At 45.6% G+C, this 72089-nt stretch overlaps 1 protein-coding gene and 3 pseudogenes across 1 annotated transcript; 3 read left to right on the forward strand and 1 right to left on the reverse strand.

Annotated features, from left to right (window-relative positions):
- Nucleotides 1-7406: 7406 nt before the first annotated feature.
- LOC125538599 lies at nucleotides 7407-9766 on the reverse strand (annotated as a pseudogene).
- Nucleotides 9767-27335: 17569 nt separating this feature from the next.
- LOC125534659 lies at nucleotides 27336-31297 on the forward strand (annotated as a pseudogene).
- Nucleotides 31298-38684: 7387 nt separating this feature from the next.
- On the forward strand, nucleotides 38685-41663 carry LOC125538600 (disease resistance protein RGA2-like). Its single transcript, XM_048701861.1, has 3 exons — nucleotides 38685-40164; nucleotides 40264-40340; nucleotides 40623-41663. Exons 1-3 carry the CDS (start codon nucleotides 38685-38687, stop codon nucleotides 41661-41663), a joined length of 2598 nt encoding a protein of 865 aa, XP_048557818.1.
- A 9430-nt stretch (nucleotides 41664-51093) lies between these two features.
- Nucleotides 51094-54389, forward strand: LOC125534660 (annotated as a pseudogene).
- Nucleotides 54390-72089: the final 17700 nt, after the last annotated feature.

The following is a 72089-nucleotide window of genomic DNA, read 5'->3' on the forward strand; positions in this document are numbered from 1 at the left end:
CATCGTGCAGTTAACAGGCCATTCCGGCCAGATCAGGTCTGACCGGAGGGCAGGTCACATCTGCAGCTGGCCCGTCCATCGACCCTCCACGCTACCGCCGCCAATCCGAGGCTAGGTGGCCTGCTGCCGCAAAACAAGCCGCCGTAGCCGACCCGAAGCGTTCTTGCAATAGTGCCAGTCGGATCTGACTGAACCACCACTGATCGTGTGCACGGGACCGGAGGCACCTCCTGCAGCAGCGTCGATCATGTGCATGGGACCGTCACGGATCTTCATCGCCGCGTAGCGAGCAGGCAACTCCGACCAGATCAGATCTGACCGGAGGCCAGACCACATCTACAGCCGGTCCGTCCACCTAGCCCTCCACGCCGCCCCGCTGCCAACCCAGAGCGCTCTTGCAGCAGCGCCGCCTCCGTACGCCATCGCCGAGAGCGAGCCGCTATGCCACGGAGGCCCAGATCTGGGGGCGCACTCCCACTCGCCAGGGTTCCCCGCACCACACCTGTGCCGCGAGGGGGAGATCCTCCGCCATCGCCGTTAGCCGCCCGGGCTTAGCCCGACGGCTTCCTCCAGCGGCTATGGGCTTAGCAGTTAGGGTTGGTGTCCTAAAAGACGGCCATCTCATCATGGCCGCAACCATACAAGTGAGTAATGAACCATTACATAAACGGAACTGTTCATCTGCTGCGGCTCAAAATGCAGAAAAGGAAATACTCCCTCTGTCCCATAATATAAGAGCGTTTTTGACACTAGTGTAGTGTCAAAAATGTTCTTATATTATGGGACGGAGGGAGTAAGTTGCAAACCAAACTGTTCTCTCTTGTTACTGAAACCTCAGCCATGATCTTTTTTACAAGTGCAGTAAGAGTAGAGTAGTGGTGCTCTGCTAGGAAAATACGAAGGAGAACCTGGGTTCCAGCGCACCCTATATGCAAAAAAAATTGGTAATTCATAAAAAGTTCAAAAAATTTCAAAAAAAAACTTGGTATCAAACATGATCAAGTATTGTAGTCATATAAAAAGATTCGTCAGAGAATGACTTTTATTGCATCCTGGGTCAAAGATTTGGCAAAAAACGCTATATACAAGCACTATACACGCTATATTGTCGTCATAAACTTGTCTTTTTTGCCCTGAAGTCAATATAAATTATTTCTTGTCCAAACTTTTTATACGAGTACAATACCTGATCATCTTTGATTCCAAACAAGATTTGGAATTTTTTGAAATTTTTTTGAATTACTATTTTTTTGCGCATATAGGATGCGCGGGTACCCGAGAGCATCAAGTTCCCGTCCTGCTCTGCTAGTGCTAGTAAAAGAAGCATATCTTTGATGGACACGTGTATCCATTTGCTAATTCCATTCTGCCAACACCTATTCAACCATCTCTCGTTGCAGCCGCTCCGCAACAACCTAAGCAACCTAAGCATCTTGCATTGTACTCCATTTTGATGACAAGTAATTCCGGACGGAAGGGAGTACAAGGGCATTACGCCACAAGGAATCTGTCATCGCGGAGTGGTGGGTCATACAAGACTGCCGTCAGTAGGCACGCGGGCAGGAACTGCTCGCAAGTTCCAGTGCGCACCCACCGTCAGCTGGTGACTTCCCTCCGCCCCGGAGCTCCCTGGCCGTCCCTCCAACGCTTGCCTGCTCTGCTCCGGCCTCCCCTGGTCCGCCATGCCGTCTGCCGCACCGCAGGAACTGCCCAACTGGTCTGCCGCCTGCAGAATTGGTAATGGACAGATAGGGCAGTGCTAGTGTCCATTTGTGCCATCATCAATTGCATTTCTAATGGCTGACGGGTCAACACCTAGGGCGGTGTCCCCGTCCCCGTCTGGTGCCTCCTACGTCTCTCCTCTATTCCCTCCCGCAGTCACAGCGGGAGTGGCGTGGACGCTAGTGACGACGCAGAGGCTGTTGACTGGAGTTGTTGCTGACGAGTTGCTGTAGACATAGCCATTAATGTCCATGTCGAGGTAGCTGATCACGCTGATGTAGCCGTGGTCGATATAGTAGTTGTCGATGGTGTAGTCGTCGTGGATGATGAAGGGGGAACAAAATGCGCTATGACGAAGCTGCAGACATAGACGATCGCGACTGAATTAAAGTCTCGCGCTTCTGTTGTTATTGAATTCATATTCCAGCCAACTCGTTCAAAAGCCCGAACTAATGAAGAGAAGCGGACGATATATTTCAACTCACTTCAGATGAATTTCAACTCACTTCAGATGCTGGCTCTATAGGACATGGTGCGTGGCTTGCCGGTGATCGACCACGTCGACCAGCTCTGCGACAGCTGCCTGGCAGGCAAGCAACCCCGAGCGCAGTTCCCGGACATGGCGAACTACAGGGCAGAGCATGTCCTGGAGCTCGTTCATGGTGATCTGTGCGGGCCCATAACACCGGCGACGACAATGCCCGGCAAACAAAATCCCTTTCCTTACTTGTGAAACCCCAAACAGTGTCCAAAAAAATAGTGCAGTAAGCCCCAGACATTAGACCTAAAAACAACATTTAGTTTCAATTTGTGGCAGTTTGGGATAATCATCGGAGGCCCCTGCAAGCACCAAACTTACAACATGCCAGCGAACGGATCGAAGGCTAAGACACCTGGGGGCTCTAGATTCTTCTGGACTGGCGCTATGCCGCTCTAGCCTTCTCTCCTCCTCTGCTTTTCCTCCTCCCTCTTTCCACATAATCTTGTTCTTGTTCTCTAATCTCCTACTCTTTCTCCCATCTACTTTTCTGATTACTCCGCTTTCCCTCCTGCTATTTTATTGCCTCTCCCTCGTTTTTCCCTTCGCTAGTTAGATGTGAATATGGACAAATCTTCTACTCGCATGGAAGATCCTGATGCTCTTCCGCAGAAGGCGGATCTGAGAAGAGATGGAGTAAATCAAGTCTCGCAGCTTTCCTCTCGGGTTGTGAGGTCAGATCCCGGGATTGAACTCAACATGCAAGCGTTGTCGATCAATGAGCCGGAGGTAGTTCATATGCAGGCTGAGCAGTACAGGAAAGAAGAGGGTCAGGATGCAGAGTTCAATATTCTGATGAAGCTTGCATCTACAAGAGGTCCTATCAGGGTTCTTTCCCTTCAGGCTGTGCAGCAATCTATGGCTAGAGCATGGAAGGATAACTATTATGGTATATCACAATTATCAAGGTACATCTTTGTGGCTCATTTTCGTTCTTTGGATGTTGTTATGTTTGTCATTACTCGTCAGCCTTGGAGCATGGGTTCAGACAATTTCTTGCTTGAATGGATGGATCCAGAGGAGCAAAATAGGAATATTCAGGACTATAAGTTTGACACTATCTACGTGACTATTCGGATTTATGGTATTCCCATGAGATTTAGAACTCAAGCTCTACTTGCAAACATCTTGCAAAGTGTTGGCCAGATCTCAGAATTTCATCCTATAAATCAGAGTATGATATTTGCTAGGGAGAATTACATTTGGGGTACCATTAAAGCTCAGGTTAGTAAAGCAGTCAGAGATAGAGTTTGGGTTTCTTTTGCCAAGGATTCTGCTGGTTGGGCTTACTTATTCTATGAGAAAATTGGCAGAATCTGCACTTTTTGTGGAGTTATGTTTCATAGTGTTCAGCATTGCAAGATCAGAAATAGTGCTCTCATTTCAAGAAACAGGCTGCAAGTTTCTTTAGAAGAAATCTCACCAAATAGATTTGGGCAGTGGATGACTAATGCAGAGTTGATTCCTACTCTTTCAGGAGGAAATGTTCAGGCAGAAGCAAATTCATTCTCATCTTTCATCAATCCTCAGCTAGCAAGGTTGCAGAAGCAGTTCATAGAGGATCCCAAAGGAAAAGGAAAGATGTCAGAAGAGGATTCTGCTGAAAAAGGAAATCAGAAGGTATTATCTTTAAGGAATATTAATGAACAAAATAAAAGAATGGAAGGAGAGTTCATTCACAGTCAGCAGCAGAGTCAAAGTGGTGATTTAATGGATACAACGGTGTTACCAGATGCAGGTAATAAGAAGACAGATGTTGGGCAAAGCAATTACGTAGAAGGAGGGCAAGTTGAAGCTCTTCAGCATTCAGTACAGCGAAGTGGTGCTCTTGCTGACCCGGAGCAGATAGGGGGTGCAAAACAGTCAGACCCATTATCTCAGCAGTTGCCAGGCTCTCGGTGCACGTCTGCTGAAGAGATGCATATTCAGGGACAGAGATATGAGCCAGATTTGGACCAGCAGACTGCCCAAAATAATCCTCTTCGCCTCGCAGATATTCCTAGTCGGTGCGTTGTCCCTTCATCTCACTTTGTGCAGACTTCCCCTACCTCTGCTATTCAAATGCATTTGGAGGACAAAGTTTCCGGTGCAAATGTCGCTATTTGTCCTTCCCTTCCCCGGGCGCATCGCTTTTCCCTTCTCCTACCTGCCATCCCATTCCCTCGCCTACTCAATCCAGTCCCAAACGTACATCCGCCTCACTTTTTGGTATCCCCTCTCCTCCGGCGAAGAAGGCTGCCAGTCAATCAAGCTTACTCGGTGCTCCACCAGACACGCAAGTTTTCATTGGACAATCTTATCCAGCTGGTGGTGTGGGAGCCGCCCCTGTTCTTAGTGACGGTGTTGCCAGCACTGTGGTAAAGAGTTCAGTCAGAGGAGTTTTTTTGGGGGGCGCTGAGTTTCCTGGATCCACAACATCTCAGCGGAGCTACCATCGATCTAGGAATAGCAGATGGGACATTCCTCCGAACGGCGAATCTGGAAGTGTGCGTCCTAATTTCCATGGGTTTCTTCGCAATCGTGCTCGTTCTTCCACTTGGAAGCACGACAGCGGATCGGCTCAACTGGACAGTAGCAATAATGTGTGCACAAGCCGATGCAAAAATTCGGGGAGCATGTCTTTTGAAGCTAGCACTGAACATTTATCAGTTATGGCATTTCGTCAGCACGAAGGAGGAAGCTATGATCCCTCGACCCTGAGCACACCTTCGCCGTCTGTCAGTGAGGGTACAGTTGGATCCCGTCAGCTGTGTTTGCAGGATATTCATGCCAATCCTAGATTTGCACCTTCTCAGGTTTCTTTGCAGGTCAAGAATCTTCTAAATGAGGTCTGGAAACAAAAGATGATGATTCCCAGGGTAAAAACGTTTGCTTGGAGGCTTCTTAGAAAAGCTCTTCCCACAGGTTTGAGAGCTGGCCGCTTCTCCGTGCACATATCTCAACTTTGTAGCAGATGCGGTAAGCCTGAGGATGAGATGCATTTATTTTTTCTTTGTGATTTTGCTAGAGCTGCTTGGTTTCTGAATCCTTGGTGCATTAGAATGGATATTTTAGTTCAAAGTAATCCTAATATTCACAGTATTTTCCTTGCTCTGATTAATATGAATCATCCTCATGCTTCTCTACCCAACATTCTTAAATTTATGTGGTGTCTTTGGAAAGCTAGGAATGATTATTTATTTAGTATGAAAAAATCTCTTCCTTATCATATTAACACTGCTGCTATAGCCCTGTGTAATGAACTCGATGATTATATACATATTTCTTCTCAGCTCAAATCCAATGAGATGGTCGGTGTTTTACCTCTTACTAATCAGATTCCTATGCAAGGGAAAACGATTAAGTCTGATCTTCAAGTTACAGGACCAAAAGTATACTCTGATGCAGCATTTAGATGCAAAAAAATTCCAGGCTTGACTCAAGGATCTGTTGCTACTGGAATTGGAATTTACCTCTCTTTACCACAAGACCAATTGGAGGTCAATGTGCAGATCCAAGCTTCTACTGTTATCACAGATACACCTTTACAAGCTGAAGCTTTGGCGCTTCTTTTGGCGGCTAGAGTGGCCAAACAGCTATGCATTTCTCAGCCCACTTTCCTCACTGACAATCTGTCTTTGGCGTCATGGGCGGCTAGCAGAAAGATTAAGGAATTTACTACTCCTTGGACTATAAGGAAAATTCTGGCTGACTTCTTCTGCTACTCCTCAGATCTTCAGTCCCAGGTGTTTCACATCTCTAGGGAGATCAATGGTATTGCACACAACGTAGCTCACCAGGTTCTAACATCAGGTAGAACCTGATATATGTTGTTTCGCTTCAGCTCATCGGAATATGACTTGCCCTGTAGTTTCTCTTCTCTCTACTTTTCAATTTCAGGGCTTTGTAATTCATGCTGTACGGTGTTTCTGAGCTGAAATAAGAAAGTTTGGCGCCTAGTGCGCCTTTTGTTGTTCAAAAAAAAACATGCCTTAAGAGACCCACGGTGACTCTGCATCATTTATTACAAGTTAATTATCAGCGCAAAATAGTACTCCCTCCGTTCTGAATTACTTGTCGAAGAAATGGATGTATCTAGACATATTTTAGTTCTAGATACATCCATTTTCGAGACAAGTAATTCCAAACGGAGGGAGTACGTAGAATCAAAGGGAGAATCAGCTGCAGAGAGATAGGTAGAGACTACGAGATGTAACAAACGACGTCTTGCAGTCCTCAGGTCTCCTGACTTCCAAGTAACTAGTGCTGCACCAAGTCTCGCCATCCCCGGGTTTTCCAACTTCCAAGCAATGCAGCCATGGGTTCGAGCTCGCTTGTCATTTAGTAGCACTCATCCTTCAAGAAAAACAACACATGGTCGGTAAAGCAAATTTGGGTTAAAAAAAATATAGTGTGCGACTAAACCCACGCAGCACAGCAACACTCTTAATTACATCTAGCGAGTTTCCTCAAAATGTCACTTGTGTTGAATTGGAACTAACAAGCAGAAACAAGACATACAATACACGAAAGGTGTCATCAACAAGCAAGTCCAGCATGATTTAAGTTGGATTTTTACTGCATAATACATACTCTACCTTTTTTTCAGTATGTCATGAATTTGGAACACATGCGGAGTAAAAGCTGAGCGGGCAACACGTACCTTTGCTGCACCTTCTCAGGATCCCTGATACTCCATTTAAATTTGGACACCCACATATCCACACTGACTTTATTTTCTCAACTGCCTTTGCTCCACCGATTGAAACTAGGTCTGGACAATCCCGAATCTCCAACAACTCAAGTGATGTAAGATCACAACGCCAAATGTCGCCTGGAATGCATCTTATACCCTGGCATCCCTTCATTGTCAGTGAGACGAGGGACGTTAGATTTGTAAGGCAGCTGGGAACAGATGAAAACATATCCCCACAATAATCTAAGCGGAGCCTTTGCAGAGACGATGGCAACACCAATCTCCTTTGCCAGTTGAGGCTTCTGCAGTTGTCAATCCGCAGATCTTTCAGATAAGGAAAACTCCCAAAGCTTTCACCTGGCAGGGACAGTAACTCCCCACAAAAACAGATTGCAATTTCCTCAATAGCAGGTAGATATTCTTGTGTTAGGAGGTCATCAAGGGTTGACAATTCATCACAATGTGAAATACTTAGGACACTAAGGGATGAGAATGCTCTAATGCTGCCAGTGCCGGTACAAAGGGAAAGGTTAGTGGAGCCTCCAATAGATGTAAGAGAGCGGCACAGAATGTGCAACTCCCGTAGAGCTGGAAGACGCTTGGTATGTTTTGCTGCCGAAACCAGCTTGGGAGCGAGACACCAGCATAATTCTGGAGGAACAGAGACTTGAGACTGATAGGAGGTTGCAGAGATTGAAGCACTTCTATCTCATTGTCCTGGATGATTTGAGACTGATGAAGCATGTCTATCTCATTGTCCTGCATGAACTGAGACTCGGGATAGCCTGAAAACCATGACGAAATTGGTAACCCATCTGATTTAAATTTCAGTTTCAACTCGTCAAGGTCTTTCTTATTCTTCAGTTTTGATTCTGCTGCATCATCCTTAGTTAGCATGCCAACATGAGTGATCTCCAAGCCATGAAATTGGTTCAGATTCTTCATTAACCTAACTATTCTTTGCCCCTGCCCATCTGCTGCATTAACACGCATACGGCACCCAGGATAATATGGCAATCCATCCGATTCAAATTTCTGTAAGTTGATCAACTTACCAAAGTCACTAGGCAGTCTTTCTAGCTTGCATTTCTTGGCATAGAAAATCTGCAGATTATATAGCCATCGGAAAGTTGAAGGAATCCTCTTCAAAGCACAATCTCTGGAGATTTCAAGGTTTTCCCTAAACTCTTCTTGCAAATTAGGGTACGTAACTTTGTGTACCTGCACAGTCTCAACAAGTTGGAACCATCAAAGTCACTGCTAGGGAGTACGTACAGATGACGAACATCCTGTGGGACTTTATCAAAGCAACTATCATTTCTTAAGATGCAGCAGTCGTGCTCTGAAACTTTTTGTGCCAGGTCATGCAATAGGTCAGGGATTACGTATCCACCGGGAACCATTTGAAAGAAGGACCGTGTTACAAGGTCTTGAAAATACTGACAGCCAATATCTTGAATTGGAACACCCCCTTGAGATTCCACAAAGCCTTCCGCTACCCAAACTTCAGCTATGCGTGCCTTCTGGAATTTGTAATCTTTGGGGTACACAGAACAGAATGCGAAGCATCGCTTCAAATAGAATGGTAAATGCATGTAGCTCAACTGAAGGGCCGGAAAAATGTCGGCCTCCTCTTGTCTCAACTCCCACAGTTCACTCTCAAGTATAGAATTCCAATGGGATGCTTGAAGGTCCCTGCTTAACATGCGTCCCAAAGTTTTGGCGGCCAAAGGAGAACCCTTCAATTTAGGAAGTATACTTCTACCGATGCGCTCTAACTCAGGATCAATCTCAGACCTCCCATCTCCAAACACGCACAATTTGAAAAAATTCCAAAAGACATCACCTTTTAGACCATCTAAGATAATGGGCCCCATTGTCCGCACCCCCTCAGTAACCTCTGAACATCTAGTAGTGACCAAAATCATGCTTCCCCCTCGGACATTCCTAAAAGGTGCACAAAACCTCTTCCAACACTGCCCGTTTTCCTTCAAGGCATCATCCCGCATATCATCAAGGAAGACCAATAACCTTTTATTGCTCACATGCTTAGAAAGGTCACGCTGAAGAGAATCCAAATCATCAGTTGTTGTCTCCTCCCCAGTACAGAGTTGTATGGCCTTTTTAGTTAACCTCTTCACATCAAAGCCATCTGAGACATGAATCCAAATGATCCGAGGCTTCCCTGTTTGATTGAACCATATACGTCGGGCCAAAGTAGTCTTTCCAACACCACCAGCTCCTTGTATTACCAAAACAGGAAGGCTCGATATTCTTCTTAATCCGTTACTGAATTGGTTGTTTGCTGATGCGCTTGTTGATGCATTGGCCAAACTCGTTGGTCTCTTGCATTTTGAATTTGTGGAAAATCCCATCACCTGCGCTAGCTCCTTGTAATAACAAAAAAATAGGCCTTCATATGGCAAAGAGCCGGTCTTTGGCTTGACTAATCTGTCAACCTGTTCTGTAGCTTCAGCAAGCCCAGCGATCTCCAGCTGACTCGAAAGATTCCTCAACCTTGATTGGACATGACTCAGCTTGCCGAAGCTGCTGCCTTGGACGACATCATCGATGAACTCGACGAGAGGAGGAGATTGGGTTGCATTGCCCTCAACTTGCGCCTTCACTTCGTACCATTTGGCCTCATCAAGAAGGTCCTCGACCTCATAGACTGTATCCTTGAGTACTGGAAGGAGCTTTTCCACACGGGTGTCATGGCTTCTCCGCTCTGCTCGGTCAATGAGGTCATACATTGCAGGAAGAGCATCCCTGAGACGTTGTAGGCCACCCTGTAAGCGCAACACATGCTCCTGGAGAATTTCCTGCTGTGAGCCACTCAAGCCGGAGTGCAGAGATGGAATGGCAGATCTGGCCCACTGATCCCTGAGACGTTGTAGGCCACCCTGTAAGCGCGACACATGCTCCTGGAGAATTTCCTGCTGTGAGCCACTCAAGCCGGAGTGCAGAGATGGAATGGCAGATCTGGCCCACTGGAACAAGTTGACGCAATCATCGACATCACTAATTATCCCAGTGGCAGATAGGCTCATGGTGACTGGATGTTTGACATGTGTTGTCGTCCTGCCTGCGAGCAAGCAGATTAGCAGTGGACACAATTTAGCATTATTTATATAGATGCAGCCAGCTAGCAATAATTATGTTATGGAAGTAGATTTTGCAGTCTATGTATACAACAAGTCATTAATTGAGCAAACTGTTTTCTGTATTTGCCCAGCTTATATGTTGTTTCCATGGCAGATATGTTGCCGTGGAACCGGATACATCGATCGGCTGCAAAGTTAATTAGAGGAAGACAAGGAATGGGCATCAGGTGCAAAGAAAGCTGTGAAATTTTTTCGAGTATGTCTATGCAATTACTAACAGAGATATGTGTTTTTATTCGAGCACCAAACAAAGATGTTTATGAAATTGAAGCAACTTTGGGGGAAACAGTAACATCCACATCCACATCCAATCCTCCCTGGTTGATGTGAGTGTGAGGTAATCCATACACGTTTTTCTGGTATTATTATTATTATTATTAATATTTGTGTAGTTTTTCCCTTGTGCTATACAGTTAAATTAATTACTGTAGTAGGTAAAACTGCTGCTTCTTTGGTCCATTCTTAGCATCTAGATAAGATAAAAATAAAATAAAGAAGTAACAGTGGGTTGGAACTTGGATTTCAATCCAAAGCGCAAACATCGGTCGCCATCTTTCTTTCTTTCTTTTATATGGAGCGGGGGTAAAAAAGGTAAACTAATCGAGAGCTTTGTTTAAAGGCTGTAGAGTCTAGAGAATCTAAAGTAAAGTAAAAATTGTGTCTTGCAAGCGGAAAATCAAGGACGCGGGTGCGGTGAAAGAAAGAAAGAAAGAAATCCAGGCATGGGTGGGTGGAGGGAGGAAGGGAGGGAGGGGCGCTCACCCTGGCCTAGATCTCCGCCGGTACGCGTCTTGCCGCCCACGAGCGCCGCCAGGTCAGGTCAGGTCAGACGCGCAGCCCTGGCCTGGCGGGATGAGAGAGACGGCCGCCGACGAGCGCCGTCAGGGCGGGAGGATCTGTGGATGTGGATGTGGATGGGATGGGGGGAACAGTTTCAGTCCCCGTGCTGCTGCTGCATTGCTTGCTGTGTGTCAAGTGAAGCTTATTCCTGGGGCATGGTCGTCGCGGAACCCACCAGGCGGCTGAATCCTTTTTCTTCTTTATTTATATAATAATAATGATTATTTTTTAACACGGGACAGACGCAAGCGCTTGTATAAATGCGCATACACTCGCCCCTATGAATGCACACACACCCTATTTATATGAGCATCTTCGAGAAAGAGACTGAACCAACATATTATTTTGAGATTTTACAAAGTCATAGTAAACGTCTCGTACTTGACGGGAAAGCATATCGCCGGAAATCTTGAAATAAATCCAGAATAAATGCGAGCACCAAGACTTGAACCCTGGTGAGCTAGGATACCATTCTCCACCTAACCATCTCAACCACAGGTTGGTTCGCCTTTTTGGAATATTGGCAGGAGAGCTGCCAAATTCATTAATCAGAAAGGGTATTACAAGTAACACCCTAAAGGAGGAATGCACCGCATAAGACGAGTGCTAAAAAAGAAGAAGAAAAAAAGAGTTGCTCGGTTTATCGAGGAAAACCAGGCAAAAACCTAAAGCAGCGCCAAGCAAAACTAGGCTTAAAGCACCACAATACATACAACATGCCAGAAAGACAAACACCCGACAACACAGCCAGTCGGGCACTCGAGCGCCTTCGCTACTACCAAAGTGCACACCGAAAACTGTCATGTCAATCCAGGCTGCCACAAGCATATCCACGAAACTCGATGACATCGAAGAGGAACGCTATGTCCGAAAGAGTAAACATATGTCGTTTCAATCCCTTGAGATTCGCATAAATAACTCGCCTGCCGCACCTTGCATGTGAAGGGTGTTTCTTCTGCTCTCACGAAGATGTCACATAAGCCGTCGCCAACAACCTCCACGAGCACTTAGTCCCTCTAACCGAGTCTAGCTCCAAGATGATGTCCTCGAGAGGAAACACGACGCCGAGCATAGCCAATGGCGTCGTCATCATCCGACCCGGAAGATCGAATCTAGGGTTTCCCCCGAAGCATGTCGAGCAAGGGAAGGAGAGGATAGCAACATCGATGCCTCCAACAAGGGGACGGAGCCCGTAGGCACCGCCATCGAAGGCTTCGGCCGCAGCCGAAGTGCGGCTTAATTCAATTTGGTATGTGGACTCACCAGCACCTGGTGAACACTAAAATAAAAGTAGTCGAAAATTTTAAAAAACCGAATATGTTTTTTTGGTAAAGCTGCAAATACTATTCTCTCGGTTCCTAAATGTAAGTCCTTTTAGAGATTACATTATAGAGACTACATTCGGATGTATATAGATGCCTTTTAGAGTATAGGTTCACTCCGTGTGTAGTCTATAGTAAAATCTCTAGAAAAATTTATATTTAGGAACGGAGAGGGTACCTCTTTATTACCAAAATAATAAGACTTTTTTGCAGTTAAAGAGGAGTAACTATTTTTGTCCATGCATGCAACCTTTACACATCAACAAATTATGCGTGGCTGTCAAAAATCATCTGGCAAGGGTGGGTGGAGGGAGGGAGGAAGGGAGGGTGGAGGGGCGCTCACCCTGGCCCATATCTCCGCCGGTACGCGTCTTGCTGCCGGCGAGCGCCGTCAGGTCAGGTCAGTTCAGACGCGCAGCCCTGGCGGGAGGAGAGAGACGGCCGGTACTTGTGTTGCCGTGGCCGCCGACGAGCGCCGTCAGGGCAAGGCAGCCCTGGCGGGAGGATCTGTGGATGTGGATAGGAGGGGAGGGGAAGTGAACTGAAGCTTATTCGTGGGGAAGGAGTGACGTCCACAATGGGATGGCAGGGGAAGGTGTGCATTTTTTTTCTTTTCTTAGATGTTTTTTAGATGGAGGTGATTATCCCATGTACTAGTATTTCCTTAATAGAAACGTGTGCACAATTTTCTCTTAAACGGCGCCACATGATGGCGCCCTAACCACTAGTCTACATCAATCACCGAGTTTTGGTTGCCCAAATCTATCCTCGCAAGAAAACCGCAAACCTGTCCGTCTCCGTGCACAGGGATAGTTTTTTGCCCGTCTTCTAAACTCGTCGGGTTTTCTGAACCCACGGAGAACCCATCCCCGCGAGAGCAGCCAGCGAGAACAACAACTTTTGAAAAAGCTAGGAGCATATTTCAGCAATAGCAGCAGCAAAATTCAACATATTTAAGCAGTAAAACATGAAATAAAATAGTAGACTGGGCCGGTCGCGTAGTCGAGGTGGGCGTTCGCCTGGATCAATGGAGTGGATGGGTGGAAAATCGGTGGATCAGTGGATGGTAGGTATTTTGATCATTAATGGCGGGTTTCGGGTTAGGGTACTGCTGAAATGGGTTCGAACTCAGGAAACATGCCAGGTTTTTTATTTTACCCAAAAACAGCTCCGCGGGTTAGAAAAACGTGAATGACATTTTTTAAGATGACATTTTTATTATTAAGAGTTGTCATTTTTATATTAATAGATTTTTTTATCATTGACATAAGGCATTTTTATTATTAAGAGATGACATTTTTCTTATAAAAGATTGCATTTTTTGTTATTAAGAGATGGCATTTTGTTTTTATGACAATTTTTGTTTATTTAGAGATAGCATGTTTTTTATAGAGTTAAATACATTAGAAGTCTTACAACTTGCGCGCGACGATCAGTTTGGTGCACGAACTTGCAAAATACGTGTTTCTGATCATTAAACTTGTGCGGGTGTGCAAATACGGTCATATTTCCCGTACGTGGATGTATTTGCTGCCTACGTGGCAATGCCAGTGTAGCAAGGGCCCATTGTCAGTGCCTAGTGCACGTGATGTTTTTTCTACAAAAACACCCTCGTTTTTTTACTTTGTACAAAAGCACTCCAACAATAGTTGTCCGCTGGGTCCCAGCCGTCAGTATTCGCCGTAAAAACATTTGGCTGGAAAAAAAAGGGATGGAGCGAGTTTGAAACTACAAACTGTTGTAATGGCGCTAACAACCTAACCACCTCAACTGATCGTGCTTGCTGTTTCATTTGGACTACTAAGGTATATCACCTCTTGGATAAAAGTACACATTCTGAATATATTTTCTTTTCTCTACATTTTCCAATTCAAAATGATTCAGATTCAAACAAAATTTCCACTGATTTGTTTGAAAGAAAATTACATACATTCCTTCTGCATAACATTTTCTTTTATCTAGATTTTTAATTTAAAATTCGAATTTAAAGAAAAAATTATTTGATTTTTCCGGGAAAAAATTACGTAAATTTCATTCGGACCTGTATTTTCGTTTATCAAGATTTTCCAATTTTAATATATTCGAATTCAGACAAAATATCCAGTGATTTGTTCGAAAGAAATTTGCGTACATTGATTATGAACTGTATTTCTTTTATATAGCTTATTCAAATTCAAACAAAAATTAGATGATTTGTCCGAACAATACTTACATTCATTCTGAGCCACATTCCTTTTCTCTAGATTTTCAAATTTCGAATTATTCGATTTGAAACAAAGTTTTTCTGATTTGTCCCCATAAAATGTGTATATTCATTGTGCACTCTATTCACTGTGCACTATATTCACTTTTCCATATTTTTAATTTTTAAATTATTTGAATTCAAACAAAAAATAGTTAATTTCTCCGAAAAATTTATGTACATTATTTTTTACATATAATTTTTTATCTAGATTTTCGAATTTATAATGAGTTCTGTTGATTGTCCGAAAGAAATTGACGTATATTCATTATGAACTATATTTTATTTTAAATAGAAAAAAGAAAGAAGAATACATAAGATAAATGTGTTTATCTATTTAAATGTCATTGTGGCTGATTTTTTTAACTCATTGTGGCCGGATGGTTGGTGCTCCCACACGCGGCGAGCTTATGTGTTCATAGGTTCTTCTAAAAAATGTGGTCATAGGTTTGAACCGGTGCCTTCCCTTTTTCACGTTTTGGTTTCTATTTTAGCTTGTAGTGTCTTTTTTTAAGGCCGCACAATATTTCTTATATAAAGCTAATTGTGCTCCAAGAGTGTGAACAATATGAAGGTCAATTGGTTATCGAAGCGTGGCGGATCGTAGCAGGTGTTCTGTTTGAATCCCAATGTTCGTTCATCATTTTTCATTTTATTTGAGGATTTTTTTTGCATAAATAAAAAATGCAAGGGTGCTTCCTGAAGAAAAAAATAGTGCACACGGGTTACCCACCGCTGACAATGGACCCCTGCCACGTTGGCACGCCATGTATTGACATGATACAGCCGAATACGGTAGAAAGCACCGTATATAAACGGAGGGACAAGTTAGATGACCAGAAACACGTATTTTACAAGTTTATGCACCAAACTGACCGTCGCGTGCAAGTTCTATGACTTGCAGTGTATTTACCTCTTTTTTATATTGTGTTCACATGGCAACTCAAATTGTAGGACCACGGCAAGTTTAAATATATGTTTTAACATCCATGGTTAATTTCTGATATCAGAGGACGACATTTTCACAAATTCAGAGCATGAATTTTTTTCAAAAAGTTTAGGTTTTCTATGTGTTTTTATAAGAAAATGGATTTTTAAGGGTTGATGGCGTTTTTTAATATGAAAAAGCTAACCGCCCTTTTTGGGTCAGTGAGGGCTGCCACCCAGCAGACAATCGAAACAATCATTGGAAGCTGCCCTCCCCCAGCGAATGAATCCTTCGATGTGTGTGTGTGTGGGGGGGGGGTTGCTTCGGGAGCAACTAGTTGGCGAGCGCTCCTTTAGGAGCCTCCCAACGATCATTTGGGGGGTGGGATGAGAGTGCGCCACTTGATGTGCGCTCAGCCGACGCCACGTGTCGCGTTCTAGGCGCTCTCTCCGGATTTGATTTGATTTTATTTTTTTTCGCACGCCTTTTTGGCTTTTTAAATTGTTTTTTCAGTTTTATATGACTTTTTGGTTTTTCACTAGTCTTACTTAGTGAAAGTGCAACTATACCTGGATGGTTTTGGTAATTCCTAACAACATATAGCTCATTGAGCTAACACTATTCCAAGATTAATATTTCAAGAAAAGCTCAATGAATGGCATGGCATGGATGAGGAAAGTGGGTCCCTCAAAATTCTAAGGACAAAAAGTTTGGCTCAAGCTTGATGCTCAAGACTCTACATTTTATATTTTAGTGATCCAAGATCACATTAAGTCTATAGGAAAAGCCAATACTATCAAGGAGGGACGAGGTGTTGCTTGATGAGGTTTTTGCTTCATAGTGCTTAATGATATGCTCCAAAACCCTCAACTACCTTCCCACATCCACATATGACCTAAACCAAAAGTCAAACTCGGCCCCACCGATTCTTTCTATCCGGCGCCACCGAGTTTCATATGCCATAGCCACTGCCACAAACCCTAGGCAAATCGGTCTCACCGATAGGGATCTCGGTCTCACCGAGATGGGATTGTAATCTCTCTGCTTCCCTTCGTAACGTTTCGGTCTTACCGAGATGAGCGATCGGTCCCACCGAGATTGCAATGTAAACTCTCTGTTTCCCTTTTATAACATTTCGGTCTCACCGAGATGAGCGAATCGGTCCCATCGAGTTTACCTGACGAACTCTCTAGTTAGCTTATTACCAAAATCGGTCCCACCGAGTTTGTGTAATCGGTCACACCGAGATTACGTTATGCCCTAACCCTAACCATATCGGTCCTATCGAGTTGCATCTCAGTCCCACCGAAAATCCTAACGATCACTAGGTTTGCTGAATCGGTCCGACCGAGTTTAACTATTCGGTCCCACCGAGTTTGGCAAATTGTGTGTAACGGTTAGATTTTGTGTGGAGGCTATATATACCCCTCCACCCACTCTTCATTCGTGGAGAGAGCCATCAGAACGAACCTACACTTCCAATACACATTTTCTGAGAGAGAACCACCTACTCATGTGTTGAGGCCAAGATATTCCATTTCAACCATATGAATCTTGATCTCTAGCCTTCCTCAAGTTGCTTTCCACTCAAATCTTCTTTCCACCAAATCCAAATCCTGTGAGAGAGAGTTGAGTGTTGGGGAGACTATCATTTGAAGCACAAGAGCAAGGAGTTCATCATCAACACACCATTTGTTACTTCTTGGAGAGTGATGTCTCCTAGATTGGCTAGGTGTCACTTGGGAGCCTCCGACAAGATTGTGGAGTTGAACCAAGGAGTTTGTAAGGGAAAGGAGATCGCCTACTTCGTGAAGATCTACCGCTAGTGAGGCAAGTCCTTCGTGGGCGACGGTCATGATGGAATAGACAAGGTTGCTTCTTCGTGGACCCTTCGTGGGTGGAGCCCTCCGTGGACTTGTGCAACCGTTACCCTCCGTGGGTTGAAGTCTCCATCAACGTGGATGTACGATAGCATCACCTATCGGAACCACGACAAAAACATCCGTGTCTCCAATTGCGTTTGAATCCTCCAAACCCTTCCCTTTACATTCTTGCAAGTTGCATGCTTTACTTTCCGCTACTCATATACTCTTTTGCATGCTTGCTTGAATTGTGTGGAGATTGCTTGACTTGTGCTAAGATAGCTAAAATCTGCCAAGAACTAAAATTGGGAAAAGGCTAAATTTTTATTTGGTCAAGTAGTCTAATCACCCCCCCCTCTAGACATACTTTCGATCCTACACTTAGCTTTTGGGCAAAAAAAATTGCGCAAAAACAAACTTTTTTTTTCTTTCGCGAGAGGCACTGTTGTGCTTTCGCGAGAAGCATGACCATGCCTCTTAGAAAAGGAAAAAAAATGTGTTTTCTGTTTTTTTTCTTCCGCCAGAGGCATACAGTTTTGCTTTCGTGAGAGGCACGGCCATGCCTCTCGAAAACGGTAAAAAACATGTTTTCTGTTTTTTTTTTCTTTCACAAGAGGCACGGTCGTGCTTCTTAGAACTAAAAAAAAATACTTTTTTTTCTTCCGCGAGAGGCACGGTTTTGCTTCCGCTTGAGACACGGTTGTGCTTTCGCGAGAGGCACGGCCGCGCCTCTCGGGAACGAAAAAAACACATTTTCTATTTTTTTTGCTCCCACGAGAGGCGCGCTTTTGCTTCCGCGAGAAATACGGTTGTGCTTTCGCGGGAGGCACGGCCATGCCTCTCGGAAACGAAAAAAGCCACGTTTTTTGTTTTTTTTCCTTTCCGTGGGAGGCATGATTTTTCTTCTGTAAGAGGCACGGTTGTGCTTTCGCGAGAGGCACGGCCGTGACTCTTTTGGAAAGGGGAAAAAACGTGCTCCTGGTTTGGTTTTTCCGTCTGATTATTTTTGTGAAAAAAAGTTCATCAAAACCTATCAACATGGGATCTAGTATTGAAGATACCGACGCGAAGAATCCAATGGTGGAAACAGTTCAAGATTTGGACGCACAGTTTAAAAGGTAAAACGTTTTGAATAAAGTGATGTACGAAAAAAGAGAAAACTCTCAGTTTGCGATAAGTGACACGCATGCAGTTCGCGCCATTTATCCCAACCTGAGAAGATGAAAGTGATCTTTAAAAGAAGTACTCCATAATTAGTGATTTCGGGGTGCTCTCGAGCGCATGGCCAGATATTAGGTGTCCATCAACATATAAAAAAACAAACCATCAAAACACAAAAAGAATACCTTTCCCGAGTGAGCCTCATAAACTTTTTCACGAGGTTTGAGCTCAGTTTGAGTGTTCAAACAATTCAGAAGTTGTTTGAATTGAATGAAAGCAAAAAATTTAGGCTAATAAAAGTAGAAATAATAAAAAGAAAAGAGGAAAACAACAGCCCTTGCTTGTTGGGCCAAGCCCAGCCCACTAGCGTGGCATCTCCTGGAAACACCTTCGTGCCATGGCCTGCTGTGCCCATATGTCCGGCATTAAGCGAGACGGTGGAAACCCTAACTGATGGGTGGCGTGCGGCAATAACATCCTCATTTTTGTTTTGTTTTTTCCACGTTTTTTGCTCTATTATTTTTACTTTTTTTTTATAATTCTAAATATTCAAAATAAATATATAATGCAAAAATCACTCTACATTAAACATTTAAAAAATGTTGATCAAGCATTTGAATAATGTTAAATATGTATAGGAAAAATGTTTATCATGTATATGAATAATGTGTACAAAATAAAATGTGTATAAAACAATTTGATCATGTATTTAAAAAAGTTAGTCAAGAATTTGAAAAATTGTTGGACAAATGTTTGCAAAATGTTGAAAAAGTGTTTGCAAAATATTAGTCAAGCATATGGGAAAAGCTAAATGTGTATAGAAAAAATGTGGACCATGTATTTAGAAAATGATGAAAAAATTGATCATCTATATAAAAATGTTAATCAAGCATTTGAATAATGTTGAACAAGTATATACAAAATGTTAAATGTGTAAAGAAACAATGTTAACCATGTATTAAAAAATGATGGATTTTTTTTATCATATATAATTTTTTAATCAAGCATTTACAAAATGTTAAATGTGTTCAGCAAAAATGTTGAATATGTGTTAAAAAATGTTAATACTGCATTTTAAAAATGTTAACCAAGCATTTGAAAAAATGTTAAATGTGCATAGAAAAAATGTTGACCATGTATTAAAATTTTATTATTATATTTAGTTTTTTGAATCAAGCATTTAAATTTTTTTTGAAGACGTGTATAGGAAAAATGTTGACCATGTATTAAAATTTTTAATCGAGCATTTAAAAATTGTTAAAAATATATATTAAAAATGTGACCATGTATTAGAAAATGTTAAATTGGTATCGGAAAAATGTCAGACATGTATTAGAAAAATGTTGCCAACATTTATAAAAATTGTAGAATGAATCCAAAAGAAACAAAGAGAACTCAAAATAAAACCGAAAAAAAGGAGAAGAAATAAAAAAACCAAGGCGAAGAAATAAAACAAAAAAATGATGAGGAAGAAGGAAGAAAGAAGGAAGAAAGAAACAAACCAAAGAAAAGCAAAAAAGGAAAACCCCAGTGAAAGCTGAGAAAGTAATAAAAAACAAATAAAACAACAAAAAAGAAAGAAACGAACAAATCAATGAAAATAGAGAAAAACCGGTGATAAAACAAAACAAAAAAACCTGAAAAAACACAGAACAAATAGTGAAAGCGCGACTCGTTTCGACTTAAGAAGGGCCGACCTACTAGTTCATCATGAACGTGATTCCAGCCCAGTGGCTAGCAGCCCTTACAATCAACATGGAACTCTCTTTTCTTCTCTTCCTATTTCTTTTAGGGCTCAGTGGCTAGCAGCCCAGTGGCTAGCAGCCCAGTGCCTCGCGTTGGAGGTAGCGGCCATGGCAAAGAGTACCAAAGAGAGAAATAGAGAACCTGAAGGAAAATGGGGGGTTCATGTCGTTTGGAAAGCGATAAGGGAGAGTGGGTCCGCGCGCGCGAGATGCGTCATGGTCAGTTGGATTAAATTTGATCCCACGAACCAGCGCAAAGTTCGGCCGGCACGCCCAGAGGCAGAACCAGGATTTCGCAAAGCCTAGGGCTAAAACTAACTGACTAAATATAACGTCAACTACCACGCACATCAATGTGCATTATAAGTATGCCACAAAATCACATTCAAAACGAAATATAAATTCATTATTATCAAGAGAGGAAATTCCATAAAACAAATAGTTTAACAAAGGGCATCGTTGCAAACATGGTTTGGTACCAAATTAGTGAAGACTTACTTAACTCAAGGCCATTGTTTCTTCACCAGCAATAGTAGACGGACCAGAATCTGCAAACATAAAATCAAAGATTTCAAATCAAGACACTGGACATAGGCTAAATCAATTGTTCATATGAAAATTTGCAAAAAAAAACATATTATAGCATTAACACGAAGTCCACGGGGTAGTAGCCCCTTGCATTTCCTCATTTTTTGATAGCACTATATAATCTTAATATCATCAATTCTTGCAAATACATCACACTCGATATAGCACACCAAACGGCGAATCATCCATTCATCATTCGTCTTGTTTCGCAGATCAGTTTTACTGGTACTGATTGGATGTTGACTGAAAGAAAGATTCAATTGTACGGGTCCTCTTCGTCATCTTGTATTTCTAATTTGCTGACAACAAATGAAATAAAATTGACAAAGTAAATATATAACTCACTGAGTTTGGCTGATATAAAGGAATTAAGGAAAACAAAATTAAATGATATTCCCTCCGTTCCAAAATAGATGACTCAACTTTGTACTAAAATTCGTACAAAGTTGGATCATCTATTTTGGAACGCAGGGAGTACATATTACATGTGCGGCACAATGGGCGTTGCGTTGGCCTCAATGCGTGCACTGCAGTTCAGAATCAGATGGAGAAGATCAGAAGAACAAGAGGCAGACGGATTATCACTTGTCAGGACGCCGGACCCGGCGGCCGGCGCGGCGGGGAATCGCCAATTGCCGGTTGACGAGGGCGCCGGCGCAGCGGTTGGGGCCTTGGGCTCTCCGTTCGAGAGACGCGAGGGTTTCTCTGTTGCCGCGATCAGGCGAGGGATGTTTTTTCTCTTTCTTGATTGACTTTTGACGAACGACCACGCTACAGATCAGAGATCGAAGCGTCAACCGTGTACTGCGCGATTCGTTTTCTATTCTGATCGATCGACTGAGTTGGGCTAATGGGCTTGTACATCAGTACGTGAAGCCTGGGGCTGGGCTTTATGTATCCCATATTCTGATTTTTTTCCTACTATGCATATAGATGCTAGTTGGGCCACGCCTGGGGCTACAGCCTCAGTTGCCCAGGCCCAATTTCGCTCCTGGGCGCGCACAGTCATAAATGTTTTCTTTTCTTTAAGGGTCCGCTCTTGGGCTGGCCCGTAACTGTAGCGTTCGACGCGAGAGATGGTTTCCTAATCTTTTGCTTCCGTCCTTGGTTGATATTTTGAGCGTTTCTTCGCATGGTAATGATCACAGTGGAATGTAGTTTCCATCCCTGCACTATGCACCATGATTTGTAGATTATCTCCGACGAGATCGAGCTCGAGCAGAATTGTCACCGTCCACCATGCCGATTGCCGCCGGAATAGGCCACCTCCCCAGCTTTCCTCTCGCCAGTAGTACCTTCGCCAAAAGCCTCAGTTCTGAATTCAAAATTTACAGGTTTATTTTCAGTTTTTGTTCTTTCACGGATGTTTTCGGCCCGTATCCGAGGCATTCCGGTGTCGGGCGGTGGCGGCGCTCCGGTGTTGTAGCCTTCCTGATGGCGCCGCCTTGGAGCATATGGTTCGTCATATGTAGCTTCATCTCTTCGTGGTAGTAGTGCTAGGAGTGGTGTTGCCGCGCTCAACGCCTATGTATCCTGCCCTGGGTGTGTGCGTGTGTTGCGGTGGCGTGTGTTTGTACTGGGTGCATGATGATCGGTGCTTTATATATAAAGCGGGGTGAAGGCCTTTTTCGGTAATCTAAGACAAGTAATTTGGGACAGAGGGAGTACATTAGAACTGAGTTACAATTCAAGACCCGCCTGCTCTTTTGCAGTGCAATCTATGGTTGATGTTGCTTTAAAGGAACCAGTGAGGTAAGTGTTCTTGAGGTTTTGTGGTAGTTGCATGTGCTCTTATCTTATTCATGTTGTGTACGTGTGCAGATCATTTGCTATGTACGTACAATGACTACACATTGTTTCTTCAGGTTTCATCGATGGTTTATGGTTCACTCCAAGACAACGAGGGACCGATGACTAACTGATAGATTCATCAGTGCGTCAGCCTGCCTACTACTCGCAAGTAATACACTGATAATGCATTGCTACAATCCTGCCCCAAACCGTGACACAAGAGCAGATGCTGTTGATCTTGACCACCGCACAACTTCTCACATGTGGATCCGGGAGTTTTACATCCGGTGCGTCCACACATATACCACTCGCATTTCCAGATGATTGTGAAGCTTGTGGAAGAAGCACATCTCAGCGCTACTTTGATTCACATGGGTAATCCCTATTTCTACAAACAAGAAATTCTCTACCGAGCAATCCTTGGCAAGGGATTAGTTGATCATTCTCTTATCGAGCAATCCTTGGCAAGGGATTAGTTGATCATTCTCTGTTTGAAGGGATTGATAGGTACATTAGTTTTCTAAGAAGAGAAAGGTTAGAAGAGGTTTCTCAGAAGAGAAAGGTTAGAAGAGGCACACATGTTCATGAAACTAGTAAGATATCCTAAAGCTTTATGTATTATTTCTCACACGAATTAACATATTTAGTATCATGAGCTTCTCTATTGTTGGTAGATGTGGACGCACATGAACAGAGTCGCACAATTCAACAGTACTAGCGGAACAATTATTCCAATAAACAAGGTGGACATGGAGAGGATGCTGGAGAACAAAGATGACATTTCTAGGATCCTCATTTTATTATGTAGCATATCTGATGATTCTCAGCACATTCATCTTACAGAGTCTAATAATGGCATACATAGCAAACACAAATAACCGGTGGGCTGCCCGTGCAACCATACTCCTTCAAATGCTTCCCGTAGGAAGCAAGACATGCCAACTTACAAATTGGCTTCACACATGCATCAATTGTAATCTCGTGAGTGTTGCAGTTCTCGTCCCATTTTTGCGGGATGTCATGGCACTGATATTATGTGGGGAGATGTCTCGTCCCATTCACTTGGCCACTCCAGCCTGGCATTGAGTGCATCTTAACTCTGGAATTATTGGCAGATTATTTCAATAGTAAAAGGGAATTTACTGTGGTGTGCTGCAGAGTTATTGCTAAGGTAGTGTACTCTGGCTCACTAATACAGTATATGTGTTTGAGATTGAGCCTGAAGGCAACGGGGATTCAGAAGTGAGGAAACAATAATTTGGTTTGCAGGGTTCAGAGTTCAGACCAGTCTTTTGAGTTTGTTTGAGTTTCAACAAAGCTACAACCAAGTCATAGGAAGGACCGGCGGTTTCAAGTTTCAGAAGTACTCGGTAGCCAAGCACAAGCCTAAAGTTTGCTGTAGTACATACATTCAAGGATTTGGTTACCGCATGGGGCATGTTTACCGAGGGGGACCGGTAAATGTGGTTATCACGGTTACCACGAAATTTCGACCAAATTTTGAACGAATTTCGAATGAAATTTATAATTCAATTTTGAATTCAAATTCTTTCAAAATAGATATAGATAGCCCTTGAACTAATATTTATCTTAAAAGAGCTACCAGCTCAGTGGAACGTTATCTGCGCTTGTGCTGTGAGGTGCTGTCATACTTTACTATACATTGAGCGTTTGAATTCAAGAAATTCAAAAAATCCGGTTTTTTTTTTTGCTTGAAATGACCATTTACCTGGGGTGACTGAAATATGTGGTAACCATGGTAAATCTTGAAATTTCGAGTGGTAACCAAAACCCTGCATACATTTGGTCAATTAGGATTAGACTGCACAATAATTAGGAACACTAAAAGTGGCATCTTGCTACAGCTTAGGAAGCATCATAAAATAAACAAACTCTGGAATATGTATGTGCTTAATTACATTACATTGCATGCATGATAAGAGCCTGTTGATGGTCAAGGGTTGGTTTGCAATTTAATCTTTGCATTTCGAGCTGCAACATCACTACAAGTCTACAATTCAGTTCATGGCAAAGCTACTGATGTTGGTGCTGGTGATTGGGGTGAACATTTCTTTTAATACAGTAGGTGTTAAGAAGTCAAGTAACAGTTTTGCCTTTGATTAAGATTAATTCAAACTGCAACCAAGTTAATTGGACCTTCTAGCTAGGAAGATTGACAGTTTCACGTTTCAAAAGTACTAGCTAGTTCAGAGTACCAGTTTTGCAGGGCTCACATTTCTAAGGCCTCTGATGACAAGAGAAACTCTAGACAAGTGCGAGTTCTTCGGATCAAATTTACATTATCACGGACCAAGCCGGTGGCGTTCGTTTCACATTTTCTAAGCAAGCATCTGATCCCCTTGATCATCGGAAGGAATCAAGCTTGGCATTTTTGCACATTTATGTTGCTACTGAAGTAGCATAGCATACTCTGACTAACGAGGACAGTTTGGTTTGCAACTAATTTCCTATTCTGCATCTCGAGCTTCAACATGGGAACAGTACATTACTTTATTGTCGCCACTATGAAAAGCTGCACTTATTCTTCAGGACGGATAATTTCAGAAGGAATTGCGACTCTGCTATTGATCAACCAACCTCTAGTAGTCCTCCATACTCCACATCTTTCAACAAGTTGGGGGTCCAATGCCAGTACGGAAAACAACTTGTTGATCAGCAGGACTAGGGGATTCTAGGCGACAAGGTTCCTCGGCACCATGAGACTAATGGTCGCGTAGACGACGAAGGTCGCCGGTCACGCGCGGCTTGCTCCAGGCACCGACAGCGTTCTCTTCTCACGAAATGGTAGAGGGGCTAAGATTTTGGGTAGAACTGAGGCTTCCGGTGAGGGTACTACTGGCGCGAGGCGAGATGGGGAGGTGGCCTATTCCGTTGGCAATCGTCGGCAAGGTGGACGGGGACAATTATGTTCGAGCTTGATTTCGTCGCAGATAATACATAAATCGTGGTGCAAATTGCAGGGATTGACTCTACGTTCCATTGTGATCACTACGGTCGAAGAAACGTTCCTCTGACTCTGCCGCAGTAGCATAGCATACTCTGACTAAAGAGGAAGTTTTGTTTGCAACTAATTTCCCCTTCTGCATCTCGAGCTTCAACATGGGATGAAATGCTGCACATAGCCACCCAATTCATTATTTGCGATAAAATTGTAGGACTCCCAATAGTAAGGATTTCCTGCTAGATTGAAGGGAGCTCTTACAAACAAAATAACTAGTCAACAAAACAACTCTCATAATCTCCGCCTCAGGAGGCACATAGCCACTCAATTCATTATTTGCGGTAAAATTGTAGGACTCAAGATAGTAAGGATTTCTTGCTAGATTGAAGGAAACCCCTACAAACAAAATAACTAGTCAACAACTATGCTCACTCCACTAGCTCGCGTGGATATATATTGTCCCTTCCGCTGACAATGAGCGCACTGCATATGCAGATTCCCTACTGTACACACAACTTTTTTTTGAGGGTGTACACACAACTTTTGATGATAAAGGCAAAAGGCACATTGATACTATCAGCCTAGCCTCCATGGCTCCGTCCTCTAGCTGCTCAATGTAATGCCGATCATATTACTCCTCACCCACCCACCATGCATGCGTATTAGATTATGGTTATGGTTGTAACCGATGTGATGTTGTCAATGATTCCTCCTTATCCTCTACTAATCGTATCAGATTCCACCGTGCATGAAGACATGCCTATTGACAACAGTAGGTGACGGCCAGCACAAATCTGAGCTCGGGGCCATACATGGGGTGGCAACGTGAGATTATTCCTGGGAGGAAAAGGCAGGCAATTAAAAAGCCAAAGTTCACGTGGTAGCTACCTACTGTCTCAGGATACATAGGCCCGTGCATCCTAGAAACTGCGGCTGAGCACTGAGCTCAGATGTGAACTCGAATGGCCATCAAGTGTACAAGTATTTTTATATAGTATATTTGTTGTAGTTGGACAAGCACACAACTTCAGCAGTAAGTGCATCTCCAACGGCGACCCGCAAATTTTCTCCCGCATCCGTCCGTGGACACGGATGCGGGAGGCCACCGTCCTAGAAACAGTAACATCAAGCTTTGCAACGCGGTTCATCAGGCGACTTGAGCGATGCAATGTGAACAAAGCGCCATATGCAATGGTAGCGGGGCCATGCACATGCAGGTGGTGGTGACAGCATGAGATTATTCCTCAGAGGAAAAGGTGACTAAAAAGCCGAAGTTGACGTGCTACCAACCTTAGACCATCCAAGGATAGCTGATGCATCCGGGAAACTGCGACCAGTGGTAGTATTTTATGAGAAAGTAACAATGGGCGCACCATCCCCCATGTGTTGTCTCCACTAGCTCGCGTGGATATCATCGTTCCTTCCGGTGACAATGAGCAATCCCAACATCGATATATTTTTGTTATGCTTAATTAATCGAAAGGCGGTAAGCCTGTTCAGAAAAAAGTATGTTGGCCACAGCATAGCTTGGGCCTCTATGCTATAGCTAGTTTGACAAATAATACTCCCTCTGAAGTTAGTATAATGTTGAGTCTCTTATTTTTGGACGGAGAGAGTACATGGCAGGATGAACTTTTGTGGAACGTGGAAAGTAAACAATGCCATCTGTGCTTCCTAGTCACATTCCTAGATCATAGTATTTCGTTGACGCCACCAACCATCCTTAGTTGGGCTCAGACTCTACTAAAACCCTTTCTCCTTTCTTGTTCCACCTCCCAGTCCGGACACAATGAGAGGTAGACTAAGAATAAGCCTCCTGGCCATCTTCGGCAGAGTCTGCAAGGCCTTTGACGCTGGGGATATCCTCATCTCGTGGCTGATATGTAAGCTTCCCATCGTCATCGCGATACTGGTATGCCAGCTGCGCAGTGGGAAAAGTGCAAGCCACCGCCTCTTCATCGCTGTCAAGAAAGCCATCGCCAACTTCTCATGGCTGAGATGTAAGCTGGGTATGGCCATGTCTGCGGATAATTCGCCTCCTGCTCCTGCTGGCCTCTCAGATTTCCTCACTGGCATCGTCTTCACTCTCCTCTTGCTGCCAGCTTATTTGATGGTGTTCCTCGTCATTATGTTCTTTGGCGCCTGTTTGGTTACAACGGCAGCCCCCATTGCATTCGTCGTTGACCTGATAGCCTCCCTGCACGACCACACAAAATCATGCCGTCGCCCAACCACCTTCTTCCACCACAAAAAACCATGCCGTCGCCGAACCATCTTATGCTGTGGCCATCGCGTTCACGTCCTCCCGTCCGGCGGTGGCCACCGGAGTAGTTTACTCCTGAGCTGCCGAGCTTTCATTGTCAGAAGAAAGGTGCGTGTGTTATCAAGACCTCCACACCACCCAGGTACGTACGCCCCATGTGTAATCTCAAAACCTTTTGGTCCAATGTATCAATGATGATGCCATTTATCTTATTCTTTTTAGAGTCGCAGCAGGAACGTAAACACAGCGGAGTGACATTTTTTCTGTTGATTTTCATCATGTTAGCCTCTGTTTTACCACATAGAAGCGTCCGTCGGGTATCCTGTCTATCGTCACTAGTCAATGTATATAGCAAACTCCAAACCCTTCAAAAAATTCACATATCTTTTCGTCAATGAGTTTGCAGGTTGGGGATCGATGTTTCTCGGATGCCAACTGCAAGTCGGGACTATCTTGCCGCAAATGGACTGGAACTGGATGCACCGGTAAAAGATGTGTCCGGACAACAGTCGCTAGCCCGTTCGACACAGTTGTATGTTCTGTTGTGCATTTTTGTTTTGCCATTTGATTATTCTTTTTAGAGATAATTCCATATTACAATCTCAAACTACCACCAATGTCTAAAACACAACCCTAAACTACGAAACCGTCTAATATACAACCCTCACCTTTCAAAACCAGATCAAAAAACAACCTTTTTGACTCGTTTTGACCTATCAACAACATAGTCACCGCCAAGTCGTATGACATGTCACCATCACATGAATCTAAAATTTGCTTCTATTTTTTATCCAGTTGGCAAAACTACTTGAAACTTTCACAGATTGAATCTAAGGGTTGTGTGGATTTTTTCATTTTTTTCTGGAAAAATATTTTTGGCCAAAATTTGAAACGAAAAGGCTCTGAATTTGAATTTTTGCTCTAGTTTTTTTATACTTGGCAGAACTTGTTGAGACTTCCCCAGATTAAACATAATGGTTGTCTGGATTTTGAGAATTTTTTCAAATGTTTTCTGCCAAAATTTGACCCAAAAATGACTTGGCGCTGACTAGGCAGTTGGGTAATAAAAAACCATTCAAAACCATTCAAAAACCACCCCCAGGGTTATTTTTTGTCCGGTTTTGAAAGTACAAGATTGCAAATTAGATGGTTTCGTAATTCAGGGTTGTGTTTTAGACTTCGATGATAGTTTGAGGTTGTAATATGAACTTATCTCCTGTTTTTATCCTGACAATTTGTTGATACCATAGATATCACTCACTAGTCATGTACTACACTTTATCAGTGAAACTAGCAAGTATACCACAAATAACATAGATAATTGCCCATATGGTGTCGCTGCGTTACATCAACTTTAACATAAATGGCTATGTGCATCACATTAATGCATAGGCCGGGGGTTCCGACCTCCTTTTCTAAAAAAGAAAACATAAACTAGCGAGTATTCCTGACAAAGCTAATAATACAAATTCACCAGGACAACTCACTGCCATTCAACAAGTACGCGTTCCTCAATAGTAACAGATATCCCACTCTTCACATTGTACAACCAGGAAGATTCGGTCACCGATCAACTGAATGTAAGAGTCACTCATGCTTGCCAGTTGATTCTAAAATTTTTGCGGTATGATTATGAATAATGCAACTACACACGGCAATTTTTGGCAGAATGGCGTCAGAGCACTGATGCTGGATGTATACGACTTCCAGGAGGACATATGGTTGTGCCATTCATTCGGAGGAATGTGCTTGGACGCCACCGCCTTTGTGAGTGAGCAGAATTGTTCTCTGAATGGATGGCCATTAAAATGTTTCAGAATCATATATCCTAATGTGACCGGTAACTATTTATGCAGGAGCCCGCCATAGGTACCATGAGGGAAATAGAGGCATTTCTTGTAATGAACCCGTCAGCGGTCGTGACACTCATCCTCGAGGACCATGTCAAGTCTCACCGTGGCCTCTCCAAGCTGTTCATCAAGACAGGCCTCACCAAGTACTGGTTTCTGGTATCGAGGATGCCACGGAACAGGGAGGACTGGCCCCGTGTCAGCGACATGATCAAGCTGAACCAGCGTCTCCTTGTCTTCACCTCCAACCGATTCAAAGAGTCAAGTGAAGGAATTGCCTACCAATGGAACTATATGGTCGAAAACATGTGTGAGTTTAAGCTTCAGACTTTTATTCTCTTCAGTTAATGTCTCAAGATAAATATGATTTGCTCTAGTAGTTTACACGGTCGCCGTCTCTTATCACAGATGGTGATGTCGGAATGAACTCTCGTGTCTGCCGCAATCGCTCCGAATCGGCTGTCCTAAGCGACAGAAGTAAATCATTGGTTCTTGTGAACTATTTCCGCACGCGGCCAGTCCAAGGGACAGCATGTATGGAGCACTCGCGAGGGCTCGTGGAGGTGCTCAACACATGCCACACTGCTGCCGGCAACCGTTGGGCTAACTTCTTGGCTGTGGATTACTACAAGGTAACGCCAGCAGCTGGAACTCAGTAGGACATGCTAGAATCTTGAAATCCCGAATCGAAATGATGATTCGTTGGTTGGTTGCCCAATTTCAGAGAAGCAATGGTGGGGGCGTCTTCCAAGCTGTGGACATGCTGAATGGGATGCTAATCTGCGGCCACGATGATGTGCATGCTTGCGGCGGGCGGACAAGTCCAGCCTTGTTCTTGTTTCGTTTCCTTCCTGGCTTGTTCTTGAGGCCTGCTGCCTACTTGTGGCGGGCTGTTCTCTTGTAGTAGAAACGAACTCTCAAGGGAGTTGAGGCATGATGCAAACACGAAATGACAAGTCATGCTCTAAATGGAGTTTACAAATGGTGCAGTCAAATTTCTCTACATTATATTGGGGTACTTCACTATTATTAACTGCATTGTTGTACGTATTTGCAATCTAGACACACTGCACGATTATTTCAAGAGTCAATTACACCATTGGTTCTAGAACTTGGCATGAATAGTCACTTTAGTACTACAACTTGTGGTGTACATTGAAGTGGTACAAGAAGTTGGCTTTACAGTGCAAACTTATTTGTATACGTGAGCAGCGTTGACGAGGCGTGCCAACGTGGCGTGGGGAGTGACTGGATGTTGGCACATCCACATTGTATCTGCAATTCAGGACATATTGCACGGTCCTATCTTATATTTTGTAATTGGTTGCATCACTTGAGGCTCCACGTTAATTCTCTTGGATGCACCGTTCGATGCTCCATGTCAATCGTTAGAAACAATGCAAACTATCCGTACAATCTCTGTATTAATATATCCTTAGGAGCCCTTGCCCATTGTCACACGTCCAAGCCTCTGGAGTGAAATCTTTCACGGGATGCCAAAAAAAACACCTCTCTAGCAGTTTCCTTCCTCCCCCGATCTTACGCCGCGGACGCACCTAGGGTCATTTACTGACCCAAAGTACAGGTCTTCCCCATGATCCAGCAAAAGCTTCTTCCGGATCTCCTTCCTCTTCACGCAGCAATCTCCCTGTTCGAATAATCCATACAATGCCTAGTAGGTTAATTAGTTTCTACATAAGTTGATTAGTCCGGCTAGGAATCATTTTTGTATGTTACGGTGACTTAATTGTTTGGAAAGTAACAAGTCATGTACGCGTAGGAGTTGGTTTCATAGTTTTAGATAGCGCGCTAAGCCTCTTAGCGGCGGAGCTCTTCTAAACGCTAGCGGAGCTATAGCGCGCTATTTAAATTGTTTGTTCATTTGTTTGGACCAATGTAACACTCAGGCACATTTAAAAGTATTCTAACCACTTTTTTATTTGGATGTTTGGTGCCCTTTCCTTTCTCTTTAAGAATTATTATGCATGCAATTTGTTTTGCATCCGCGGTCATCCAAGAGGCACGTAAAAATGGTTCTATGTATATTATTTTGTGTTACTCAATATATTCTCTGTAAATTTTTTTGCATGTGATTATATAAATATGTGTCTACGCATTCCCACAGCAACGCGCGGGGTATCATCTAGTTTAAGATATGAACCCACCCCTCAGTCTCATCTAACATTGCTAGGGTCATTTGGCGACTATGGCACCCTTTTTTTTTGTACTACTGCAGTATAGATGAGGTAACTGGCTTCTGAATTTAGGGAACTGTTTAGTTCCTTTGGCCTTTCAGATCGCAACACAGCTAACAAAGGTCGGCCTTTTAGGTCGCTTTAAGTTTTTCAATGAAACCAGTTTAATTAGTGTGCAGGGCTTGGGCTTAACTCGTATACTATGATGATTGCAACCAATATTATTAACTAATTATTTCCTTGTGAGGCTTAGCCCCGTCCCCCGCGTCCCTCTCCGAGGCGACATGGGGGAACCCTAGCCGCCCCCGCCGCCTGCCTTCCTCCACCCTCCCCTCCCCCTCGCCGCCGCCGAGAGCCACCGCTGAGCAAAGCCCAGGCAGTGCTGGCGGCGGCAGGGCTTCTCCCCTGGTGCGGCTTCCCTTCTTCCTCGCGGCGGCTTAGTCACTCCCCGTGGGCTTGATGGCGCGGCGCTTCGAAGCTCCGACGGCGGCTTGCTTTGCGGCAGGTTGGAGAGTCTGTCTCCGTCTGGTGGTGCCGCCTAGACAGCGGCTGCGGCCTAGGGCTCTTGACCACAGATTGGATCTGGGTGCTGCTCGGGCCTGGCCGTGGCTGCCTATCAGGCTTGGTGGCGCGGCGCTTCGAAGCTCCGGCGGCGGCTCACTTTGCGGCAGGTTGGAGAGCCTGTCTCCGTCTGGTGGTGCCGCCTAGGGCTCTTGACCCCAGATTGGATCTGGGTGGTGCTCGGGCCTGGCCGTGGCTGCCTGTCAGGCGTGGTGGCGGCGAGTCTCGCGGTCTCGGGGCCTCTGCCTACAAATTTCAGGCGAAAGAAATGTGGCCCTATATTCTGCGGAACATCAAGTTGGTGTCCCGCTGGGAAAATGCATCTTTGGTTGCAGGCAAGTTGTGATCCGATCTAAGCAATTTGCATAGTATATCCAGGCAACAATCGTCAACTTACCTAGAAGTGGATGTTGAATCTTCTTGCTTGGGTGTGTGCACAAAACCTCGAAAACGTTGCTTTGGCGTCATTTTAGAATTAATTTAGTGAGGCCCTGCAAAAAAAATTGTTAGGCAAGAATATCCATGAAATCATATTTACGAAACTTAAGTGATTTAGGCAAGTACTATTTATATGTAGACAACTGATTCGATTGTAAATAGCAACTTATGTGCAAATTAAATCACTTTGTTGCTAAAAAAATCTCTTGGCAACTCACGCCAACTTCTCTAGCAACTAACTATCATGTGTTGGGCATATTTTTGGCGAAATAAAACCCAACTCTCTTGGGAGCGGATATTTGGGCAACTCATGCCAGCATCTCTAGCAACTAACTATCATAAGTTGGGCAAGTTTTGGACACTTTTGGCTCAAATCATCGATGGTTCCAGCCCCCGCATCGCAGGAGCGGTTGGCCAACTCATGCCATCATCTCTGGCAACTCACTATCATGCGGTGGGCAACTTTTTGGATGCTTTCGGCTCAAATAATCAACGATTCCAGCCCCCGCATCCCCAAGTCATAAACCACCGCGCGCTCGAAATCATCGATTTGCGCAAAAAGCCGGGACCCCGCACAACCCTCTTCAACCTCCCTACCTCGCCTCTATCGCATAGAATCATAGATTTGAGTAGAAGAGCACATGCTTAGGGGGGCGATTTCGAGATACTTGCCGATGATTTGCGGCCCATTCCTCGACCATTGGTGACAACACTTTCTCGGCTCTAGCTCCTCCCCGCTAGGTGGTCACAGCGCATGGATGGCATTGCCCCCTTGGCTCTTCCTCTTGGTTCGCTTCCTGGTCGCCGACACTCTAACACCTCTCTCCTCCCTCCGCTTGCTAGTTGCCGCAAATCCTATGCCAACAAAAATATGAAAAAATATTGTAGGCAACTTTCTGACATTATTAGGCAAGTTAGTGTAGAAATCATTGACTACAAGAAAGCATATTTTTTGGCTAGAACTCAATGCTCAAAAAGGTAATAGATTGTAAACACACACATACATGATGTATGCTCACGGTTTCATGAGCCTACAAATCCATTGGATGGCTAAGAAAAGAAGATATACAAAGAAGAAGACAAAAGAATCACACAGATTCATGAGTGCATCACCACATGACAAGAAATTCCATTGATTTTGTCTTCCTCTCGTACACGTATTTTGTCTCAGAATATAATCAAGGCTGGAATTAGTGTAGCAGCAGCAGCAAATCGGGTGCTAGGCCAAAGAAATGAACATAGCTAAGACTAGTGTGCAACGACCAATCCTTGTTAGAAAAATGAAAGCAGCAATGGTACAATAACTAGAGTAATATGGTACGTCCAGTTCTGCTGTCGTTGAGGTGGCAAAACTTGTGGACAAGTGAACTTTTAGGACTCCCATTCCAATCTTTATCTAATCTGCGTCAACATCTAGGTGTCGCAGCTCATTGTAGGCTGAATTAGCGGAAATTATGAGCAAATTTAGGCGGCAGACCAACAATCAATAACAACATCGAGAAGAACAAAACCTGAAACAATATAATGGGCAGGGAACTACAGATTTTATGCACTATTGTAATACATACTACCTGAAGTTTAGTCACAGGTTAGAAAATTAGCATCTTCTCTCCAAAGGTAAAATGAGAGGACTGAACTTTATTTGGCTTTTTAGCTTCCACATTTTTTACTGGCAGCAGATATTATGAAATGAACCAACTGAAATATCTGAATCAAGGGCACAGATGTGCAACTAACTTCAGACCATCTTTTACCATGCGTACAGACTGATAAATCCACATGGCACCTACTAGTATGTATGCAAATCTGATTCAGAGGAAAAAAAATCATAGATCAAAAAGGTGCCAACACGTCAAGGTCAGCATCTCTCTAGCAATATGTAAGCAGCAAACTAGAAGCACGCACACACGCATCAAGCAAATGACAGGTAGACCTATTTCACAGTGTTTTTACCCAAAAATATACAGATGCAAGCTGGTGGCCTTCAGTAAGGCAAACACCATGCATTTAACATGCAACTAATAAATAACTATCAGGCAAATGAGAGAGGAAACTACTATTTCACAGTGTTTCCACCCAAAAATTTGAACAAGCAAGCTGGTGGCCTTCACATAGGCAAGCACCATACATTTGGCAGGCAACTAATAGACACCTATCAGGCAAATGACAGGTAGACCTATACATTATAGTGTTTCCACCCAAACCCAACGAATCCAGGAGGCAACAAGTAAGATGAATACCTGGCAAATTAACACTCAGCAACGAGCAAAAACTATTGCAAACATAGCCTCCCGCATCTAGCACCTCCCCCATGTGCTAAAACATGCACGCACACACGCCCAAACAGAGAGAAATCGAGTTCCCCTGCCCTTCCTCAAGCTTCAACTATCGAGCATCTCGCAACCCCAACCCAATTTGAGCGCATCCAATTCTCACGCACGGGAAAAAACGGCGAGATGCAGAGATGGGAAACAAGGATGGGATGGGGATTACCGCAGTTTGAGGGTCGATCTGGTCTTCCTCCACTCACCACCGCTCCTGCCTACGCCCTGCTGCTGCCGTTCACCGCTGCACCGCCGTGCCCTTCCTCGCTAGATCCTGCCGTCAATGAAGCAGCACGACTAACATCACCGAGAGCAACGAAAACTCCTTCGCCCCTCGAACGGAAACGCCGAGCGCCGCTCCAATCGACGCGAGGTGGACCGCCGGAGGAGGGCGAAGGCAGAGAGAAAGGGGCAGTTTCGAGCCATTTCATGCGTTGGGGCGTGGGGAGGGCGGTGGGGAGAGGAATGGAGAAGCGCGACGTGGTTGGGGCTGCGAGAGGGGTGGGAGGTGGACTAGTCGCCCGGTCGGCCGGGCCGGGCAGACAGGCCGTAACCTGAATTAAACGCTCCCCGACCAGGCAGCACCTGCGCGTGCGATCAAGATCGGACGGCGCGCGAGCGTGTGCGCTCGGGAAGACCAGGCAGCACAGCTGCACTTTTTAGGATTTGGGATATATGTTTAAGATACGCAACATGCATGGAGCGGCTCTCCTCGGTGTTGCCGCAGGCGGAACAAAGAAAACTGTGTGAGGCCGGCCGTGACAAATTAAAGCATGGTTGCTACTTCCGCCCGCAAGCTTTGAGGGTTGACACCTTCCAAGAGATTGTCATTGGACTCCTCTCCCACACATTTCACACCCATCCAAGAGCTCTCCCACCCTCCTCTTGCTGCTGCTGGTGCGCATTTGACAGCGAGCCTCTCATCGACGGCAATCAACGCCGATCCAGGTGAGCTTCAAGCTTGCTTTCTACTAAGTACCGCTTCATTTCTTCTTCTGATCTTTTTTCCTCTGTGTGTTGTTAAAAATAGATCAACCAATCTATTCTGGCTTCGAGCAACCCATTTTTCAAAGAAGAAAAATCGAGGGAAATTTCAGCAATCTGAGGAAGAGAGCACTAGCTATAGCAAGCAGAAGATAATCTGCTTTTATTTCATTATTTGAGGTATTTTCATGTACTGCTTCTAAAGTCTTCTGGCATATTCACAAAATGAGGGACATCTCTCTCTTTCTGTTGTGCACTCTCCCCAGGCTTTTCTTATCTCCTTATGTGAATAATCTCATTTTAATTTGTATATGTCCGTGTATATTTCACATACGTGATTTGTAGTGGAAGTACACTATCTTTCTTATCGTTACCAATTGCAAAGACATACTGAAACTTTATAACTTTGTTCTTACTTCATGACATTTCTCTAAAGTATCTACTGGAACTATAAAACATTGTTTTCACTTCATGGGAATTAACAGTAGTCATCTTGTTGCATACAAATAGTCCGCTTGTTAATTGTGTCCACCGATTGCTTTCAGGACCTGCCAACCACAATGAGCCTATCTGCCATTGGGATCGTTGGTGCCATCAATGAATGTGTCACTTTGTTTCAGTGGGCCAAATCTGCCATCTCATCTCTGCAATCCCGATGGAGTGGCTCACAGAAACAACGTCTTCAGGATCATGTCTTGCAACTAAAAAGTGGCCTACAACGAATGAGGGATACTCTTCCTGCAATGTACGACCTCATTAACAAAGCAGAGTGGAGAAGCCATGAAAACAAGCCAGTGGTGAACTCAGGAGAGTAACTATACTAACCCACTCCGTTGGAGATGCAATACTCTCGATACGATATGGTAGGATGACTACGGTCTTAATGTGTTCCAAAGCTTATAAAAGCAAGATGCTATCCTACAGAGCGATCTTTGGAGGAACACACCTATATGAGCCCGACTACTGGTCACAGTCTATGAGATTGGGGTGATCTCTAGTAAGCTCATGAATAGGCCAGGAGTGTGACTTATATGCTCCACCCGAGGGGTCAGCCTTCGGCAGCCTAGTACTATTAAGACGTGTAGTGAAACTTCTTTACGCCAAACTGACAATTCAAGGCATAGTCCATTGTTCAGTTGTGAAGGAGTGTAGCTACTTGTTCTAGGTGAAGTTCAACCTTAACAGGTCTTCACTGAAACACTGGTATGTCGAAACAGCAATTGAAACAGAGGACACAATGGGCCCTCGAGATCTGGTGGGGGATTGCTGAAATCTGAGATGGGCTCTAGGCCCATATTGCAATTTCTGAAAAATGTCTAAGGGCCCATGTGGGTTATATGGCACTAGGTGTAGTGGGAAGTTTAGTCCCACCCCGGAAGTGGAAGGAGAGTTGGAGTGGTTTATAAGGGTTTCTCTTCTACATGCTATTGGAGCTTGAGAAGAGAAAGGCCCTCGCGCACTCCTCCTCCGCCGCCCGCCTCGCCACGCCACGCCACGCCACGCCTCATCACGACGCGCCGCGCCGCGGGTTGCGGGATTGAGCCGAGCCGAGCTCACACCTACGCGCTTATTTTTGTCAGTCACTAACAGAGAGTTTTCTGACAGCTGGGCCACGATTTGAGACGTCGGATCGTGGGCTGTCATGGACTCGGACGTGGCGCCCACCGTCGTTCCTTTGCTGCTGCTGCCGTCAACCGTGTACCGAAACCACGCCCTTCTGGTTCCTGTACGGGGTGAGGGGCGAATAGGTTTTTGGGCAGCGATTACGCGACTGCTCGCTTCCGATCGTCTACTTCCTCTACGTCCGCGTCGCCTTCATCATCACCATGTCCACCGACGCCGACCGTGCCGCCGCCGAGAAAGCTGAAGCCGACAAGAAGGCCGCCGAGGACGCCGCTGCTGCCACCAAAGCTGCGGCCTCTACGTGGGCTACTGGAGGGTATAACTCGTTTATCCCGCTCCTGATTATTTTCATATTAGCAGTACTAGCAGTATGTGTAGATTTGTCTACTGTTTGCTTAGTACGTGCATGTTTAGATCATAGTCAGTACGTCATCAACTTAGTCAATGCCATGCTAGTGATTTACTCATGGATTAATTTAATCAAGAAATTGCCTATTTACTCAACAGAGCTTAGGGCCGGCGGGAGTATATATCCGTATCTAGTAGACAAATTTAAGTATCTAGACAAATTTAAGACAAGAATTTTGGGACGGAGGGAGTATATGCTTGTGTATATTTCACTTAGGTGATTTCTAGTGGAAGTACAATATCTTTCTTAAACGTTACCAATTGCAAAGGCACACTGGAACTATAAAACATTGTTTTCACTTCATGACAGTTCTCCAACGTATCCACTGAAACTAACTTCATGGGAATTTTTGGTGGAAACATATCTGGAGAAAATAAATTAAACAGTAGTTGGCTTGTTGCATACAAATAGTCCGCTTGTTATATACTCTGACAACAAAAATTACTACCAAGATGCTAATTGTGTCCACTGATTGCTTTCAGGACCTGCCAACCACAATGAGTCCATCTGCCATTGGGATCGTTGGTGCCATCAATGAATGTGTTACTTTGTTTCAGTGGGCCAAATCTGCCATCTCATCTCTGCACTCCCGATGGAGTGGCTCACAGAAACAACGTCTTCAGGATCATGTCTTGCAACTAGAGAGGGGCCTACAACGAATGAGGGATACTCTTCCTGCAATGTACGACCTCATTAACAAAGCAGAGTGGAGAAGCCATGAACACTGTGTGGCTAAGCTCCTTCCGTGTCTTAAGGATGCTGTTTATGAGGCCGAAGACCTTCTTGATGAGTTCACATGGTATGAGAAGAAGGTGCAAGTGGAGGGAAATGCAAGCCAATCTCCTTTCACTGACTTCTTTCATATCGTCATCGAAGGCAGCTTCGACGAAGTTAATGATGTCCAATCGAGGTTGGACCATCTTTCAAGTATGCTGGATAATTTGGGGCTTCATGGAATTGCACAACGCTTTGACAAATTAGTCAGGCCAGAGACCACGTCTTTACCAAATGAAACAAAAATATTTGGTCGTGCCAAGGAGCTGAAGCAGGTATTGGGATTACTCGGTGTACCTACATGCCCAAAACGTAAGAGAACAACTAGTTCAATTGATGCATCAACACGCACATCAACAAAATCAAGAATATCGAGTCTTCCTGTTTTGGTGATAGCTGGAATTGGTGGTGTTGGAAAGACCACTTTGGCACAACATGTCTGCAACCATCCACGAGTGAGGTCCCACTTTGATCTGATAATTTGGATCTGTGTCTCGGATGACTTTGATGTGAAGAGACTAACTAAAGAGGTCATACAATCATGCACTAAAAAGGAGGGGGCAAATGATAATTTGAATTCTCTTCAACATGCTCTCTCTAACCATGTGAACAATAAAAGGCTATTGATAGTCCTTGATGACATGTGGGATGACTCCTTGAAGGAAAATGGGCAGTGTTGGAAGAGGTTTTGTGCACCTTTTAGAAATGTCCAGGAGGGAAGTATGATATTGGTCACCACTAGATGTCCAAATGTTACTGAGGGGGTGCGCACAATGGAGCATGTTATAGTTGAAGGTCTCAAGGATGGCGTATTTTGGAATTTCTTCAAATTGTGTGCTTTTGGATCTGAGAGTTCTGACAATGATCCCGAGCTAGAGCGTATTGGCCAAAGAATACTTCCTAAATTGAAGGGTTCTCCTTTGGCAGCCAAAACTCTAGGACGAATGTTGAAGATGGACCTTCAAGCATCTCATTGGAATTCTATAGTTGAGAGTGAGCTATGGGAGTTGAAACAAAAGGAAACCGATATTTTGCCTGCCCTTCGGTTGAGCTACATGTATTTACCATTCTATTTGAAACAGTGCTTCGCATTCTGTGCCGTGTATCCCAAAGATTACAAATTTGAGAAGGCATGCTTAGCTGAAATTTGGGTAGCAGAAGGCTTTGTGGAGCCTCAAGGTGGTGTTCCCATTCAAGATATTTGCTATCAGTATTTCGAAGACCTTGTGGCGCGGTCCTTCTTTCAAAAGGTTAATGGTCGATATGTAATCCATGACTTGCTGCATGACATGGCACAAAAAGTTTCAGAGCACGACTGCTTCATCTTACAAAATAAGAGTGACTTTGATAAAGTTCCCCAGAATGTTCGCCATCTATACATACTCCCTAGCAGTGAATTTGATGAGCCCAACTTGTTGAGACTATGCAAGTACACGAAGCTGCGCACTCTAATTTGCAAGATTAATTTGGGGAAAAGAACATGCTTTGTAATGGACCACTGATGTACTAAACTTACACGGATGCGTGTGATGTCTTGTACCTTCACAAATGAATTACCAGATAGTATCGGTAATTGGAAGCATCTTCGGTACATTGAAATCTCTGGAACATGTACTTTGAAGAGGATTCCTTCAACTTTCTGTTGGCTATATAATATGCAGATTTTATATGCCAAGAAATGCAAGCTACAAAGCTTACCCGCTGGCTTTGATAAGTTGACCAGTTTACAGAAATTTGAATTAAATGGACTAACTATTGATTCAGCCAACAATGATATAGAAGTACTTGAAGATCTGCAACCTCCTACCAGCCTCAAGCATCTCTATGTCAGGAAATATGTCGGTGTCTCGCTCCCAAGCTGGTTTCAACCACAAAACTTGCCAAGCTTACAATCTCTTGATTTTAAAGGTTGTGTTGGACTGAAGAGCATAAACTTAAACGAGATTCCTGCAATTGGTACTTTCTTGTCCTTGACAAAACTATGTATTGATGGGTGCAAAAATTTATCAAGCCTAGAAGATTTTCTGCAACCAAGTTATGTACCTGGCATCAAGAAAATAGAAATTAAAGATTGCAAGATGTTAGCATCTGTACCAACTGATATTTTTGGGGGTTTTCATTTCCTTGAAGAATTGTGCATAGTTAATTGTCCGAACATCTGCCAGCAAAGATTGGTTTCACCATCCCTCAAGGAGCTCAGTTTGTGTCGTTCTAGTCTCTTTTGCAATATTGACTGCTGCTCCCTCACCTCCTTTCATTGTCAATGCGAGTTTGCCACGTCCATACAACTACAAACATGGAGTCTTCCAGCTTTAAAAAGGTTGGAAATTTGGTGCAAATCTCTTACATCTATTGGAGGCTCCCTTAGTCTTTCCATTTCTACAGGCACTGGCAACATTAGAGCACTCTCGTCCCTTACTGTCCTAGTTATGCAGTGTGAAAAATTGTCGACCCTTGATGGCATCCTAACACAAGAATACCTACCTGCTATTGAGACAATTTACGTCAACTATTGTGACGAGTTACTGTCCCTGCCAGTTGAAAGGTTTGTGAGTTTCCCTTATCTGAAGCGTCTGCGGATTTGGAACTGCCCAAGTCTCAGCTGGCAAAGAGGGCTCGTCTTGCCATCACATATAAACGTTGAGATATCCCGGTGTCCAAAGTTAGAGGAAGTGGATGAGATCAATGGAAGAACGGCCTAAGGTATTTGTGCTATAACGCTCGTTTCCTGTCCAGCTTTTATCTCTTTGTTGCTCGAAATTCCCTATATACTGTAAATATTTTACCCGTGTATTAGGCAGTGATGATCCAACTTAAATCGGTATCACTAGAGTATGCTGGACTTCTCATTGATGACACATACATGCATTATCTGTCTTGTTCGTGCTTGTTAGTTCCAATGTCTAGTTCGTATAGAAATCTGGATCTGTTAATCTTTTCCATAGGGTTTGAGATTGGTTGGCGGAGGCCCGCTCCCGCGACTCGCTCCCACCCCCGAAACCCTCGCTGCCGCCACCTCCCCTGCCCATCTCCGGCGGGATCCGGCCGCCCTCGCCGGCGCGCGGCCCGAATCCGCCCCCCTCCCCCGCCCTTCCTTCCCAGCCCCTCCTTCCGCCCTCGCGCCGCCTCCCTGGGAGGCGGCCGGGGCGGCCCCTGCGTCTCTCCCCTCGGCTTCGCATCCTCTTCCTCTCCCCTGCCGTCGCCGGCGGGCGCCCCCGGCTCTGACCCGGGGGGGCCGGCGGCGGCAGGATCTCCTCTCCCCGCGCGCGCGTCCTCCTGGCCCGGGGCAGGGGGCCGGCGGCCGTGTCGCTCGGTTTGGCGGCGGGGTGGCCGGCGGCGGACGTGGTGACGGCGCTGCTCCTTGGCGGCGGGGCGGCGTGGTGTGGCCGACGTCGCGCCCCCGGCTCAGATCTGGGCCCGGCGGGCCCCATCTGGGTCCTAGCGGGCCAGCCCCCGGCGTGGCCTCGTTGTCTGCGGCGCGGTGAGGAGGAGGAGCAGCTCGGATATGGGGCGTTGGCGCCGATGGCGTGCCGGCAGCAGCGCGAAGGCGGGAGCTTTAAGTCAAAACTTGTCCATACGAGTGCTGCCGCGTTAAGTCAAAACTCTTTTTTCTTTTTGGCCAAATTTGCTATACTGATTGTGTTTTCTTGTTCAAGGAACGTATAGCTGCATTACTTGGAAGATGGAAGACCTGAGGACAACAAGATATCACGCCATTGTTTCGCCGTCTCTATCTGTATCGCTGTGGACCCGTGGTTGTTTCTCGTTTTTCTTTTTACAGTTTTATTCCATCAATCATTTCCCATATTTGTTCTGATAACTATGTGGTTTACACAAACCGTAGACTTGCTGTAATAACTTATGAAACGGCAGAGAGTCGCTGTGTAAGGCATGTGGTATCTGTAAGCATTTGTGTGTTATGTTGTATCTTGACTAGTCTGAACAGTGAAGAGGCAAGCAGATGTCGTTTGCTGTTGCAGTTTGCAGGGGACAGATCTGAATGTCTGTGATGATTATTTGAAACCGCAGAGACTTGGACTAAATCAAAATGCCCTGTTCAGGTCTGATGGCTGGGACGGGACAAAGCTGGACTTTCAAAGGGAATAGCAGTTTGCAGCAGACCTACTAAGTGTGCTTGCCTGAACTAGAGATAGAAAGCCTGCTTACTCAACATTTTTCAAGGCACTAGTCTTTTGTGTTTGGTTTTCCCTGTGTTTGTTTCAAACTGCTGCAAATTTTGTTTTTTGAGCGGACTTAGCTTTCAGAGAGGATGGAGCTGACACAAAGAAAGTTGCTGCACTTTGAGTTGTAGTGCATTTGGGCCTGAGAGGCAGATGAGCTGTAGTGCATTTGGCCCAGTGCCTTTTTGTCCCTAACTTCACTTATTTATATCCATTTTATTTATTGTTCTTCCATCCGTTGCTTACACAATAATTGGTTGGGACGTTGTACATATATGATATATGAAAGTAGTCCATTGAAGAGTTGCAATTGCAAAGCCGATCATCATCAGCAGCAGAGCTCAATGGGCATCTGTGTGGGCGGTTGTTTTTCCGGCTCTCCCTCTCCCCATTCCCCTTCCACCGCCCGGCATCGACGGCCACTCGTTGTCTTTGCCCACCTTGTGCGGCATGCACCCGCTCCCGCTCGCCTCCACTTCTCCTACCGCATCCACATCAACCTCCTCCTCAGGGACGGAGCCATGGCCCCTCCCCAAGGTTGAAACAATGCATAGATATACCCCCCAACCCCTAAAGCTTGGTATCTATGTTCCCAATATCTACATCAATATTCCAAAAGATAATTTACTTCAATTTTTAAAAGCGTTCATCGCGCTTTTAAAAAAATGTTCATGTGTTTCAAAATATATGTTCATGGCATTTAAAAAATATTGGCGTAGTTTCAAAATATGTTTCGTACCATTCAAAAAAAAATCATGCATTACAAAAATATGTTGCTGAAATTTTAGAAAAAAAATTCTACAATATATAAAATTTTCACGTAATTTAGAGAAATATTTCATACATTTAAAAATGTTTACACGTTTCAAAAATATGTTTCTAAAAATTTCAATAGAAAAATATGTTTCAATAGAAAATTATAATTTTTGAAGAAAATGATCATGTAGTTTTTGTGTAATTCAAAAATCATAAGATTTTATAAACAATGTTCTAACACTTAAACTAATATTTTATATGTTTTGAGAAAATGTTCAATGTGTGTAAAAATGTTTTTTTTTGCGATGAATGTGTATGTAAAAATGTTCATCGTGTATCCAAATTTCTTTCAATGTGCATTTGACAAAATTTCAATATCTGTTTTAGAAAAATATTCAACATGTATATGAAAAATGTTCAACATTTATATGAAATATTTTAAGCCTGTGTTTGAAATATTCTGTATGTATTTGAAAAATGAAAAAATATAAAATATAAAAACGTAAATAATCGATGAAAAAGATCCAATAAACACACAGAAAAAGCAGAAAAAAAGACAGACAAAAGCTTCTTAAACCAGTTCGAACTACTTTTTAGGGGTAAACATGTTTTACTTTATTCAACAATTAAGTTTACAGGAATCATCATGAGGGTTTATAAGCCACAAATGGGAACAACCAGTTTGAACTGGCGGAAAATGCCAATGGTGGGCGACCTCCATGGATGTCGTTTTTTATGTGAAAATAAAATTGTAATTTGAAGTTTCAAAAGATTCTGAAAAAATCCATACATGTGTACTCTGAAAATGACAAAAAAGACAAAATCGCGATTTTGAAACTGATGACCAGTATTTCATCGTCAGACTTTATGCACATGTGGAATAGATCCATATGAATGTGTAGAATGTTTTTCAAATAATTTTGAAACTCCAAAAGCCGTCCAGATAAGCTTCACAGAATCGTTCACGTGAACCAGAGCCGGCACCGAAGTCGCTCCTCCTCCTCCAAGTAAGAAAGCCAGGGTTCCTGCCTCTCGCCGGCGCCGCCGCAGGTCGTCTCCGGTGGCCCTAAGGCCATGGAGGCACGGTGGATTCTGCGAAGGGCCGGCGGGAGGGCTTCGTTTTTAGTCATCTTTTCCTGTTTTGTTAGGGTTTGTGTCTTGCTCAGAAAGGCGAAGCGGCGGCGGCTCCCTAAAGATAGAATAAGGTCTCCCCGCCTAGCCCCCGTTTCGGTGGTGCGTCTAGCATCGTTGGTGGGCGTGTGGAGGTGTGTCTCCGGCGGATCTATCTTTGATGGATTTGCTCGGATCTCGTTGTTGTTCGTCTACGTTCGTGTGTCTTCCGGTTGAATCCTTCCAAAAGCTAGTATTTTGTGTTTGTATTTTTCCTTTTGGTTGTTTCAAAAAACTGCAAACAATTAAGCTGCGGCATGCATCATAAACCAACTCAGGAATAAGTTGTGGCATGATGAGAGCACTGCATCTGCCTGCCTGTCGACGATCAAGGTTTGTTCGAACAAGGAAGAGAGTACATTACCAATCAAGAATTGAGGGGTGACTCTTACTGCAGTGCACTTCTCTGAAGATATACATACATAATGCAATTCGGGTTTGATGTGGTTTCAGTAACTAAAGAAAATGAATTCTTGTCTAGCGTAAAGTTTGATGTGGGACTGGAGCTTCCGGAGGCTCATATTTTTTACGACTCTGCTCCACAGAGATGAGTGGGCCTAATTTTCAGTTCTGATGGCTGCTATTCCCTCCGTTACGAAATGTATGATGTTTAATTACAATGCATTCATGCATGAGCACTGCATTTGTTGCCTGCCCATGATCTGGAATATATAGTTTGAACAATGAATGAATGGGCAATTGAGCCGTACGTAGGGTGTTGTTGGAATTCACTGATGCAGCAGACTGAATTCCTCACCTGCTCCAAAGAAACAATATTTGTTTTTCATCATCAGACCAAGTTCCACTGTTGCTGCATTTTTCTCAAGATATCCATGTATTTATATAGGTTGGGTTTCGGGGAAGAGGTTTGAGAACTTAACACAACAGCTTGCTTTGCAACTTTGTTCTTTCCTTGTAATTATATCCATATCAAACTGCGATTTTTTTTCAAAACTATGACATATTTTATAGCATTTTCAAAAACAGTAGCATGATTTGGATAAAAATCAAAAGTAGCAGGCCGTCGGCCACGCGCTGGCCGAAATGGGAGTTTTCGGCCACCTCTAGGCCGAAGTAGCCTTTTCGGCCTTCCCTTGGCCGAAATGGGACTTTTTGGTCAAATGTTGGCCGAAGTAGACTTTTTGGTCAAGTTTAGGCCGAAAAGTCCTTTTTGGTCTCCTGTAGGCCGAAGTTGCATGGCTCATGCATTAGGCTGAAATGTATTTTCCCGCCACCCGTTTCCCGTCAACCCCTTCCCACCATATGTTCCCGCCAACCCTTTCCCGCCATACCACAGTCATTCTTTCCCGCCATTTTCTCCTCTCTATCTATAAAACCCCCTTCAGGCGGAGGTGGATAAGCATTCCAGTGTAGTGTAGTCGAGATGTCCCATTATCCATTCGATCATAGTTTTCACCTGGGATGAGTAGGACTCTTCTGAGTCTAGTTACCGATTTCAGGATGCACAATAGGATAGATCCATGGGACGAACTCACCGGTAGTGACACCATAATGAATGAGTTGGCTCACCAATTACATAGTTCTGGATGGCCTGAAAGGACCTATGAGGAGGTACGTAAAGAACTTCTTAGGTTGCATGAAAGGTGGAAGAAGGTGGTGGTGCCGAAGAGTGAAACTTTCAAAAGGATTTCAGCAAATAATCCATCTTTATGGATTGAGGAGAGCGAGGACGAAGATGATATCTTCATGCCGCCGCTTCCGTGTTCTGCATCGTCGAAGGGCAAGAGTTCTTCATCGTCCAAGGGCAAGAGTTCTGCATCCTCGAAGGGCAATAGTTCTGCATCGACGGATGGCAAGAGGACCGCATCGTCGAAGGGCAAGAGGGCTGCATCAACGGAGGATGACGATGATGACTTCATGTAGTATGTAAGATGTATTCCAGTTGTACCGTTTCATTCATATGTACTTGCATTATTAGTTTGTATTGTATTATTGTAGGGCATTATGTTCTATCTGAATTTCATTTTGTAGTATGTAAGATGTATTGCACAAGTTAAGCCGCACCGTTTAATTCAGATGTACTTGTATCTTAATTATCGGTTGTAGTCTCTTTGGAAATGTAACTGGAATAAGAATGCGAATTAATACTAATATGTCTCTCGCATACATAAAACAATATATGTCTCCTGATCAGATAGAAGCAAGTGCGATAGTAACACATGCATCAAGCATATCTCATACATAAATAGTGACTCACAGCTGCGAATAGTCTGAAACTAACATAGATAATGACTCATACATAGATAGATAAGCATATCACTGCGGGGGACGACGACGAGTCTGGGTCTTCCTCGGGCGAGGACCGGAAGGCGATAAGCGCTGAGGCGGTGGACGAGGCTCGCGATAACCACGACCATAGTTAACCTCGTCTCTCACGGTCTGTGTCTCCTGTGTCGGTGGTGGTGGTGGAGTATGAAACACTGTCTGCGAGAAGTAAAAAATGTTTGTAGCTTGGTCACCACCCTCGCGGTCGCCCTCAAAGTACGAAGCTCCACCACTAAGCATCGGTGACTGCACTGAATGCATGAATGGTTGCGACTGGTTGGCGCCTGCGGTAAAGTAAAACATGTAAAATTGATACAAATGCATGAACGAAGCACCACCACTAAGTATCAGTGACTGCTGAGAATGCAGGAACGATTAGTACACTGTTGAAAAGAATGTAGTGAGTAGTGTTACCTAGTTCCATCTGCTGATGCCAGTAAGCGCTCCCTAGCTGTGAAGGATGCGGCTGATGCCAGTAAGAGCTCCCTGGCTGTGAAGGAGGTGGCTCATGCCAGGAAGAGCTCCCTGGCTGTGAAGGAGGTGGCTCATGTCAGGAAGAGCTCCCTGGCTGTGAAGGATGAGGTTCTGCACGGTGCACAGAGGGTCGTGGTTCTGAACGGTGCACAGAGGGTCGTGGTTCTGAATGCTGTACAGAGGGACGTGGCGGACGATGTGCTGGAGGAGGAAGTGCAACATCCGAAGACCGTCTACACGTAACAACTGCGTAAATCCCGCGTAGCTTGTCATCAAGACGCCTCAACCATGAGACGCCCTCTCGCGGTGGGATAGTTTCTCCCCTCTGAAAGCGCTGCATTAAAGCGGAAACCTCCTCTCACGCATGTACTGTTAAGTCACCCTGTATATTTATGTTTTTCGTTCTCTTTCAAGCTACCATAATAACTGCCAGAAAAAAAAGAGTCGGAATGCATAATAGTTGTCAATAGTAAAAGCATAATTTGGTTATTTACCCAAAGTTGACAAGTTTTCAGAGGAATCTGTTAGATGGGCGGCTCGAGATCACCAAGAGACGAATGAAATGGAACATCTTCAACGTCCTCGCATCACTTCTCCTATGATTGTGATTGGATCAGATCCGGGTATGTATGTATTGAGAAATATTTGAGAGATAGGGAAAGCGATGCATTGCATTACATTGCTTGTAAGCAAGCAAAAAGGAAGGACCAATCTTTCATTCTTTTGATCTGTCTGGTCACTCCTTGACAAGAGAGATACTCTAGACAAGATCATGTTGTTCAGATGTACAAATATCCATAATATTACTTGCCACTAATAAGTGTGCTTAAATATCCATAATTTCTTTAAGGTCTCATTAAGCAATTTGGGACTAAGTTTAGGGGATCGACTGGAGTTGCTCTTAGGGTTTCCAGAAGCCATTGACCATTCCCGGTCATGCTGCTACCCCCTGAGCCTCCTCCCGCCCTTCCCCACTTCTTGGCATCGAGCCGGAGCTTGTGGTCACCGTTGCCATGCATTTCTCCGCCTCTCTTTCGGCCACCGCGACGTCCATAAGTAAGGAATTAAGTTAAGATAGGCGGTATAAGGAGTTAAATTTAGGAAAGAGCTAGAAATCATCAAGTTTATAAAGAACAGAGATGCTCCAAAATCCCCCTATCCCTCCCGGGCCGCTCGCGCGGGCGGCTCCGGAGGCGAACCCTAGCCCCCGAGCGCACCCCCTTCTCTGTGCCCCCCCTGGCCGCCGCCGCCGGCGCCAGCGGTGGTGGCGGCGCCCGGCCGTCAAAGGCAGCGGGCGAGTTCCGCAAGCCCTGACGGGCCTTCTTCGCGCGAAGAAGGGCGTCTCACGGGCGGCGAGGTGGCGGTTGGATTCTGGTGAGGTGACACACGGCGGGGAGCGCGGTGGAGAGGTGGTGCGGGCGGCTGTCTTCTTCGGGTGACGTGTTGGGAGCCGGAGGTTGCGGTGCAGGGTCCTGGTGGAGGTGGATCTCGGCCAGGTGCGGCGGCCAGGATTCGCGGCGGTGGCCGGGACGCGTGGCGCGCCTCCTGCTTTCGGCGGGCGTGGCTCGAGGAAGGCGCCCCCTTTTGGGGTGTTGGGGGCGGCGTGGTCTGGACCTTGCTGGAGGCCGGAGCGGGGTCTCGTGCAGGGCAGCTCCAGTGGCCACGCGCGGTCGCGGCGGGCGGCTGCTCCTTCCCTGCTGGGCCCTGAGCTGCAGCAGCGGCATGGATGGCGGCCAGGTGATGGTGTGGCCAGCCCATGCCTATGGGTGCAGTGGATCTGAGCGGCGCTGGAGGTCTGAAGCTGGAGAAGTGTTCCTTCGACCGTGCAGGTGCTGGTTGGTGGTACGCGTGCTCTCGGCCGTGTGAGGGGTCGGTGTTCCGCGGCGGTTTGATCAAGTTGGCGAGGTGTTGCGGCAGCGGCGGTGTGACCCCAACAGTTGGGCCTAATCTGTTGACAGAGGGTGGAGGTGCGCGACGGTTCGGATGAAAATCCTGCTCGTCTTCGGTCGGAGCTGGCGGCGACGGCGCCCGTGGGTGTCGTTTCCCTCCTTGGAGGCATCGCCGTGGTGTGTCGGCATCTCCCTTTCTTGATCGGGTTGTGGTCTTCGGGCGAAAGCCTTTGGTCCGTTACAGGACCAACGATGGCGGCGGTGTGGCGTCGTTCCTCTGTTGAGAGCATCGCAGGTGAAGACTTGGCTTGGGTACTGTTTGTGGTTCTCTGGTGCTTGCCGCTGTTCGAGCTGATCTTCATGGGCGCTATGCACGTAGCTGCCGGCATATCCAAGACGATGGCTTTCACGAATCCGACCGAGTCCTGCTATCCACTCGCCGTCTCCTCTTAGGCATCCAAGGGTGGGTAGTGCGTTGGCAAGGAGTTTCCGGTTAGAGCTGTTGCTTCGAGGAGGCCGGCATTTGTTGTGACGCGGCTAGATGATTGGTCTAGGACAGGCATTTTGTGTTGTGTTTGTATTTGTCGCGATGGAGTGTAGAGTTCGAGCTACACTTGTTATTCGCAACAAGTTGTAGTTTCTTGTACAATATTTCTGCCTTCTATAAAAATATGGTACGCCTAGGCGTACTCTTGGAAAAAAAGAACAGAGATTTCCCTCCAAAATAAATAAAATAAAATAAGGAGCAGAGACAGAGTCGGTCAAAGGCAGAGGTCAGTGGCTTCTGGACCGTCGATCTCAAATCCAACCACGCAGATTGTCCCACCCCTCCCTCTCTACAAGCAGCTACCCCCAACCCAACCCAACTGCGCACCTCCAATCGCGCAATGGTGGCCGACATCGCCAGCCTCCCGCCGGATATGCCAGGCAGCATCCTCCGCCGCCTGAAGCTTCCCCGACCGCGTCGCCTTCGCCGCCGTGTTCCCCGCGCCTTCGCGCCGTGGCTCGTCGTCTTTCCCGGCGGCATCCGGAGGCCGCCACGCCCCTCTCCCTCGCCGGCCACCGCGCGCGCCCGACGATCATAGTCGGGACCTTGGCGACGGCGGAGGGCGGCAGCGTGGAGGCTGGCTCTCTCCCGCGACGGCATCCACCACGAGGGCAGGTTCCACTCCGTCACCTGCTTCCTCACTTCTGCATTCAAATTATTAAATTCAGAGCTGCAACAAAACTAAACAATTTCCACCATGCTGACAAGCTTAATGCCGATCGTGCCGCCGACAGGCTGCACTTGTCAACGTGCATCCTCCGTCGAGGGGTCCTTCCGCCAAGTTTCCAACTTGTCAAAGCTCCATAGTCCATAGCAAACTGAGCCCGACGACTTTGGGGAACTGCTCCCATCCCATCCCATCCAGATCCAGCCATTTCTCTCCTCCTTGCTGGGTGCTTAACAGTGCTCGTCGGCGGCGAGACAAGGCCGAAAGCAGCGCCACCGTCACACCGATATAGGGTGAGCAGTCCCCCTTGAAACCACCTTGCTTTGATTTCTTTTACCACATCTGAAACTGCACCATTAGTTTCTTCTGCGGTTCACATGCTAGTAGTTTTGATGGCAACTGTATTTCACATGCAAGGGCCAAATTTCCTTTTATCAAGAGGCTTGATTAAAGCCCTGGGTGGAGTATATACTGTACTTAGTTACTAACTCTCTTTTAGTTTTGGTGGCAACTGTATGCATTTCACATGCTAACTCTTTTATCAAGAGGCTTGATTAAAGCCCTGGGTAAATTTTCGTTTTCGGCAGTTGAAAGTAATTTAATTTCATGGGAAAACTTTTGGTGAAAAACTATCTGGATCCGGAGCAAACAGTTGCTACAATTGCCGGCTTCTTGTATACTCTGACTGCAGAATTTACTTCATAATAATGCTAGCTGTGTCTTGTCTATAATTAATGCTAAACGACGAACACTCTCTGCTTGCAGGACGAAAATTAGATGTCCAAACTCCAGCCACCATGAGCTTATCTGCTGTCATTGGGGCCATCAGTGGCTTCAATGAGTGTGCGACTTTCTGGCAGTGGGCCAAATCTGCCATTTCATCCCTGCACCCCAGATGGAGTGGCTCACAGGACCAAGATCTCCAGGGTCGTGTATTGCAGTTGGAGAGTGACCTACAACGTCTCAGGGATACTCTTCCTGCAATGCATGACCTCATCAATAAAGCAGAATGGAGGAGCCACGACGATGTTGTGGCCAATCTCCTTCCCAATCTAAAGGATGCAGTGTTTGATGCCGAGGACCTTATTGATGAGTTCAGATGGTATGAGAAGAAGGTGCAAGCGGAGGGCAATGCAAGCCAGTCTCCTTTCATTGACTTCTTTGACACCGTCATCCAAGGAAGCTTCAACAAACTGACTGTTATCCAATCAAGGTTGAATCATCTTTCGATTCAGCTGGAGAAAATGGAGCTCCGTGGAGTCGCACAACGCTTTGACACATTAGTCAGGCCAGAGACCAGCTCCTCTTTGTCACGAAAGGAAAAATATATATTCTTTGGTCGTGACAAGGAACTGAAGCAGGTCTTGGGATTTCTCAATGTACTTAAACGCAAGAGAACAACTAGTTCAATGAATGCATCAACAAACACGTCAGCAAGCAACCATGTTAATAGTGAACTAAGTCTTCCTGTTTTTGGGATAAGTGGAATTGGTGGTGTTGGAAAGACTAAATTGGCCCAGCATATCTTCAGCCATCAACAGGTGGAGTCTCAATTTGAGAAAATAATTTGGATTTGTGTCTCAGATAACTTTGATGTGAAGAGGTTAACCAAAGAGGTCATACAATCCTTTACTGGAATGGAGGCAACGACTGAGAGTAGCTTGGAATCTCTTCATAATGCTCTGAAGAAGCATGTGAACAATAAAAGGTTATTGATTGTCCTTGATGATGTGTGGGATGATGCCTTGAAGGATAATGGGCAGTGTTGGGAGAAGTTTTGTGCACCTTTTAGCAGTGTCCAAGAGGGAAGTGCGATGTTGGTCACCACTAGATGTGCAAATGTTACCAAGGGGGTGTGCACAACTGGGTCTATTATATTAGATGGTCTAAAGGATGATGCCTTTATAGAATTCTTCAAATTATGCCTGTTTGGATCCGAGGATTCTAGAAATTATCCTGACTTGGAGCGCATTGGTGAAAGCATACTTCCTAAATTAAAGGGTTCTCCTTTGGCCGCCATTACTCTGGGACGCATGTTGAAAGCAATCCCTGAAGTATCACATTGGAAGTCTATACTTGAGAGTGAACTGTGGGAGTTGGAACAAAAGGAGACTGATATTTTACCGGCCCTTCGGTTGAGCTACATATATTTACCATTCTATTTGAAGCAATGCTTTGCATTCTGTGCTTTGTACCCCAAAGATTACAAATTTGAGAAGGTAAGGTTAGCTGAAATTTGGGTGGCAGAAGGCTTTGTGAAACCTCAAGGTGGTGTTCCAATTCAAAATATTGGATGTCGGTATTTTGAAGACCTTGTAGCTCGGTCCTTCTTTCAAAAAGTTAGTGGTGGATACGTGATCCATGACTTGTTGCATGACATGGCACAAAAAGTTCCAGAGCACGACTGCTTCATCTTAAGAAATAAGAGTGACTTTGATAAAGTTCCCCAGAATGTTCGTCATCTGTACGTACTCAATAACAGTGAGTTTGACCATTTCAACTTGCAGAGCCTACGCAACTACACGAAGCTGCGTACCCTAATTTGCCAGAAAAGTTTAGGAAGAAAAGCAGGTGTTCTAATGAATCTCTGGTGTACTGGACTTCTCCGTATGCGTGTGATGTCTTGTGCCTCCACAAATAAGATACCAGATAATATTGGCAACTGGAAGCATCTTCGATACCTTGAAATATCCAAAGCTTGTTCTTTGAAGAAGATTCCTCCTTCAACTTTCTGTTGGCTATATAATATGCAGATTTTATATGCCAAGAGATGCAAGCTACAATGCTTGCCCCCTGACTTTGGTAAGTTGATCGGTTTACAGAAATTCGAAACACATACATTAACTCTTGATTCAGACAGTCAAGAGGGACCAGGAATAAGGTTATTGCATAATCTAAACCAATTTCGTGGATGCTTGGAGATAGCTAATGTTGGCATAAGTAAGGATAATGCAGCAGAAGCTGAACTGAAGAATATGAAATATGTTGAGGAGTTGAAACTGAATATGCATTTGCCAGTTTTAGAGGGGTCTCCCACCATCCAGAACAGAGAAGTGGTTGAAGTTCTACAACCTCCTATCAGCCTCAAGTCTTTGTTCCTCCAGAATTATGGCGGTTCCTCACTCCCAAGCTGGTTTCAGCCACAAAACTTGCCAAGTTTAGAATCACTCACTTTTGAAAGTTGTGATGGAGTCAAGAGCATAAACTTAAATGAGATACCTGTGGTTGGTATTTTCATGTCCTTGACAGTTGTAACAATCAAAGGGTGTGGAAATATATCAAGCCTCGAAGATTTACTGCATCCACATTATGTACCAGCCATCAAGAAAATAATAATTGCCAATTGCAAGATGTTAGCATCAATACCAACAGAAAAGTTTGCGGGGTTTGATTTCCTTCAGGAACTGTCCGTGTCGCATTGTCCAAACATCCGTCTCCAAAAATTGGTTTCGCAGTCCCTTAAGAAGCTCAATCTATGGAATTCTGGTTGCTTTTGCAATATCAACTCCTGCTCCCTCACCAACTTCCGTTTAAACTGTGATTTTCTCACGTCCATCCAACCACAAATGTGGAGTCTTCCAGCTCTGCGAGAGTTGTGCATTCTGTGTAAATCTCTTGCATCTATTGGAAACTCCGGTTAAAGTTCCATTTCTGCGGGCACTGGCAGCAATAGAGCATTCTCGTCCCTTAAATTCATAACAATTCATGACTGTGGTAAATTGTCAACCCTTGACGACCTCCTAACACAAGAATATCTACCTGCTATTGAGGAAATTGTAATCAGTTATTGTTGCGAGTCAAAGTCCCTGCCAATTGAAAAGTTTGGGAGTTTTCTTCATCTGAAACATCTGAAGATTACAATGTGCCAAAGTCTGAAGTGGCAAACAGGTTTGGTGCTGCCAAAATACCTACAAAGGCTCACCTTAAAGGAATGTGGGGATATCTCTCCATGTGTTTCCAGCTACCTACAAAACCTCACATCTCTCGTCTCACTTGAAATTGATGGATGCAATGGTATAACATCCATTCCAGGCAACATTTGGTGCACTAATCTTGCATCACTCAACAAATTGGTGATTAAGAATTGTCCAGACCTAGTTTCAATTGGTGGAGCAGAGGCAGTTGCAAATATAGATGTGGAGATATGCGGGTGTCCAAACTTAGAGGAAGCAGAGCAGATCAATACAAGACCCCGCCCAAGGTATTTGTGCTAACACTTGTTTTCTGCTTGTTCGGACTACCTTGTATACTGGAAATAACTCATGCGTTGTGTAGTAAAAATCCAACTTGTATCGTTATCACAGAAGTACGCTGAACTTGCTGATTTCTGCTTGTTAGTTCCCATGCTTAATTAGGCCGTATAGAATCCTGATGTTTTGAGTAATTCCATACATGTGACCATGTTTTGAAAAATGTTGCTAACCTGTAGATGTACTAGTGAGATGCGGTGCTGTGTGTGGTTTAAGTACAATTCTCCCTTTTTACTTGCCAAATTTGCTTTGTTTATTTGGGGAGCCAAATTTTCTTTTCTGACCATGTTTTCTTCATCAAGTACAAGGAGGACTAGATAACAGGCGATCGAGCTGGAACCAATAGCACTGAGGACAACGGGACATCGTGTATTTCCCCGTAGCACAAAACTCTCCCAGCTACGGTTCTATTCCTTCTGCATTCCATATTCGCGCTCCTCACGGTTCCATTCCATCAATCTGCAATCCGTATTTGTGCTGATAACTATCAGTTCCCAGTTTGCACAATCGTAGCAAAGTTGTTGTAACTTCTGAAACAGAGTTTGTCCCTGAGAAGGATTTGAATATGGTGGGGTTTTTGTCCCGGAGAAGGTTTCCCCACCATATCCAAGTCCGTTTAGACTCCAAGTTGTGCACCTACCAGAGTCGTTGTGCGTCTCTAAGACATGTTGTTTCTGTATTGATTTTGTGTGTTTTGGCACATCTTAACTCTGGAATATGTTTACGTGCCATGCATGACCACAACATCTTCATGTGCCTGTTTGTGATTTTGCCCCTTTGTTCTGTAGTTTCTGTTCATAGCTCTGGGATTTCTAAGAGCAGAGCCTTTTTTGTGATTTTGCCCCTTTGGTGCTCTTCGCACATGAAGGGGCAAAATCACAATCACGCATGAACCTTTGTGATTTTTCCCATTTGGTGCTCTCTTTCTTTGCTGGTTTCCCCTTTCTCTCTGGTTCTTGGCTTGTAAAAATACCTATGATGAGAGCTGCATCTGCATCTGCCTGTTGATGGTCAAGGGTTGGTTTGCAATTTAATCTTTTCATTTCGAGCTGCAACAAATTGACACTGCAGTTCATGGAAAAGCTACTGATGTTGGTGCTGGTGCTTGGGGTGACTTGAGAGACCGAACATACGGAAGCCTTCTTACTGAACATTTTTTAAGGCAGTGGGTGTTAACAAGTAAAGTAGTAACATTTTTGCCATTGAATAGGATTAATTCAAACCGAAACGAAGTTGATTGGACCTTCTAGGAAGATCGACAGTTTCAGATTTTGGAACTACTAGCAGTTTTGCAGGGCTCAGATTTCGACGCCTCCGATGAATATTTCAGTCTTCAGCACAAAGTTTACTCTCCAGAGTCTTTATGTGTTGTTGATCAAGATTAGTTGTTTGGACAATGAGCAGGAAATGGGATTTGAGGTGCAGTATGTTGTTTGGGATTGATTGATCCAACTCAAATGATGATTCTTCATCACTGTCTGTATGTGCTGGTGGCGTGCTTTACGTCCCTGCGGCTGCAAACTCTTTGATCTGTGTGGTCGACAGGAGAAACTCTACACAAGGCGTGTTATTCGGACCAACGTACATTATTACGAACCAAATCGTCGGTGTCGTTCGTTTCGCATTTGCTAAGCAATCATTTGATCATTGGAAGGAATCAAGCTTGGCTCTTTTGCACATTTCTGTTGCTACTGGAGTAGCATAGCATACTCTGCTTCTTTTACCAGCAGCAGAAGACCATCACTCTCACGGTAACTAAAAGAATAGTTTGGTTTGCAACTAGTTTCCTTTTCTACATCTTGAGCTGCAACTAACTTCCTGTTCTGCATCTTGAGAACTATGAAAAGCTGCACTTGTTCTTCAGGACGTATTATTTCACAAGGAACTGCGAATCTGCTGTTGACCAACCTCTAGTAGTCCTCCCTTTCAGAAGGAACTGTGATTCTGCTGCTGACCAACCTCTATTGACCCAAAACAGAGTGTTAAAACACAGAAACAGAGCAGGTAGAAATGATCTGCAGAGGGTGCTAAACTGAACCCAACCAGAATAGGAATCTTCGCCAGTTGATGCTGGTATTCACTAGCCGTCAAGTTACTATTAACAACGCCGGTCGACCAAAATAATACTGGAACCACGGTTGCAGAGCAGAGAGGAACAGAGCCAGTCACACCCCAATGACAGTTCACATGCATCCTAACAAAACAGAAGAGTCTAGTGCAGCAGCTGCCTGAAGTTCAGAGTTATAGGATCCCTCTGATTGTCCAAGTAGATCACATCCCAGCGTCCCTTTGGACAACAACGACTCAGGAGAAGACTTGATCACCATCAGCTTCTCGTCCAGATCGTGTATCTGCTTCTTTATCCTTTCCCCGCGGACAGGCAGCCTAGACACCAGTGTCTGCAACAGTTTGTTTTCACCAACATAGACAGGCAAAGCTCTTCACATACATTTCAAGTGAAATTGCCGCGTTCGAAAAGGTTTGTGACAGACAGCCGGTAGATTTTTGCCTTGATTTCCTCGAGGCTCTCTGAATTTGTGCTGATACATTGCCTTGATTTCAAGTGAATCCATCCTTTGGCTTGAAAGCCCTACATGAAAAACACATTCAAGTTAAAGTTACTGGTTGCAACCTAGTACTAAGCTCAATCCGAGCACTACTAGAAAGATTGACAAGGCTTACCCATTGGCTACATAGTCCAAGAGCATCACGCTCACTAAACGTAGGCAAGACTGCTATTTTGGAACATAGGAGGCTATGATGGCTCACTCCCGCGCGCTATTCCTTGTTGCTCCAGAAACTCCAAGTGCTCCCTCCAAGATGCAGTACATGTGGACAAACTTCTAAAAAGGGAGCATACAATTATCACCAAGTCTTGCTATCAGTATATGCGTGTCCTGCTGATGTTGATGCCGGTGCTTGACTGACTTGACATTGTTTAAGCAGTGGGTGTTAAGAAGTAAAGTAACAGTTTTGCCTTTTATTAAGATTAATTCAAACTTCCCTAAAAAAGATTAATTCACACTGCAACCAAGTTTGTTGGTCCTTCTAGGAAGGTGGACAGTTTCATGTTTCAGAAGTACTAGCTAGTTCAGTGTAGCACTTTTGCAGGGCTCATATTTGGATGGCTCCGATGGCTATCAAAGAAAAAGAGTTTCCCCCCGCTTTATATATAAAGCAACATCGCAGTACATCCGAGAGAACGATACAAACACACACCAACCAACACCGAACACAACACACACCCAAGGCGAGATACAAGGGTACCGGGCACCAACACACCACTTCAAACGACTAGAAAGCACACTAAGGATGAGCAAAGGAGCACCGCCTTGAGCCGACACAGATCACCAAGAGAGAACTACCTAGGAGACTTGAGATGGCGAACGGCGGAGCGGGGACTCTAAAACGGTGCCTCCAAGAAGGGCACGACCATAGCTGCCACCGTCCGATCATGCAGATCAAGTTTTCACTCGAAGTATCCCCGAAGGGAATGGGAGCACCACGACGGAGCCTGCAAGGAGGAAACTGTTGGGGAACGTAGCATGCAATTTCAAAAAAATTCCTACGCTCACGCAAGATCTATCTAGGAGATGCATAGCAACAAGAGGGGGAGAATGTGTCCACGTACCCTCCTAGACCAAAAGTGGAAGCATTTGACAACGCGGTTGATATAGTCGAACTTCTTCACGTTCCAACCGATCAAGCACCGAACATACGACACCTCCGAGTTCTGCACACGTTCAGCTCGATGACGTCCCTCGAACTCTTGATCCAGCAAAGTGTCGAGGGAGAGTTTCGTCAGCACGACGGCGTGGTGACGGTGATGGTGAAGTAATCTGCGCAGGGCTTCGCCTAAGCACTACATGAATATGACCGGAGGCGTAAACTGTGGAGAGGGGCGCCGCACACGGCTAACAATGTTTGTTGTGTGTTCTAGCGGTGCCCCCCCCTCATATATATAGGTTGGAGGGGAGGAGAGGCAGCCAAGCGGGCGCCCCAAGTAGGAGGAACCCTACTTGGGCGCCTTCCAATTCGGCCTCCCCCTTTCCTATTCCTATTCGGAGTAGGAAGGGAAAAGGGGAAGGGGGAATCCTATTCCCTTTTTCCTTTCCTCCTTCCCCTTTTCTACTCCAATTTGGCCAGCCCATATGGGGGGGGGGGGCGCACTAGCCCCTTTGTGGCTGGTGTGTTTCCCCTCTTGGCCCATAAGGCCCGTATCTTTTGCCGGGGGTGCCCGGAACACCTTTCGGTGACCCGATAAGTACCCGGTGCATCCCGAAACACTTCCGGTGTCTGAATGCCATCGTCCTATATATCAATCTTTACCTCTCGACCATTTCGAGACTCCTCGTCATGTCCGTGATCTCATCTCGGACTCCGAACAACATTCGGTCACCAAATCGCATAACTCATATAATACAAAATCGTCATCGAACGTTAAGCGTGCGGACCCTACGGGTTCCAGAACTATGTAGACATGACCGTGACACCTCTCCGGTCAATAGCCAATAGCGGAACCTGGATGCTCATATTGGTTCACACATATTCTACGAAGATCTTTATCGGTAGTACTGTAATGACAACATACGTTATTCCCTTTGTCATCGGTATGTTACTTGCCCGAGATTCGATCGTCGGTATCTTCATACCTAGTTCAATCTTGTTACCGGAAAGTCTCTTTACTCGTTCTGTAATACATCATCCCATAACTAACTCATTAGTCACATTGCTTGCAAGGCTTATTATGATGTGCATTACCGAGAGGGCCCAGAGATACTTCTCGGAAACTCGGAGTGACAAATCCTAATGTCGATCTATGCCAACCCAACAAAAACCTTCGGAGATACATGTAGAGCATCTTTATAATCACCCAGTTACGTTGTGACGTTTGGTAGCACACAAGGTATTCCTCCGGTATCCGGGAGTTGCATAATGTCATAGTCGAAGGAATATGTATTTGACATGAAGAAAGCAATAGCAATAAAACTGAACGATCAATATGCTATGCTAACTGATGGGTCTTGTCCATCACATCATTCTGCTAATGATGTGATCCTGTTCATCAATTGACAACACATGTCTATGGTTAGGAAACTTAACGATCTTTGATTACGAGCTAGTCTAGTAGAGGCTTACTAGGGACACGGTGTTTTGTCTATGTATCCACGCATGTATCAAGTTTCCGGTTAATAAAATTCTAGCATGAATAATAAACATTTATCATGATATAAGGAAATATAAAATAAAACTTTATTATTGCCTCTAGGGCATATTTTCTTCAGTCTCCCACTTGCACTAGAGTCAATAATCGAGTTCACATCGCCATCTGATTTAACACCAATAGTTCACATCTTTATGTGATTAACACCTATATAGTTCAGATCGCCATGTGACCAACACCCAAATGGTTTATTAGAGTCAATAATCTAGTTCACATCGCTACGTGATTAACACCCAAAGAGTACTAAGGTTTATCATGTTTTGCTTGTGAGAGAAGTTTAGTCAACGGGTATGTCACATTCAGATCCATATGTATTTTGCAAATTTCTATGTCTACAATGCTCTGCATGGAGCTACTCTAGCTAATTACTCCCACTTTCAATACGTATCTAGATCGGTGTAAAAGCTTGCATCGACGTAACCCTTTACGACGAACTCTTTATCACCTCCATAATCGAGAAACATTTCCTTAGTCCTCTTTAGGTACCTAAGGATAATTTTGACCGCTTGTCCAGTGATCTACTCCTAGATCACTATTGTACCCCCTTGCCAAACTCATGGCAAGGTATACAATAGGTCTGGCACACAACATGGCATACTTTATAGAACCTATGGCTGAGGCATAGGGAATGACTTTCATTCTCTCTCTATCTTCTGCCGTGGTCGGGTTTTGAGTCTTTACTCAACTTCACACCTTAGAATACAGGCTAGAATTCCTTCTTTGATTGATCCATTTTGAACTCCTTCAAAATCTTGTCAAGGTGTGTGCTTTGTGAAAGTCCTATTAAGCGTCTCGATCTATCTCCATAGATCTTGATGCCCAACACATACGTAGCTTTACCGAGGTCTTTTATTGAAAAATTCTTATTCAAGTATCCTTTTATGCTATCCAAAAATTCTATATCATTTCCAATCAACAATATGTCATCCACATATAATATCAGAAATTCTACAGAGCTCCCACTCACTTTCTTGTAAATACAGGCTTCACCATAAGTCTGTATAAAATCATATGCTTTGATCACCTCATCAAAGCGTATATTCCAACTCCGAGATGTTTGCACCAGCCCATAGATGGATCGCTAGAGCTTGCACACTTTGTTAGCACCTTTAGGATCAACAAAACTTTCTGGTTGCATCATATACAATTCTTCTTTAAGAAATCCATTAAGGAATGCAGTTTTGACATCCGTTTGCCAGATTTCATAAAATGTGGCAACGCTAACATGATTCAGACAGATTTAAACACCGCTACGAGTGAGAAAATCTCATCATAGTCAACACCTTGAACTTGTCGAAAACCTTTTGCGACAAGTCGAGCTTTGTAGATAGTAACACTACCATCAGCGTCTGTCTTCCTCTTGAAGATCCATTTATTCTCTTGGACTTGCAGATCATCGGGCAAGTCAACCAAAGTCCATACTTTGTTCTCATACATGGATCCTGTCACTACGGGAAACAGGAGATTTGCCATCAGTACTGTTCTTTGCCGTCAGCATTTCGTCGGGCCAGACGGCAAAGACTAATTTTGCTGACAGCGGCTGACGGCAAAAACAACTGATGGAAAATCCATGCTTTGCCGTCTTTAGAAAAACCACAGACGGCAAAGAATCTTTGCTGTCTGTAAAAGAAATCACAGACGGCAAAGATTTTTTGCCGTCTGCAATTTTTTTTACAGACGGCAAAAAGTCTTCGCCGTCTGTGATTTTTTTACAGACGGCAAAAAGAGCTCTTTGCCGTCTGTAAAAAAAATCGCAGACGGCAAAGACACTACACCACAACACTGATGTAAGGACAGAAAAACTGCCGGGAGAAGGCACTTTAGACGGCAGATAAACTGCCGGGATAGTGTTTCTCCCGGCAGATAGAACTGCCACGAGAACGGCTGCCGGGGATTACTTCTCCCGGCAGATAATTTTTTCCCGACAGTTTTTTTGCCCTTGGCCATCCATTTGCCGGCAGTCTATTTTCTCCCGGCAGATTGGTCAAGGCACATGAAACATCAATTACCGGCAGTTCAGCTGCCTGCACAAGCATGTTTACCCGACAGTTATTATGCCAATGCGTTGATTTCACTAGCAAACGATTGTAGGCATCCCTACTGTAATATCCATTCATTATGTTGAGGCAATCATGACATATCACACAATTTGCACATACACTTCATCCATCAAAGTAACAAAAACCTTAAACTTAATACAATAAACATAACGACCATATATACAGAGGTTGTGCCACAAAGGAGAGGTACATATATGTTTCTAGAGGTGCCACAACCAAAATGAAATAGTGCTACAAAAGGAGTACATATATTTCTAAATGTGCCACACAACCAAAATGCGCAGAGAAAGACTCCAGGTGCAACAGATAAGGCATGTGACATTATCATTCCAACTTAATTGTAGGTCTTCCAAATCTTCAACAGCTTGAAGATCTTCAAACCTCCGTCAACTTGTGTGCCTTTAGGAAACCTGCAACATATCGGAAACTCAAAATGGAGCTCTTGTTTCAGATTTTAAATCAACACATGAAAGGTTTTTGACGTGTTGCACTTCAACTCATAAATAAAACTCTTCTAGATGTGCTGCACTTCATCATCACAGCAAGTAATATTACATAATTAGATCAATCAGGAATCTGCACATACAAAAATCATCCATGGTCAAATATGGCAAACCAGGAATCTGCACACAATTGATTTGCACCGAACATACCGAGAGCTTACTTCTAAGTAGACAAAGTAATACCTAGTGAATATAGGCAAGATTCCAAGGAAAAAACAGTATGATTATCTTTGTGTAATATAAACTGACTGAATGTCAGGTTACAACTTACTAGTGAAAGCTTTTTTTTATCAGTGGCATGTAAGTGCACATAGTATTTAAATAAAAAATTCGCATGGCTTCGGCTGCTCACACTGATGGCAAGGCATGGCTGCTCACACTGAGATGTATGTGCCTTTTTAATTTGCAAACGTATGCTAAATGTGAGGCTTTTGTTCTCTGTATGCTCTCTGTACATAGTTAAATAGGAGTTGAGGATGTCGTGGCTGTGGTGGGTTACCGAACAGGCCCTAAGTAAGCAGATTATGCACTAGTTATAAATGAGGGACACATAAAATGGTATCTTATTAGTGGACAAGCGCCCAGATTTACAAATCCATTTAAATACTACGAACAATTGGTTGAATAAACAGCTTTTTTATTGGTTCGCTTTCCTGCATATCGCACGACAAGTTGAATTAGCCTAGAAAATGAAACCAAGGCTTTGTACAAATTGATTTGCTATTGTGGTGAGTGTGTGAAACGTGATTGCAAATAGTAAAAAGAAACATCATTGGAGAACATAGAACAGTAGATGCAAAAAGAGACATCAATCAAGAAAAAGAATGACCCACTTAGACCTCATAGCCAAGAGAAACATGAGTATTACCTCCTCAGCTTGCGTGTGGTCGTATTCCAGCTTTTGCCATGGACTTGTCCACTTCCAACTGCACACATAGAAGCAAAGTTTTTTATGCAATCAACGCAATATTAGTGGCCTTGCTCTGCTCCATCTTTTAAACGATAACAATGAATCTTCATTTATATTTGAAAATTTATGGCACATTGTAGTTGGCACATTTGATGTCAAGTAGATAAGCATGTAAATGAAAAATGGAAGGAAAAGGCACACACTTTGGTTTCTGAATTGTAGGAACGAGTGTTCCATCTATATCTGTCCTACTAAGAGGTATATTTCTATCGCCAACACTGAGATCTACATTAGCCTCTCAGTAGGGTGCTAAAAATTGTACTCCGGCTTTGAGAAACCTAATGCCATAGTTATGACAATTCAACACGTGTTTTTACTACAGCTATATTTTAAGTTAACTCTGTCTAATCGTACCAGTGTGTATAGCCAATATGCATCCATGTAATCCTTATATTTATTTGTTTTGAGAAAATCGCTGTAAATTGTGTAGTCTACAATCAAGCACTCTACAGTCTTACAAGCAAGCACTCTACAATATGGGAAAGTAAAACTCAGACAAAATAGCACTTGTTTGCCCCTGATGAAACAGAAGGCTAAATACAAAAGTTATAGAAACTTCAGAAAATTAACTAACTTATCAGTATACTTGATCAAGTGAGGACTGAACATTTATCCAAAAAAAAGTGAGGACTGAACACGATGCAAGATTACAGAGGTGGCTCGATCATCAAGGCATGGTTCATAGGAAATGTACAGATTATTTAGGCTACAACTAAGAAAATCAGCCCCCCCCCCGCCCCCCCCCCCCCCCCCCCCTCACAATCAAACCATCGCCGTGTCGGCCCTGCAAGGGCTTCCATTATCGGGTCCAGTGGACCTGCACTATGCAAAAAGCCCAATTTAGTGCAGTGTGATAGCCTGATGGCAGTGCCAACCACATATGGCATTCCTTTCTACAATTATTTTCTACCCAGTGTAATGTTTCATGCAGGTTGAGATTCAGATAGGGCACCCCTGAACTGCTATGAAACAATTCGGTAGACGATAAATCAGGAAAGGAAAAGTAGTTAGTTTTGTAGAGCAATTTTCACTATCAAATCAGCACTCTAGAGTTGTATACAGTCTGCCATTAGTGAGTAAACGCTCTCAAGTGGTGTAATACTTGTCTTCAGTTGTGCAATGTCTGAATCTGAATAAAAAAAGACCCATATACATGTTGCTAAAATTGGGTGGATACAAGCACATTACATTTGAGATAAAAAAATGAAATAGGAGAGTACGCATATGTATCCATGCATATTAAGATATAAAAATTAAACACGAGAGTAGGCGTACATTAACCTGGCTGATAGCATTTGCAATCATGATCGCTATGAAATCTGAACAAACCTACCGCTGCTAGAGCCAGTCTCCAATCCTGCCACTAATAGCACCTGCATCAATTTGGTAACTAAATAAATAAATAAAGTAGCAATAAGAAATACTTAGCCAAGTAAAAACTCGGTGGAAGGGAGGGAAAATCTGCAGCAAGGAGAAAATAAAGCGGCAACATCTTGTGAGTTCTCATCGAGCAGAAAAGGAGAGTTTACCAAAATTGGCAAGGAAAAGCACACCTGCATCGCGTTTCAGCCATGACAGATCTGAGCAGCATGTTGTGCCAGCGTAATGGGGAGTAGGCACCGCGCTCGTCGTCGGGGTGGCGGGAGAGGCGGCGGGGAGAAAGGCGACGTCGACCTTGACGCACCGGTGCCGTCGAGCAGTCCTAGTGGCAGTGCGGAAGGGAGCGGGACCACATCGACCTTGCACACCAGAGGCGTGTGAAGGGAGGCGAGGTCGACCTCGATGCGCCGGCGCCATCGATATGGATGGGGGTCGCACAGGTCAGCGGACGGGGTCGGCGGTGGAGTGCTCGGTCGAGGGCAGAAGGGGTCGCGGCGGCGGAGGAGGAGGAGGAGGGCTCTGGAGGGTTCGATTTGGGGAAGAACTTGTTGGGGGCGGCGGTAGGGTTTTTTTTGGCGGTTAGGTCTTTTGAGCGAAAAAAATTAGTCCGCGCGTTCTCGCGCGCCACCACGCGTTCGGGCCCAATTACTTTTGGTCTCACGCCATAGACAGCCCGGCAGATAGTGGGCCGCAGTTTAATTCTGCCGGCAGATTTGATGACTGGAAACGTGGACAGTATTTCCGGCAGTGCACCTGCCCTTGGTACTCAACTTCTCCCGGCAGTTCTTCCACCCTTAAGTACTTCTCCTGGCAGTAACTAGATTCCCGACAGATGTTTTGCCATTGTTCTAGTATTTCTCCCGTCAGTTAATTGCCCCTGATCAAGTGTTGTGGTGTAGTGAGAGAAAACACAACACGGATCGATCCCACGGATCGATGACATGGCGTGATCTGCACCGCCCGCACCCGCCCGTATCTCTCACCACGCGCGCCCCACCCACCTATCCCATCACTTTCTATCTTATCCCCAAGGCCCACCACGATCTCTCCCACGCTGTCCCCATCTCTGTCTCGATCCCCTTCTTCTTTGCCGCACACCCCACGCCCGGTCCAGGCCTCCTCCTCATCCACTGCTCGTCAACCGCCGCGGTCAATCCCGCCTCGCCGTCGCCTGAGCCGAGGATGGTGCGGGATCCTCCTCCTCCTCCCCTGCTTGTCAGCCCCCGCCGCTCGACCCCACCTCGCCGTCGCCTAAGCCGAAGGCCGCCGCTGGGTCCTCCTCCTCCTCCTCCCCGCCCGCGACCCGGCGCCTCCTCCTCCTTCCCTGCTCGTCGACCGCCGCTGGTCGACCCCGCCTCGCCGGCGTGGGATCCTCCTCCCCGCCCACGACCCCATGGCTCCTCCCCTGCTCGTCAACCGCGCCGCCGCCCTTCGACACGACGGCGACGTTGCTTTGTCAACAGCTCGCCGGAGCTCCTCTGCAGCACAACCTCCCGCCTGGTCGACCCTGCCTCACCGCTGCCTAAGCCGGAGGCAGCAGAGGGATCCTCCTCCTCCCCGTTCGTGACCCCACACCTCCTCCCAATCCAGGGCTCCATGGCGCCATGGTCAAATCCTCCCGAAGACCACCGTTCGCCTCCTCGAGCTCGAGGCCCGCTCTCGGATCTACGCTGGCAAGGGCCAGTTCATCCATTTTGTTATAGTTTTTTTTGTGATGTTTCGTTCGTCCGCTCGTCTTGTAAATGGAGAACATTATATCGTGTAAATGATGTGATGATGGATATATAGTACTATGTAAGTAGAGTACTTGTGTCATGTAAAAATCCATTCTTTTGTCATCATTGTGAAAGATTTTCCCTACGCCTTCGGCCATCTACAGCCCCTGCACCTGTACTGTTGTTTCATTTTTTTAATAAAAATATTAGCTTTGCCGTCTGGGTATATGAGGATGACGGCAAAGACATAGACTAGCTGACGGCAAAGTACTTGACGCCGTCCGTCAGATTTTTTTGCCATCTGGCTAGTCCGCTGACGGCAAACCCTATTGACTGATGACAAACTCTTTGCCGTCATCCCGACAAATAGCAGACGACAAAGTATTCTTTGCCGACTTATCTTTGCCGTCTGACTTTGGAATTAGGTCTTTGCCGTTTGTGATCCACAGACGGCAAATTACCTGTTTCCTGTAGTGCATCTCAGATTTCATGGCCTTAAGCCATTTTGCGGAATCTGGGCTCATCATCGCTCCCTCATAGTTCGTAGGTTCGTCATGGTCTAGTAACATGACTTCCAGAACAGGATTACCGTACTACTCTGGTGCGGAACATACTCTGGTTAACCTACGAGGTTTGGTAGTAACTTGATCTAAAGTTTCATGATCATTATCATCAGCTTCCTCTCTAGTTGGTGTAGACATCACGAGAACGGTTTTTCTGTGATGAGTTACTGTCCAATTCAAGAGAAGGTGTCGGTGTACAAAAGTAGGGGCACACCTTTGTACCCCTTTACTTGTGCACGGGCAGTCAGAGCCACGCCCCACGGCCACACTAGGCAGGGCAAAAGGAGGGAGCCGGAGCACCAGATGGTCAAAGGTGACGCCAAGACCAAGGAATAAAGGGATAAAACAGGTTCCTCCGGCAAGGCCCTTGCCGGGGCGGCCTCAGTGGCCCCGGCAAGGGCTTTGCCGGGGCAGCTCGTCCAAACGCCATCGGAGCGAGCCACCCTTGAGCCCACGGCCTCTGACGTGGTCAACCACGTTGAGGCAAAGATTCGGGAGGCACCTCCCTTGATGGCATGCAGATCTTCGTCAAGATCATTAACACACAAGATCAGATGACGACCAGAAGACGACAACCCTTGGCGGGATTCCAGCCAGGGAGATCCACAAGACCCCCGGCAAGCGCCTTGTCGGGGACGACGACAACGCCGCGGCAAGGCCCTTGCCGGGCTCCCGGCAAGGCCCCTGCCGAAGGCATCAGCAGGGCAACAGTCAGGCCTGCGTCGACCAAGATTCCACCAACCGTCCCCAAGCAGCTGCTAGCTCAAACCAGTTGGGCATGCACCTACGTGGCGACGGGCGGCTTCTACGCCAATTCAGCAAGCACCTGCGTGGTGGCATGCAAATCTTTGTGAAGGCTCCACCACAGCGCCACCTCAGCTGCCTGCCTGCCTACATGACGCCACACGCACCACTGGCCTGGGCGCGTGTCAAAGCCAGGCAAAGCGGCAACGGACAGGACGGGCCCCGTTCCCGTCCCCGATAAAGCTAGGGGACACCTAAGCGATGCATTAAATGCATCTTGTCCTGTAATACGAGGGATAACCTTGTGATACTGTAGACCTTTCCACCTCCTGTGTGCCATTGTGGCAACCCCGTTTTCCTATAAAAGGAGGCCCGAGGCGACCAGGAGAGGGATTCGGCTTTTCTGGGCACGTTACACCCCATAGCTAGCTCAAGAACACGAACACTCAATACATCCACCAAAGCAGGACTAGGGTTTTACGCATCCTCGCGGCCCGAACCTGGGTAAACGAACCGCGTGCTTTCTGCTAAATCCGCTCTTCGCTCAACCTCACGCCCCGCCAACCGTAGTAGGGATTCTTGTGATCCCATAGGTGTCGTTTCCCCGACATCTTTGGCGCGCCAGGTAGGGGGCTGCGCAGTTGTGAGAATCGGCTTTAGCAGCTGGTTTGATGGTTCCTCGTCGCCGTGGCTCCTAAGAAGAAGGCGGCCAAGAGAACGGTGTCGGTGCGGCAACAAAAAGCTAAGTCACGCTGAACCTTGGGTATCATCTTTCTTTTATGTAAGGTTATTCCCCTCGGAGATCTCATTACTTGTATGGAAAGACTGCACGCAATGGGGCCTTCCCACTATCGGCAACGTCCTTACCCTGTTTCGAGTCCGCTCAACAGTTTAATGGGCCACGTTGAGAATGGCAAGGTAACCTTCCGTAATCAGCAACACTCTCGACTCTGACTCGAGTCAAACTCGACAGTTCGAGTGGCCGCGCAGAAAGCGGTAAGGTGGTTTGTCCGGCAGCAAGCATGCCCAGCTAGCCATTGGGGATCTGTCCTCGAAGCGTCGCGGCATGGGTTTACGCACCGGACGGCCTACCCAAATTAACATAGGGTGGACATACAAAGAAGAGATCAAACAAGGAAATAACATGCATCATGTCGAGAGTACTGCAGAGTTATATTACATCAGTTGTGGCTGCGGTTCTAACTAAAGATAAAAATTGTCTTGGTCATGAACCTGCAGCGATGATGAGAAACGGGGTGCCTAGTTCGGGCGTTGGCCCTCCACCCTCTTGACTTCGTCAATGCCGCTGATGATGGGCTTGATACGCTCCTTGAGCACTGTGGGGTCAGTACCCTCCGGCAAGCTCTCCATCGCGGCTTCGAAGTCGAGGCGGGTTCCAGTACGCCACCTTGGTGAGGACCTTGGACATGGCCCACCAGCAAAGCCGCCGGGCCTCGTCGGCCAGCATGGCCGTCCTGCTGGAGTGAAGATAAGCCAGGGCCCCCAGGACACCCTCGAAGAACTGGGTCAGCTTGGCATTGACGGTCCAGCTGCGCTTTGGGGCATACCTCAGATTTGGCATCCCCATGGTAGCCAGCTGCGTGGTGACCCTGCCGGCGATATCCTCGAGACGGCTGATCCAGCGGTTCTCACCCTCCACAAAATCCTTGTGGGTGGCGGCCTCTTTCTTCCGCAGCTGCTTCTCCTTCTCCAGGTCCTTGGTCAGGGTCTCTTCCCGGGCCTTGCTCTCATCTTCTCGAGGCCCTCCAGCTTCAGCTTGAGGTCTTCGATGGAATTGTTGGCCTCGGAGAGCTCCCCGACCTTGTTGATGGCCGCTCCCTGCGCCTCCGTAAAGGCGCTGTTGAGCGTGTTCTTCTCCCGGGACAGCTTCAGGACCTGCTCATTTAGCCCATCCCGTTCCACCTCCATCTCCTTCATCTTGCCGGCATGAACCAGAGCCTGGGCATCGAGTGCCTCTTTGTGCCTCTGCTCCAGTTCTTGAGTCCGTTGCACGACAAGGGTCTCGAGCTCCTCATCCTTGCCGCGGAGCGTTGCGGCAAGTTTCTCCTCGCGCGCGGCAAGATCCTCCTCCTGGGAGTCCAGCACGGCCTGGTGCTGAATCCGAGCGGCCTCGGTTGCGGCGGCCGAGTTCGCCGCCGCCTCCTGGGCCTTCCTGACGTCGGCCAGCTTCATGATGAGCTCCACGTTGCGCTTGGCCAGCTCATCCTGGAAGGCCTTCAGCTCCTCGCGGGTTTGGCGGAACCAAGTCTGCGTCTCAGCAATGCGCGCCTTGAAGTCCACCTCCGCCTTGTCCACCGTTGCCATCCTGGACTTGGCCTTGTCCAGACGGGCGCGGTGGAGCGCTTGGAGCTTTCGGAAATTGGCCCCCATGGCGTGGAGAAGCCGCTCTTCCTGGGAGCCGCCGTCGCCGGTGCTCGGTTCATTAACAACCTCGAGCCCGGTGGCGGCGAGCACCTCCTCGTCGAAGACCTCCCCCTCGGCAGGCGCCCTGGAACTTGACGCCCCTGGAAGATGGACGAAAAGGTCGTCGCCCACCTTCAGATACCTGCCAGAGCCAGAGGTTGCGGAGGAGGAGGGCTGGTCATTGACCACCTCCTCCTCGACAGCGGCCTTGCCGGCCTCCCCGGCAGGCCCCCGCTGGCCTCTTCGGCAGTAGCCTCTCCAGTCGCCCCAGCAGGCCCCTTGGCGGCGTCCTCGGCAGCATCCTTGGTGGCCTCCTCGGCGGCAATCTTGTCGGCCTCCACCGCGGCCTCCTCGATGATATTCCCGATGACAGTGTCCACATCCTCCATGTCTACCAAGGGAGGATCTGGGCAACAAGGGAGGCGGTGAAGCAAAGAAAAAGAACAAGAGAAGAACAGGGACAAAGGACGGACGACTCACCAGTGCCTGGCTAGGAAGCAGAAGTCCCCTCCCTGCCAACATTTGGCGCCGAGGCAAAGTCACCAGCGCCCAAGTTCTCCTCCTCCTCCTCCTCCATGTGCGTGGGCTCGGTACTTGGCGCCCTTGTCGGGGACGCCCCTCGGGGCGGCGTGGTCGATGGGGGCGGCGTGTTGGGAGTAGCCCTCTACGGCTCCTCCTGCTGCCGCTCCCCTCCTATGTACCCGACAAGATCAGCACCAGAGTGCCGTACCCATGACACATGTCGACAAGTGGAGGGTGATGAAGTTACGCTGGGGGCTGTGCCGGGGGCTGCTGTCCGGGCTGCTCAATACTACCAATGGCGCCCTTGAAGCACCCGCCGGGGGTTGACCGCCCGCCGAGGCCTTGGCCCTCTTCACCCTTTGGTCCAACGTCTCCGCGTCCTTGCAAAGACAAAGATAGATCAAGATAAGTGGCACGATTCAGGGGAACGGAGATGGCAGTAAGGAACAGAGTACTTACTCATCGTCCACCTCCTCCTCCTTTGCTGCTTTCGTTTTTCTCCTCGGGCTAAAGGACCCATAGTCAAAAGTAACCCCCGCGTCGGCATCCAAATCGGCATCCGCCGGAGTGGGTGAAGAAGGCGGGGTATGGACACGCCTGGACGAAGAAGGGGCAGCTGTCTTCTTCTTCACCGCGGCCTTCACCAGTTTCTTCGCCGTCGCGGCCCTCGTGTGGCAGCCGGGCTCCCCCAGGGTCAGCTGTGGCCGTCCAGCCCGGCAGGGCTGGACCGGCTTGCCGGAGCTAGCCCACCGCAAGACTTGCCCTCTCCCCGTAGCAGGTGTCGGGCCTGCAGCCTCAGCCTC

Source organism: Triticum urartu, chromosome 2, assembly GCF_003073215.2.
Source record: "Triticum urartu cultivar G1812 chromosome 2, Tu2.1, whole genome shotgun sequence".
NCBI lineage: Eukaryota > Viridiplantae > Streptophyta > Magnoliopsida > Poales > Poaceae > Triticum > Triticum urartu.

Coding starts and splice junctions, on each gene's coding strand:
- LOC125538600 (XM_048701861.1), top strand. CDS start 38,685: ATGAGTCCATCTGCCATTGGGATCGTTGGTGCCATCAATGAATGTGTT. Junction 40,165..40,263: donor TGTTCCCATTCAAGATATTT/GCTATCAGTATT, acceptor TGGCACAAAAAG/TTTCAGAGCACGACTGCTTC. Junction 40,341..40,622: donor AGAATGTTCGCCATCTATAC/ATACTCCCTAGC, acceptor TATAATATGCAG/ATTTTATATGCCAAGAAATG.